This window comes from Cervus elaphus, chromosome 19 (assembly GCF_910594005.1).
Source record: "Cervus elaphus chromosome 19, mCerEla1.1, whole genome shotgun sequence".
Lineage (NCBI taxonomy): Eukaryota > Metazoa > Chordata > Mammalia > Artiodactyla > Cervidae > Cervus > Cervus elaphus.
This window is the reverse complement of record NC_057833.1, coordinates 74,581,662-74,644,995: the sequence shown is the minus strand read 5'-3', so window position 1 is coordinate 74,644,995 and position 63,334 is coordinate 74,581,662. Positions and strand designations below refer to the sequence as shown.

Below are 63,334 nucleotides of genomic sequence, written 5' to 3'. Positions count from 1 at the left end.
AAACAACACAAGACCGAGTTTGACTCCACAGCCCTCAAATGATTGCATCACACCTTGAGGGATTGTTGACAAGGAGACGGAAAGTAGACTAGAACCCAGGGGAAGCAGGGCCATGAAAGAGGAAGATAAAACTTTCAAAGCATCATTTGCTCCGCGGGAAGATCTCATCTTCATATGACAAACTGGAAGGCCATCTGGGCAAACTGTTAATGTAGGAAATATATTTGCAATAGATAAAAAAATGGGTTGCCCAGTCACTGATGATTTATTTCTGGAGTTCCACATGCATAACATTTCCCATCTTGTCAATGATCGATAATAAATACTTTTTTATAAATCACTGGTTTCCAAAGGCAGATGAGCACAGTGAATAAAAACAAGATGCAGGGAATAAAGATGCATACATAGAGAACTGAGGGAGAATGGGGGGGGTGAATTGGGGAAGTAGCGTTGACATGTAGACACCACTGTGTGTAAAGTAGATACCTGGTGAGAAGCTGCGTGGAGGACAGGGCGCTCAGCTCGGAGGTCTGTGATGACCTAGAGGAGTGGGATGGGGGGTAGGAGGGAGGCTCAAGAGGGAGGGGATGTGTATACATGCATAGCTGATTCACTTCTGCTGTACAGCAGAAGCTAACTCAACATTGAAAAGCAATTATATCATCAGCGCCCCCCCCCAAAAAAAAGGAAATGCAGAAGCTGGTTAATCCCCACCAACCTAACTCACATTGACACGAAGGGGTGCCCTGAGTGTGGGGAATTCTTGAGCGAAGGGAGGGGCTGATTCATCCAGGAAATCTGTGCCCATCACAACACTGGGGCTATGTTGCAAGAAATGTACTTGGTGACTTGAAAAAAAGTGAGAGTTGCTCAGTCGTGTCCAACTCTTTAGGACCCTGTGGACTGTAGCCCGCCAGGCTCCTCTGTCCATGGAATTCTCCAGGCAAGAATACTGGAGTGGGTTGCTATACTCTTCTCCAGGGGATCGTCCCGATCCAGGGATCAAACCCAGGTCCCCTGCATTGCAAATGGATTCTTTACTGTGTGAGCCACCGGGAAGCATCAGAGTTCATGCTGCATTGTTGCAGACCAGCAAACCTGCCCCTGCTTGAGACTATGTTGTGGGCTTCTTACAAACCCCTGAGTTTTCTGTGATAGGACAGAGTGCATCGGTAAAAGACTAGTGCAAAAAAAAAAAAAAAAAAAAACTTCTGAAAGGAAAAGAGTGATTCAGGGTTTTATCAAGAGCATCCCTCCCAGGGACTTCCCTGGTGGTCCAGTGGTTCAGAAACTGCCTTCTGATGCAGGGAGTACAGGTTCCATCCCTGGTCAGGGAACTAAGATCCCACATGCTGCAGAGCAACTAAGATGCCACACCTCAACTACTGAGCCTGTGAGCTTAGAGCCCATGCTTCACAACAGGAGAAGCCATAGCACCAAGAAGCCCTCATTTGGAAGAGTAGCCCCTGCTCACTGCAATTAGAGAAAGCCCTCGGGCAGCAAAGAAGGCCCAGGGCAGCCAAAAAGAAGTAAGTTAAAAAAAATAATCATTAAAAAAAAGAACATCCCTTCCAGGTGAGGGTGTGTGTTCCTCCACTTGAGCCGCTGAAGTGACTGATGGAGAAAGGGGAAGTAGTAACTCTTCCCGGCCTCAGAAACAGGGACCCATAGCTGTTTCAAGGAACGATAATCGTGGAGAAAGGCCATGCGCATCTTGCTAAAAACAAACCAAAAATGTACCCCAAATTACTCTGTAGCTCAAGGCCTCCCTGATTTTTAAAAACAGAGAGCAAACGTGTCTTCAGGAATTCAGGATGGCTGAGGGTTAGAACAAGCCAAGAGTGGAAACATCTTTGTTAGCAAACACTTCAGATGTGAGATAATAAGGTGTGAGAGAAATAAGCTTACAAGGGAATCTGAATAAGTGAGAAATGCTTTTTAAAAGGCTTTGAAAACTTTTATATGTAATTGGCAAACACTTATTTAATTATACAGGGTTCTATCTCATTGTTAAACAAGACGTCTGAATCCTGACCAGGAAAGCGTCTGTGTTCTTTGTTCAAATTGAAGGCAGTCACGGAAGGTGCCCTGAAGAGGCAGTTAAGCTTGAAGAGCCCCAGCAGGATGTGGGCCCAGCCTGTCTTCATGGCCCCGTGGGGCTGCCAAGAGCCTTCAACTTGTCCGGACAGTTTCCCCCCCATATAAAGGGACCTGGAGTTTTCTTCCAGGTCTCTAATTGCATGAGTACTGTTTTCCTGTAATAAGTCTATTCTTTAATCTTTCTACTGGCCCTAATATTTGCACCTAAGAGAAGTATATTGATCTGCATTATCTAAAACTGCTTTTGGATCATGTAATATGTGCAGATGCAAACACACGAGAGGCCACCCAGCCTCTCGTGTGGGCAGAGAGGCTGGTGCAGCCCGCAGGACTGCCAGCTGTCGGCCAGCCCACCACCCACCTAGACTTGGTTCTCTCTTTCCTTCTCATTGAAAATATGTTGTAGAAACAGCAGCTCTGTTCCCTGATTTCTCAAGAGAGGGTAAACATTCATTTCAGCAAGATTTGGAAAAGAGCCAAAAATGAGGGGGCAAGAAGAAAAGAAAAAAATGTTTTGTTTCAATGCTCCTTTTTGTGCTAATTTTGAGCCATCTCAAGGGCAGGAGGACAGCGTGCCAGCTCCTCCTCCCTCTCCCCCAGACCTCCATCATTAGCCTCACCCGGCAAGCCACAGGGACCCCAGGCCCTGCAAATGTCAGCACGGCCGGCCGCTAGGCAGGGTTGAGAGAGTCTGGCAGCCAGACCACCACCCCTCTGTCTGTGCATCCTCTCTGACCCCTCTCCTCACTCACTCTTCCTCAGCCAGGCAGGTGAGCCCTTCCAGGCAGGACACCCTTCCCAAGGACCCTGATGGCTGTGGGCAGAGGGGAAGCGGGACTCAAAAACATGCCTTGTGAGGCTGAGCCCCCAGCTGTATCATCCCTCTAGGAAGAACCCAGACACGAGCCTTCCAGGGTCCTCCCACAGAGATCTTGCTGGCCACAGTAGGAAAGAACTGAATGGTGCTGTAAAAAAATGAAGCCCACTGCTCTCCTGGTGGCCTCAGTGTATAAGGACCTACATAGAGACAGAGAGGGGTCCTGTCTTAGAGGTCTCCAGAGAATCAGAACCAGCAGGATGGAGAGATAGATAGATCGACAGACAGAGAGACAGATAGCTGTTGCTTTTCTTGTTCAATCATTCAGTTGTGTCTGACTCTTTGCAACCCCATGGACTCTCTGTCCCTCACCATCTCCTGAAGTTTGCCCAAGTTCATGTACATGTCCTGTATAAAAGGATGAAAGATACATAGACATATGTACATACACATGGGGCTTTCCTGGTGGCTCAGATGGTAAAGAATCCATCTGCAATGCAGGAGACTGAGTTTTGAACCCTGGGTCAGGAAGATCTGCTGGAGAAGGGAATGACAATCCACTCCAGTATTCTTGTCTGGAGAATCCCGTGGACAGAGGAGCCTGGCAGACTACAGTTCAGGGGGATCACCAAGAGTCAGACACGACTGAGGGACTGACGTGACCACTACACACACGTAGACACAGAGACAGAGACTGTTTTTAAGGAACCGGCTCATGCCGTGTAGGTGCTGGCAAGCCTAAAGTGTGCAAGCAGGTTAGCAGGCTGGAAGTTCAGGTAAGCAGTCTGCTAGGAAAACTCCTTCTTTCCCAGGGAAAGTCAATCTTTCCTCTTAAGTCCTTCAACTGGTTGGGTGAGGCTCACGTGCATTGCAGCGGGTGACCTGCTGTAGTCAAAGTCTGACTCAAAAGTCAGCATCTGGACTGATGTTAGCACCCAGACTGATGTTTGACCACACAACTGGGCACCCCAGCCCAGCTCCACAGATACATGAAACTAACCATCCCAAAGCCCCAGGAATCCCGTCCAGACCCAAGGTGCCTGAGACCATGCCCAGTGACAGCCGCACACCCTGGGTCACCTCACAGCTCTGGCCTCGTATCTCCTCCAGCCTGCCAGAGTGGGCACCTCTCTTAAAACAGGACCTGGGCGCTGGCTCCGGCCCAGTCCCCTGTCCGCCCAGAACCCTGAGCCTTCTCCTTCCTACTGCGCGGCCTGCTCCCCTCCACTGCTGCCTGACTCCACCCTCTGGCTGATTATCATGTTTTGACTGTTCATTGACCTAGTCAAGAAATCCTCTCTCTCTTTCTCTCTTTTAGAATACTGCACGATTATCATTCAGCCTTATAAGGGAAGGAAATTCGGCCCTACACCACCACATGGGTGAACCCCCGAGGACACCGTGCCCCGTGCCATAAACCAAACACCGAAAGACAAACATTGCTCAATTCCCCTCCAATGAGGCAGAGACAGAAGGCAGAACTGTGACCCCCTCGCCCCCACCCCCCGCCCCAAGGGCGGGGAGCTACCGTTCCATGGCCCAGAGCCTCAGCTCTGCAAGATGATGGAGCATTGTGGATGGAAGGGGATGGCAGGGCTATCTGTGCTCAAGACCGTGACCTAGATGCCTGCAGATAGTCAGAAGGGTAAACCTTGCGTTCTGTATACTCTGCCCCAAGGGTGTGTGATACAGAGTCCAAATATTGGGGATGGGGATGGGGGTGGGAAGGTTCCTGTCATGTCTGTTACCGATTCGTGGTAAGTTCCATTGCGGTGTGAGAATGTGCTTTGTAGGACTTGAATCCTGTTAAATTCCTGGACACCTGGGCGCACGGGCTGGCTGCTCCGTCCTGCTGCTGTGGTCACATGTCCACTGCTTGGCGACCTCCTCACAAAGGGTCTCTTATGGGATTACAGAACAGAGTGATTTGTAATGATCGGCACAGACGATATTTGCTCGGTTCCTGTGGGGTGAGAGGGCCGGGGGGACTGTGTGAAATGAGGGTTCTGCTCCAAATAAAAAGAGGAAGGGTCACACGGATCACTGAACACCGGCTTGGGACCTTGCACCGTGCTGACTCCCAGCTACAGGACAACAAGCAGGGGAAAGATGGAAAGGAGAAGACAACTTTGGAGAGGTATGGCAGGTAACTAATTAGAAACCATTCCAAGGACAGCATTCTCCCATGGGACATGCATGCCTAATCAGCTTTTCTCAAAGAGAGGGCCTCCAGACCCGTTCAGGGATCAGCATGGTCAACACTCCTTTTAAAAATTAGGAATCTCGGATTAACAAATACACACTACTATACATAAAAGAGGTGAACAACAAGGACCTATTGTATAGCACAGGGAATTATAAGTAACCTATAATGGAAAAAAATCTGAAAAAAAATGTACATATATATTTGTAACTGAATCACTTTGTGTACACTTGTAACTAACATAGCATTGTAAATAAACTACACTTCAATTGAAAAATAAATGATATAAAAAAAGTACTTCTCTGATAATACTAAGACATCCCTTGCATTTTTCTGGGCCCCCGGTGAAGACCTACAGCGGCCCCTGCTTGCTTGTCCCTGGGCAGCTCATTGCTACACTCACCATAAAGGAAGGACAGTGTCACTAAGAATGTCCCTTACATAAATCACCTTCTTTATCCATTCATCTGCTGATGGACACCTAGGTTGTTTGCATGTCTTGGCTATTGTAAATAATGCTGCTGTGAATGCTGAATGCATATAGCTTTTGAATTAGTGTTTTTATAGTCTTTGGATAACTACCCAGAAATGGAATAGCTGGATCATATGGTAGTTCTATTTTTATTTTTTGAGGAATCTCTTTTCTGTTATCCACAGTGTCTGCATCAATTTACATTCCCTACAACTCTGATTTTTATATTGTCTAGTGAAAAGGGTCCGGCTTCCCAGGTGGTTCAGTGGTAAAGAATCTGCCTGCTAATGCAGGAACCACAAGAGACGCAGGTTTGATCCCTGGGTAGGGAAGATCCCCTGCAGGTGGAAATGGCAACCCACTCCAATATTCTTGCCTAGAAAATTCCATGGACAGAGAAGCCTGGCAGGCTACAGTCCCTGGGGCTGCAAAGAGTCAGACACGGCTGAGTGACTGAGCGCAGACACACTGGAATGGGCCAGCATTTGGAATCAGTGCATAACTCAGGGAATTAATATTTTCCCAATGACTACATGGCCATGTTATAGAATCATGTCTGAGAAACAGAGCCATCCAACCAGCCAGAGAGACCAGTGGGGTTTGGTCTAACACTAGGAAAGGTTCATTGCTGTGGTGCTGGAGTCCACGTGGCAATGAACCTGAAGGTAATGTCCTCACGTCAGGTGGAGAATCTATGTGAATGCTTCTCCATTATCCTGCTGCACATCTCCACAAGGCCAGATTTTCTTCACAGACATCAACTGAAACCACACATTACAACAGACTGAACACAGAAGCGGACATGAGAATCCAGCTGTCTTCTATTAAGCTAGACGTTAAAAAGATTTGCAGAAATATGAAGCATGCCACTGTTCTCACTAATCATTTTTTTAAAATAATGATTTTTCATAGAATACTATTTATCACTGAATCAGTTTATCAGTTTATCATGGAATCAGTTTCTTATTGTAAGTTTAAATAAATTAATAAAATGAGTTTAAAGCAGTCTCTTAGTTTTAATTTATAATACTGTATGTTTTCATAAGCCCCAAATCCAGCTGTAAAGTGTGACAGGGGAGGCTCTGTCTAGGAGAGTTCAGGGTGGTATAAAGTGATTCATTCCAACCCCTCTGGGAAACTTAACTTTAAACTTCCCAATTCCTCATTTTAGGAATTTCTTTTTCTTTTTTTTTAAGGAATTTCTTTTTATGATATCTATAACCTCTTAAGTATTTCAAAAGGTAGGAGGGGAGGGAGGGAAAGACAGCAAAGGAAATTTGAAAGGAAAGGAATCTTAAAAATCATTGCTACCACTTCTAACGGCCACTATCAAAAACAAGAAAATAATAACTTTGGGCAAAGATATGGAGAAATTGCAGTCCTTTGGCCTTGCTGATGGGAATGTCAAATTACGTGGCCAGTGTAGAAAATGGCACAGCGAAATCTCAAGCAATTAAAAATAAAATTACTGTATGATCCGGCAATTCCACTTCTGAAACAAGTATCTGTACACCGTGTCCACACCAGCACTGTTCACAGTAAGTAGCCACAGTGTGGACACAGTCCAAGTGTCCATTGACAGGTGAATGGATAAACAAGATGTGCTCTATTCTGACTATGAACTATTAGTCCACCTTAAAAAAGAAGGAACTGCTGTCATGAGCTACAACACGGAGGAATGCTGAAGATACGAGCTCGCTGAAATAAGCCAGGGACCTTCGAATAATGTTTAAATTGGATCACTCTTCATAGCAAAAACAAAGAGAAGTTGAATTGTGCTTATTGGTTCTGTTTCTCAGACCAGGAAGTGGGTGCACAGCCTGGCTGGGTGCTTTGGGCAGAGGTGGGTTTTGTCCATCCACCTCCCTGGACCCCTGACACCGGTGGCCAAGACTAGAACAAAGTGAGCTCAGCCCTGCAAAAGCTTTTGTTGGTATTACTTCTGTACTTCAAGGAGAAACAGATTTTCACATGCACGACATCACAGACCATGCCTCTTGACTGGGAACCTAATTTAGAAACTGGCCCGACTGCAGAGGAAGCTGAGGGGGCAGCTGGGTTTGGAAAGCTGCTAGTTGCCAACAAGCGGCCAGGTCACTGTGTCACTGGCAGAAGAGTGGCCCGAGGAGATCTGATGGGGTCCTGCTATAAAGGTCACCACCCAGCTTTCACAGGGAGCAGCCAACTTTCCGAACTCATGGTCGGCCTGAGGGGTGGGCAGTCATCATGGTGTGACCGCGATGAGACCAGGGAGAGATGATGGCCGTGAAATAGGAGCCGCAGGCAAAGCTTTGTGCCACGGGCACAGCTGTTCTGGGGCATGGCCGGGGCAAAGCTCTTTCACTGGCAAAGTTGTCAAAGGCTGTGCACACAGGGAAACGCCGGGAACCGCTACTGCTGTCCTCAGGGGGTGCTTCGTGTTCTTTTTTTTTAAACTGACCTCTACAGTTTATGTAGCAAAAATCTAGGTGAAGATCCAGTATTACAGTTAAGACTCTGGGTGCCTGAAAATGATAAGAAGCAAATCGGTTTCACAGCCTAAAAACATGAGTTTGTATCAGGGAACTTATTTATATAAAGAAGACTTAGTTTAAAAACTTGGTTAATAAAAGGTCAGGATAAAACTGGGAGGAAGTTGGCTTTTTGTAGTAGCAGCTGATATATCTGTGTGTGTGTGTGTGTGTATAATATGTATAATACATATATATATATATATATATATATATATATGACAGATTTTATTTTCTTAGGCTCCAAAATCACTGTGGACAGTGACTGCAGCCATGAAATTAAAAGACACTTGCTCCATGGAAGGAAAGCGATGACAAACCTAGACAGCATATTAAAAAGCAGAGATATTGCTTTGCTGATAAAAGTTAGTATAGTCAAAGCTATGTTTTCTCCAGTAGTCATGTACAGATGTGAGATTTGACCCATAAAGAAAGCTGAGCACTGAACTGATACTTTTGAATCGTGGTACTGGAGAAGACTCGAGAGTCTCTTAGACAGCAAGGAGATCAAACCAGTCAATCCTAAAGGAAATCAACCCTGAATATTCATTGGAAGGACTGATGCTGAAGCTCCAATACTTTGGCCACCTGACACAAAGAGCTGACACATTGGAAAAGACACTGATGCTGGGAAAGATTGAAGGCAAAAGGAGAAGGGGGTGTCAGAGGATGAAATGGTTAGGTAGCATCACTGACTCAATGTACACAAATTTGAGCAAACTCTGCAAGATAGTGAAGGACAGGGAAGCCTGGTGTGCTGCAGCTTATGGGGTCACACAGAATCGGCAATGACTTAGCAACTGAACAACAACCAAAAATATTTTGACTCCTGTTTCATAGTCTCGGCTTCATCTCAGTGGAGCATGCCTGGCCAGCATGCAAGCCTGGGAGACAAGGTTCACCACAGTGTTCCCGCCACTCCCCCACCCCCAGAATGCTTCCTCAATAGGCATTTTCCTGATGATCAGATTTTAAGTTATTGACAGAGAGTTATCCAAGTAAGCTGGATCATTACAAAAAGGGGAAGACTGGGCCCATAGAGGTACACAGTGAAAACACCACAAAGGCAGGAATCTGGGTGACATTTCTACAAGCCAAGGAACACTGAAGGTGGCCAGTAAACCACCAAAAACTCAGGGAGAGCCTGGGACATATTTTCCCTTCCAGCCTCAGAAGGAACCAGCTCTGTCCACACCTTGATCTTGGACTCCTGGCCTCCAGACTTGAGAGAATAACTCTGTTGTTTAACCAAGCAGTCTGGAGCTTCCTTGGTGGCTGAGTGGTAAAGAAACCATCTGCCAACGCAGGAGACGCTGGTTCGATCTGGTCCGGGAAGATTCCATATGCTGCGGGGCAACTAAGCCTGTGTGTTGCAACTACTGAAGCCCATGCACCCGTGCTCAGCACGGAGCCCGCTCTCCACAATTAGAGAGTAGTCCCTGCTCACCCCATCTAGAGAAAAGCCCAAGCAGCAACACAGACCCAGCGCAGCCAATAAATACAAACATACATGAAATTATTTAAGCACACGCACTCACACACAGTCTGTGGCACTTTGTTACAGAGGCCCCAGCAAAGTAACACACTAGTGTATTACAAGTATAAGGAGACTTGGAACAAGCGAAACGTTTGCTGGGCATCTCCAGTGGGAAACTCTGCTCTCTTCAGAGCGCAACCTTCTGGGTTTTTTGATTCCAGTTTTTCATTGTCTTTGAGCTATTCTACAGTCTAAGCTGTCAGGAATGAGTGGCAATGCAGATGTCCCTCCGTTGTGGACTATGTGATGAAGGGACAACCCTCACCCCATGGTTCTCAAATCCTTCCACTCAAAGCCAGTTTTGCACAAACTGCGATTCACACCAATATTCCAGCCTAGTTAGGTGTTTGTTCTTCGCATTTCCCTTTGAACAGGCTGTGACATCTTACTGTTTCCTCAATCAATCAATGAGCTCAGGAAGCTCTTTGCCACCTGTTGATTGCATGTCTGCCTGAGAGTCATGATTCTGTCTTAGGCCAACATCATGCTTTAACACTGCCATAGCTGCCATTTCCCTGCTGCATTGGGCTGGGGTCCTCAAGGAGGCCATGTCACAGGTGAGGGCAGTGTCTCCTACCCTCATCTTTCAGGGACTTCATTGTTGAACTGTCCTCTGGAGAAAATGGGGGCTCAAGCCTGAAGAACCATGGGCATCCGCATGTATGCTGGGGGCCTTCTTACACAGCTTACTGCCTCCTCTGCAGAATACCCTGAGAGATGCACGACCATCCCCATGGAAAGCAGGGAACTGGATCTCAGGGAGGTGAAGTGGCCTCATCCACATTCACATGACAATCGGCAAAGCCACTTGTCCATACCCAGCACTGTAGACCGAAAGCCCAGGGCTCTCCTGACTATACCACAGTGTCTCTTTTACACAGAAAAAGAAATGCCATGTGGGCAGGCTCTAAGATGGTCCTGGGAGATTCTCTCTTCCTGCTGTTTGTTTCTTCCTGGTTCCCCCTCCCCTTGTATTTGGGCAGGACCTGAGACTTGCTTCTAACCAACAGAATAGACAAAGGTGATTGGAAGATGCTTCTGGGATTACTTTATACAACACTGCCACTTCTGTCTTCCATGCTGACTCTGTTCCTTGCTGGCTTTCATGAAGCAAGCTGCTGGCTCCTCTTCTCCTCTCCATCTCCTCTCTGGAGCGCTCCATGTGGCAAAGAAACTGAACAGGCCTCCAGCCAAGAACCAGCAAGGACCTGAGGCCCTCAGTCCATCTGCCCACAAATATGTGAGGTTGGAAATGGATCCTTCCCCAGTCAAGCCATGAAGTGAGACCACAGCCCTGGAGGCCACTCATGACCCGCCCTGAGGCAGAGGACCCAGTCAAGTCATGCCCAGATTCCTGACCCACAGAGACTGTGAGATAATGAATGTTGTTTTCAGACACTGTTTGGGATAATTTGTTACAAAGCAATAGATAGCCAATACACCATGTATTAGAAGCTCTGGTTCATTCATTCAACAAATATTTACTTGCCAGGTACTAGCACGGGTGCTTGGTATACATCAGTGAACAAAACAGAGTAAAATTCTTTGTCTTCAGGAGCTTAGATTCTATTATTTATGTGTGTGTACAGGGGCAGGTATGGGATTGGAGGATAGACACAGTAAATAAGTTACATGGTTATGTGGTTGCATTGTACATTACATGTAAATAAGCTACATGGTTATACAGTTACATCATACCTTACATGTAAATAAGTTACATGGTTATACAGATACATCTTACCTTATATGTAAATAAGCTACATGGTTATATAGTTGTATCATATATCATACATACATACATGTATCATGTACATATATTACATGTAACTAAGTTACGTGGTTAAACAGCTACATTGCAAGCTACGTGTATCTACAGAAGTACCACAGGAGGAGGAAACAGGGTAGGGAATGGGTTGGGAGTTTGCAATTTTAAACCTCCTTTGAGAAAATGAAGTTGAGAAAGACTTCATGGTGTGAGAGAGAACCACGGAGATACCTTTGAGAAGACTGCTTTAAGCACAGGAAATTAGTAGTGCAAAGGCCCTGAGGCTGAATCACACTTAGAATGAGCTAGGAGCAGCTAAGAGGCTGGCTGGAAAAGAGCAGGTGAAGGGAAGGGTGACAGGAGCTGAGGTCAGACATGTGGAGGGGGGAGGGACGGTAGAGACCTCACAGGCACTGCAAGGACTTCGCTTTTGCTCTAAATTAAATGGGGGACTCTTGGAGGGGTCGAGCATAGCAGTAATGTGGTCTGACTCATTGCTGGTGACTTCCTGCTCACCTGTGCAAACTGAAGTGGCTTCTTCTCCGCCATGCTTGTTGCCTTGACAAGCCAAGAGACTCACCCTTATCTGTAGGTTTTTTTTCCCCCACTCATTTTTCTTACCAAAGCCCCAGATCCCAGCCATCCTCTAAAGATGGCCCCCATCCTGCCTCCCCACACTTCCTCCAGCTTTCACCTTGCAATCTCCCTTGCCAGTGCAGCACCATGCACCCCATCCTGGCTGCCACAGGCTTTGTGCACTGTCTCACATGCCCTGCCAGGAAGGGTTCAAGGCTCACCTTTCCCCTACCTTCTCCCCCACCTTCTCCAGCTTGAGACAGAGCTCCATGGAGCGGGGCTCTGTCTGTCCCACTGGCACCTCAGCAGAGTTCTTTCTACCTTTCCCCATGGGTCCTGCAAAGCTCCTTCACCTGCCTGCCTGCTCCCAACCTTCCCTCCTCCCCTCCTGGTTTCACAGCACCTGCTGTCATCCAGGTAGTTCTATGAACAATTATATGTGGCTTTTTACTTCATACACCTAAATGTGGTCCTTGAAGAAATAGTAGCAAGTCTTTAACAAAGAAATTGGGAAGAAAGTAGGCAGAAGCACCTGTTGTGCACAAACCTTTCTTTATTGTTCGTAAACCACCCTCATGCCACCACTGGGGGGAAGCCATGAGTGGAGGCAGAGGAAAGCAAAGTCCCCACTTCTACCTTATTTTCATTTACTTTTCCTAAAGAAAGCCCCCAGATGTGTGAGCCTCCGGGCCACAGTGTCACGGACGGCGCTTCCAGCCCTTTCTCCTCTGGAGACGGCACATGAAGATAAAGAAAGGAATGGCAGGCAGATCATGTGGGGGCCTGGGTAGAGGAGGCCAGGCGCAGAGGCCAGACGGGTGCAGGGCCTGGGTCTCAACTGCCTTGGGACTTGTTTCGGGCCATCAGGGGACAGCACACCCCCAGGTTCTCCTGGACAGAGACCTCTGCTGCCTCACACACTTGATGGGAACCAGGTGAAAGCTTCAGTCCCAGGTGGGGAGAGGGTGAGGCCAGCCAGGCCAGGGCTGCTTCAGGGTGCCTGTGAGCAGTGCCATCAGCTGGGGCCCCAGCCGGGTATAATAATCTCCTGTCCCTGCCTTAAAATTCTTAGTGACTCTTGAACAAGGGACCGTTCATTCTGACTTTGCACTGGGCCCCGCAAACACAGGTAGCTGGTCTGCACCACTGAATTGTGGGGGTCCTGTCCCTCCAACTCTCCGCTGGTCAGTGGCTGACTGCACCCCAGCCCAGGCGCTGCTATCACAGCCTTCTCTCTGGAAAACGGAGTATTTCTGCAGGACCACGGAGACTGCCTGCAGCTTCATGGTGCTGGTGGAGTCCTGAAGACTTAGGAGCGAGGTCCTTCCCAGTGGCTCCCTACTGAACCACCAGGCACCCTCCACGAGGTCCAGTCCTGGGTCCCGGGGCAGCGCGCGAGCCCTTCTCCAGACAGAGATCCCACCGGGGAAGAACGTTTCTGTAGAAATAGACAGCCGTTCAGGCCCCGTGCCTCTGCAGGAGGAAACGCCTGGCCTTTTCCTTAACGTCCTGGAGGGCAAGGCCACCGGAGGGACCCGCGGGCCCGCTGCAGCACCGTGTTTGAAAGCCCACCTTGAGATACACCATACTTTCCGCGTCGCCCTAAGGGGTGCCACTTCACTGGCAGACGGGGCCTGCGTGGGCCACCGGAGGACAGGTGCCTGACGGCAGAGCGCGGGACCAGAGGCAAGCCTGCAGCGGTGGCTGGAGCCCAGACCGCGGCTGAGGGCGCCGGGGGTCAGGTTGGTGGCTGGGCACTGCCGCCGCTCTCGAGGCGCACGTGCGCAATCTCCGGGAAGAAAGCCGGGGACTGCCTCGGACCTGCACACAAAGGGGGCGCCGCGCAGAGTAGGGGCCTGGGCGCCAGACGCCCTCACGGCCCGGCCTCCGAGGACAGCCCGGGGCTGGCCTGCCCTGCATCGCCGGGGCGCGCGTTCAGGGCTCCTCCCGCGGATGGTACGGCCCGCCCTCCCCTCCTGACCGTCGCAGATGGTTTCGCCTACCCCAGCCCGCTCCACACACCTCCCCGGGTCTCCGAGGAAAGAGAGGCGGGGGCGTGGCTACACCAGGCCACGCCCCCAGCTGCATAGTAGTGAGGCGGGGCTCGCGGCCGGCGGGGCGGGCCGCTCTTCGCGCCGCGGCGCAGCGGCTGGGGGCGGGTCCCGACTGCTAGGCGGGGGCGGGGCCGGCCGCCGCCCGCCCCCGGCTCACTCTCCGCCCCCCGGCACCCAGGCCCCGCCTCCAGCCGCCGCGGCGCAGGGACGGGGCGGGGCCCTGGGCCCGCAGGCCCCGCCCTCACTGTGAATATTGATGCGGCGCGCGTCGGCGTCGCCCTCCTCCCATTGAGCGAGGCTGTGTCGCGTGGCCCAGCGTCGGCGTGACGGTTGGACGCGGGCGCGGCACTGCGGGTCCCGATTGCTGCAGCCGCTTGTCAGTGTGATGAAGATTGGCACCCAGGTAAGCTGTCACTCAACCGCTCCGCCGCCGCCGCCGCTCCGCCGCCCCGTCCCTATCAATCACGCCGGCCCGCCGGCGCCGCGGCCGCCGCCCCGCCGCCGCCGGCCGGGTCTCCGCGGGCCGCCGCCGCCCGGGAGGGCCGCGCCGGACCTGCCGCCCGGGGCAGGGGGCGGGGAGGGGGCGCGGGTGGGGGAGGGGAGCAGCGGCGGCGGGGAGGGGCGCTGAGGGCCGGGCCGGCGCGGGGGCGCGCCCCGCTTGTTTTTCGGTGTGGGCTTAGGGACGCGGAAATTTCTGGAAGGCTCCGCCGCCGCCGCCGCGCGGGGCCCGCGGCGAAGCGCGCGCTCCTAACCGTCCCTCTCGGAGCGCGACGCGCGCCCCTGCGCGGGCGGGGCAGGGGGCGCGGGGGCGCGCGGCGGGGGCGGGGGCCGGGCTAAGGGGGCGCGCGGGGGCGGGGCGGGGAGCGGGCGCGCGGGGGGGCGGGGCCGGCGTCCGGGGCTCGGGGGCGGGGCCGGGCGGGGGCGCGCGGGGCGGACGTTCGCGAGGCGGCGGCGGGGGTGCTCGGCAGCCGTGAGGCGGGGGCGTCTCGCTCCTCGGGCTTCCGGGGTCCCCGAGGCCGGGCGGCGGCCGGCAGGTCCCGGGTTGTCAGGGAGCCCGGGGTGCTCTGGAACGAGTGACACAGGCGTCGCGGGTGGTAAACGGCCGACTAGAGCTAGAGGACGGCGGTGTGGGGCCCGGCCTGGCCGCCCGCTGGCTCCCACATTCCTTGAGGGAGAGGTCGTGAGTCACCTCAGGAGAGGCAGGGAAAGAGGAGTCTGCTTTATTTCAGCGCAGAGGCTGCTGGGACGCGGCGTCGTTAGTGGTTCAGAGGCTGGGCCCGTTAGGCTCTCCTTTGTGATGCATGACTCCTGAATCTGTCTTTGCGCGTGCTGCCCGGGTCGGAGTCCCGGGGTGAGGGCGGAAGGCGGATGCTAGGAAGGGGGAGGGGAATACCTGTAGTGACGCGAATGTGCATTTGGTAACTTTGATCTCAGACCTGCACCATCTAGGGTAGATTTGCCGTTTTTAAGGAGGTTGTGATGAACAGTTTTGATCCTAAGACTTAGTTTTCAGTAGAAACTACTGGTAGGGATACTTCCCGCTTTATGCTAAATGAAACCCTCAGCTTTCGTTGGATATACTTGTATGATTTCTCCTGACTTGTTAAGAAAGGGCTTATGTACTTGCATAATATTTTATGCAGTGTTTTCTGAATACTGTGTGGAAAAATCGAAGTGAAATGTGAAAATTCTGCCAGTACGGTTGCTGGTGATGCTCTCAAATCTAGGTGTACGTGGATTTGGAAGGTAGCCCACTGACTTCAATCTGCCTTTCATCGGTTTTTTTCTTCGCTTGCCCAGCGTGGAGAGAGGCGTGCGTTTCGTTTAGCACGGTTGTGGAATAGAGTTGTAGGACACAAGGCTTTCCGAAGGACCCTTCCTACTTCAGAAGATTTACAGGTGGGGATTAGAATTGGTGAAATATGGAATGAAGCAGGACTGGAAAGGTGAACATCCCGTGTTGACGATCTAAGTGCAGACACTAATGATACTGGGTATGAACGCTGTCCTCTAGGGCACAGATATTTACATGTCTGTGTCAGTGTGTTGTAACTTTAGGAAAGTACCACTTAGGATCAGTGAAAGGTACTGGGCGAATAGTAACATTCTAGCGTAACTTTCACTTTTGTTGCAAACTAGTTGAGACTGTTTAGAAGAACACTTTGAAACCTCTAGAGTGAAGCACATCATGCGCCCCAGGGGGCCTTTCCTTCCCTCCCCAGACCTCTGGACTCCTCCTCCTGGCACAAACGTTTTAGAAAAAATAAAAGATCAGGAAGAGAACCTATTATACTGAAATACAGTTATCAAAAATATTGAAGTAAACTTGTGATGAATTTCCTGACCTGGTTTTTAATAGCTCACATAGTAACAGATGGAACACCAGATCTAATTCTTTTTGAGTATTGTTGAGTGTAAGTGACGGTTTGAGATTTTTGTACAGTACTAATGTTTTGTGAAAATATCTGTGGTTTCCGTTGGTGAAGAAGTCACAGGTGCTGTGCAAATTCCAGGATTTTGTGACTACCTGTGGAATTGAATGAGTGCTAAATTTCAGCCAGACGTAGAGATGTGATTTTTTTCTCATTCAGGTTCAGAGACCAAGTTAAGAGCCTCTGCACTAGCAGTCGATTTCTCTCAGCGAATCCGTTACTAGGAGTATATATGTGCCCTCCTTTTTCTTCCTCATAATGCTTGTGCTGAGGGCAAGGGTGATGAGGAAGTAAAAACAGCACAGCTCAGGGAACCCAGCGCTGCACTGTCTGGGGTCATAGCAGGGTGAGTCATTGAAGTAACTGTCTGACACCAGTAGTGATGACTCACACCTGGGATGGGTTACAGTTCTGTCTTGTACAAGTTGTTTAGGAAAGTGGAGTATAGTGTTGAAAGTGTTCAGTTGAGAAATTGTTGGAATCAGCATTCAGGGACTGGGAGGCGGAGGCATTTGGTTGGAAAGACTTGGCTGTAGAGACTGTCAAATAAGGCCCCTGTGGCTGTATTGCCCACCTGGCCAGCGAATGGTCAGGTTACCCGGCTGCGGGGTGCCCTCGGCCGGCAGCTGTCCTTGTCTTGGTGTGTCGGCCTCACTGGTCTACTCACTGTTTCCGGGAGGTTTGCAGACAGTGGGCCAGATGCTGTCCCAGCCAACTTTTTGTCTGACGAGGTGGTTTCAGACTCTGGGTGTGGAAGCTCTATGGCTCTGAGGTCACTTCTGGGGACCTGTGGAGGGGACAGAGTAGCTGCTTCATTCCATCTCAGCTTCCTTGGGGGAAAGTCCTCCAGCTCTTCTAGAATCTTGAAAAGCACTGATGGGTCAGGTTTCAGGACTGAGGGCCTGTGCACTGGTGACTGTTTTCAGTTCCCATTGTCTTGAGCCTTCCCTTCAGTGTTAGGATGCACTCCTCCGGACAGGTCCAGCCAGCAGCCCCCAGCCCGCCCTCCCCCTCAGGGTGGCCTGCCCAGTGTGGGATCATGCATCATGCACTCCTGTCTGGGGACTGTGCTACGCAGGGTGACCTCGCCACCCCACAGGTGTGTGTCATTTGGTGCAGCCTCCGGCCTCGCAGAGCCTTGTCGGGAGAGGCCGCAGGGCATGTGGTGGGAAAGGCCTCTGGTGTTTGTGTCTCTGACACCCGGCTGCCATACTCAGGCCCCAGGGTGGCAGGCAGCAGGCTGACTTTACTGGCAGGTCACACAGGAATAAGGGAGAAAGGAACCTAGTGGAGTCCAACGACCTAGTGCTGGGCCTGGGAGTGGATGGAGTTGTAGCTTGGGGCCTGGTGGGATCTGGCTGCCACCCTGGTCTTGACCTTCCCGGCTTGCTCTTCCCTTGTTGATCTCAACCGTCTGCTGCTCCTACACACTCTCTGCCGTGTGTTCTCTGCTCCTCAACTCTGCCTGCCTTATCCTCTCCTGTTCTCCTCACACACCCTGCCCACCCCAGAGACAGGGTGACAGTTGTCTCGCCCTGCACCATGTCTCCCAGGTGCCCACCTGGTCCCCAAGCTCTCCCCAAGGAGGGGTGGGCTTTTGCCAGCTCACAGCCATCCCCTTTCCACAGGGCCTGTAGTAGGGTGGGTTACTTGGAAGGGACTGTAGTTGGTAGGAATTGTGATTGCAGTTTCCTCAACAGTCTCATTGGATTTGCAGAAAGAATGCCTTCATGAGAGCTGGGCAAACCCTCAGTATATGCCATCCTATAGCTGAGACATTTTATCAAGGTTTTAAATTTTTTTTTGCTTTAAAAAATCAGAAATTTAATTTTGTGTTATTATAAATTCATTTATGTATTTATGCAAAGTATCTTTTTAAAAACAAGTTCGCAGTTTATTGCTGCATAAATGAAACACCCCTGTGATCCTCTGGGGCAGGGGTTCAAAGCTGGGCCCCTGTTGACTTTTGGGGCTGGGTACTTCTTGTCCTGTGCATTGTAGGATTTTAGCAGATGCCAGCGGGACCCCCACCAACAGGTGTAACAACCAAAAATGTCTTCAGATAGTGCCAAGCATTTGCTGGGGGACAAAAACTCCCCCTTGTTGAGAAGTAATGCCCTGGAACAGCATTTTCCAGACCACCTTGTGTGGAACCCGAGTTTAATGGGATAGGCATAAGTTTTTACATATTCATGAGTGCAGCTATTTTGAGTTGTATTTTTAGTCAGTGTTATGTGTATTTTCATGTATTTACGTAATTGACATGTTTCTCATTTTCAGCGTTTACAATCTTAGTACCCTTCTGTGATTCTGGTTTTGAGTGTGTGTGGCTGTCCCTGCTGGTGTAGATAGAGCGTTTCAAGCATGTGGGTCTTGTTTCCTGTGTTTATTTGATCATCTTCTGGCCTGCCACGCTGAGCGCCAGCCGGATCAGGACAGGGACAGGACTACCAGGCCCATGTCCACAGTGCTCTGTCCCTGAGCTCAGACAGTGCCCTCGGGAGAAAGATGGTACCATGACATACCCTTGCTTTGAAGGATTGGGGTTCCTATTGAACCTAAAACATACTCATTGACCGTTAATAGCAAGTATATCATGTAAGTTTTGAATGTCAGTTTTTAATGATGACAGTGGTAGTCATGGTTTTAAAACCGTGGTGGTCATGATTTTAAAAACAAAGCTGTGATGTGAGTTTAAATTCTACCAGCTGTGATAGGCCATTCAGCTCAGAATTTACTGAAATGGATTCTGAAACCATTAAACACCTTTGTTGTTGGAATTTTGCTGTGTCCCTTGTGAACATGTGCAGTTGGCTGGGAAATACTTTTTTGGGCTAGATTTTGTTTTGACAGGATTTAACATCTGTAATTTTATTTGAATATTATATTAAACTTCAAGTGGTGCCTCTCAAAACCTTGCTTGAAAAATAAAGTGATCTCTTGACAAACATTCTGCTCAGAATGAGTTCTTGACTGACCATCTCGCTGGGGAGGGACGTGAAGGTGGATGGAAGGCGAGGGAGGAGGGGGCGCCCGACGGGGTTGGAGGGGGGCAGGCGGCTGCTTCTCTAGCCGCAGCCACAGCCCTTCCCATACAGGAATGAAGACGGATGGCGCTGTAGTGACATACAGCTGCTATCCTCCAAGGGTCTTGGAAAAGGTCTCCTTTTTTGAATATAGAATTTTGATCATTTTTGGGGGGTCCTTAACAGCTCTCTCAGCTTTATTAATACACCGGTTCGGTTTAGAGAAGGATCATCAATTCCGCACCCCCACTCCCACCCCCAGTCTAAAGGTGTAGTTTGTAGTGTCTCTCCATCCTCTTCTGGCTTCATTACCAACTCTCAGAGCCACTAAAACTGAAATTACCCCAGAATTTCCTGCATTTCTGTGTGGATGGAATTGATCCTGCTCACAGAGCAGCTTCTGAGAGTGACTGAGGACCCTCCCTGCTGGGAAACCTGAGCCTCTGCTGGTGGGCCTGGCAACTGGGAAGGGAGGGAGCTGCCGGACACCTCAGCATGTGTGTGGATTAAATGAAAAGTGCACCACTGAGGCTGAGTTAGAGCACGTTGTAGCTGGGGTTATAGTATAATGTGTCTCTTGGGACAGCTAAACTCTAGGCCTGGGGTTGGTAAGCGACAGGCCTGTGTGCTGTGTCCCACTGTGGCCCATTTTGTACAGTCCTGGAACCGTCCATGGTATACTGCAGAGGAAAAAGACATGATAGAGGCTGTGTGGCCCGCAAAGCCACACACAGTTAGCAGGGGGCCCTCTTCAAGAAAAGTGCTGGCTGACTCAGTGCTCCCCTGAAACCCGTAGGTCTGGATCTAAATGGATCAAACAGTGTTAACTGTTGGGGAAATGTGACTAATAAAAGGGAAAAGGGTGGGTATTTTCTCTCACTGGACTCAACCTTGTGATGACCAGTACATAGTGTGATGGGTGTCAACACAGAGCCTATGTAAATAGCTCTTAACTCTTGATTAGAATCTAAAGGGATCCATGGGAATAAATGCTGGAAGCCTAAATCTAGAAGCCTGTTTTAGTGGGTAGTTCCCAATGCCTTCTTGCTCTTTGATTTTTCTGTTTGTCATCTGAGCACCAAGAATCCCTGCTCTCCGATGGAGTCAGTGTAGAGTGTTGTATTCTCTCTCCTGGGTGCCCCTGCCTTGCCCAGAAGCCCCTGTTCTGAGACCCCAGATGCCAGAGGGCTCTATGTCGCCAGCTCCAGAGCTCCTGGCTGGAAAGCAGGCCAGCCAGGCTCCTGCATGCCTGGAACCCAGGCTGGGGAAAGGCCCGGAGCCTCATTCGGGCCTGGCCAGGGCCCTTGCTGGTCTTTGGCTCATCGTGGCCTCTTTCTTTCTAGAATCTTTTTTCTTCCCTTGATCTTCACATCTCTTTGGGTGATTCTTTTTTGTTTTTGTTTTTGTTTGTTTGTTTTTTTCTTTGGGTGATTCTTATGTGAAAGGAATGAAACCAGGAGATGGGAGTAATCCTCAACTCTTTTTGAGTACTTTTCTGAGATTTGCTTTCTTATGGACCCTTTTGACTTGACTGGATAATGTTTATTTTTTTATTTTTTGGCCATGCTGTGTGGCATGTGGGATCATAGTTCCCAGACCAGAGATCAAACCCCATGCCCCTGCAGTGGATGTTTGGAGTCTTAACCACTGGACCACCAGGGAGGTCCCCAGATAATGTTTAGTTAACTTGCCTGAGGACATACTTTACCTTTTGTTTATTTAGATGTTTATTTCTCAGTTTCTTCATCTTTTTTTTTTTTTTTCTTTTTAAAGCTTATTCATTTATTTGGCTGCATTGAGTCTTAGTTGTAGCATGGGGGATCTTTGTTGCGCAGACTCCCTAGTTGAGGAACAGGGCTTCTTAAGTTGCTCCAGGGCATGTGGGATATTAGTTCCCTGACCAGTGATTGGACCTGCATCCCTTGCATTGCAAGGCGGATTCTTAACCACTGGACCACCTGGGAAGTCCCTATTTCTTAGTTTCAATTTTAATGTTAGTCCAGTATATCCTGGGACGTCCTTGGTGGCTCTGATGGTTAAGAATCTGGTAATGAATCAGTGCAGGAGACCCAGGTTGGATCCCTGGGTTGGGAAGATCCCCTGGAGAAGGGAATGGCTACCCACTCCAGTATTCTTGCTTGGAGAATCCTGTGTACAGAGGAGCCTGCCAGGCTACAGTCCATGGGGTCGCAAAGAGTTAGACACAGCTGAGCGACTAACACTTTCACTTTCCAGTATATCCCAAGACTATAACCTGTAACTATTTTAAACTTTAAAAATCTCTCCATCTTTAGGTATGTTATTTTTCCTGTTCTTTTTTTAAAAAAGATTTTCTATGTAAATTCCAAGTGGAGAATTCAACTGTTGAATTTGATACATGGAGCGAAATACATATTATGAAATATCTCCAGTATTTCTGCCATCAAAACTTAAAGGAATGCTTTTCTAATGTAATTTTCTCATAAATAATATGAAGGTGATGATTATAGTGCAGACAAAACATTTAAATATTTTCTTCTTTTAGATAGAATGTCATTAAAATAATCTGAATTCTTGTCTAGACAAATCAGAATAACCCACTGTTCAAAACTAGTTACTGTAAGGTGCTTTGCTAAGTTTGACTTGGTCCCCCATTAGAAGGAGGCATGGTTGTTAGCTCAGTGTTGCTGAATAAATAGAATATCAAATATACATGTGCATGGGTATAAATGGTATTAGACAGGTTACATACATGTCATTCATGAGAATGAAGCATTATAGTCAGGTAAACCCCAGATTATAAGTGTAACCTTTAAATGCTCTGAAATTCATTTTAAAGGTTTAAAAAAATATCCTGAAATGGTCCTAGACACATTTGCCTTCCCAGACTGCTGTGTGCTCACTGCCAGCGCTGAGTCCCTGCTGCTAAGGAGCACAGATTCAAGTGTGGAATGATAACGCAGGTTGCCGTTTCGCCAATGGAGCGAGGCTTGTTCTAGAAGCAGATTGGGATGTAGGTGTTAGTGTTGAGGTGGTGTGAGGGAACTAGTAGGAGACTGAAGGTAGAATATGTGACTCCCAGGTACCCAAGGGGAGAGTGGAGCAAAGAAGAATTTCGTTATCTCAACAAAAAGGAATTCAGGAGAATGAGGAGGTTTGCTTGGTGTGTTAAAAAGCAAACAATGTAAGATGGCATGAACAAGCCCAGAGACACCAAATAATGTAAAAGGGTTAGCTCTCCCAAGTGATAAAAACTCCAGATTTGGTAGAAAAATGAAATCTAGCTAATGCGGTATGTAAGCGACCTATCTAAAGCTAAAACAAGAAGGTGGGAAACAAGGGATAGAAAATTGTGTCAGTCCTACAGAAAGAAAAGTTTAGCAATACCAGTGTCAACTGAACTCAAGGCAAAAGCATGAGAAGAGCAGTCCTTTCTATGGTAAGCTAATGTATCAATAAATGTATCAGTGTATCAAGAATGTATCAAAATGTAGAAAAATGAGAAGGTTGATCCAAGTGGGAGAAGTTGGCAGAGGGGCCCTCAGCAAGCCACAAACCAGATTAGAACAGAGAGAAGAGAAGATGTGGAGGGGCTTCTTAACTCAGTGCCGCCTGGTTCTCTGTGGGCGCTGTCCTGCGCTCTGTAGCAGGGTGAGCCGCGTCCCCAGCCTCTACCCACTGGGACAAGCAGAATGTTAATGGAAGTTGCCAAACGTCCCTTGGGGGCCAGAGTCGCCCCCAGTAGAAGAACCGCTGATAGAAAGGATTTAAATGCTAGAACTGATGGATGTACAGAAATTTGTGCCCAACAAACCTAAAGTATAGATTCTCAGTTACACAGAACATTGAACAAAAACCGGCCACATACTAGGCCACAAAGAAAAATCCCAAGTTTCGAAAAGTTAATTCTATAGACCAGATTCTGAGACCACAGTGCAACCTAGACAGAACCTAAAGAGTGAAAGGAGAGCTAAAAGTATCCACCTGAAAATGCTAGGACTCCCTTCTTTATAATGCTGGTTAAAGAGATCAGTGTTCATCCTGTAAATGAAAGACAAGACTACCGAACACTACACATGGGATGAGGCAAAAACAGCTGTCAGGAGGAAGAAAGTGCGTAGACTTAATCATTTATTAGAGAACAAGAAAAATAAATGAATTCAACTTTCAACTCAAGAAACCAGGAAAATAAAGTTAAGGCAAATCTATTTTTCCTTTTTGCAAATCTGATTAAGAGGAAATGAGAACATAGTCTTTAAAAGGGATGTGGCTATGGATATGAAAATTTTACAAATAAGAAATGCACATACAATCTGATGGCGGTAAATTTTGAAGAGCTGTGAGTGGTACATAAAGAAGGCATAAATGACCAGAACTGACCCTGGAGGGAGAAAACTTGCACAGACCAGCAACTTTAGATGAGATGGAGAAGGTAGTCAAGATGTATCTTTTTGGACTTCTCTGGTGGTCCAGGGGTTAAGAATCTGCCTGCCAATGCAGGGGACTCAGGTTCGTCCCTGGTCTGGGAAGGTCCCACATGTGGCAGAACAACAGCCCGTGTGCCATAGCTACAAAGCCTGCACCCTAGGCCTGTGCTCCAACAGAGACGCCACTGCAAGAAGAAGCCTGCACACCACAGCGGGAAAGTAGCGCCTGCTCGCCGCAGCTAGAGCAAGCGCACACGTAGCAGCAAAGAGCCAGTGCAGCCATAAGTAAAATTAAAAAATAAAAAAGATTTAGCTTTTAAAAGAGGCACTGGGGTGAATTACAGCAAATGTTCATGAAACAGGTAATTCCTGTGTTAAATGGCGCAACCATTCACTAAACAAAGTTATTGTGCACCTGCTGTGTACCAGACATTGTGATGGTGGTGGGGCGTGTTGTGGTTTAGTCGCTCAGTCGTGTCTGACTCTTCGTGATCCCCATGGACTGTAGCCTGCCAGGCTCCTCTGTCCATGGGGTTTCCCAGGCAAGAATGCTGGAGTGGGTTGCCATTTCCTCCTCCAGGGGATCCTTCCAACTCGGGGATCAAACCCACATCTCTGGCATTGGCAAGCGAATTCTTTACCACCTAGGGGCCATCTGGGAAGCCCCAGGGTCTTTGTTGCCCAGTGTTTTAACTTAGATGCTCAGAGGTAGTGTCAAGAGTCCTTCATGTGCTGTTAACATACTCTGGCTCCAGTATGTATTTCCTATAGGTGTTGATGAGCAGGGAGGAAGAGTCCCTTTCCTCCTCAGGAATGTGTGGTGGGATATTCTGGAGATGTATGACTGCACACCTTGACTGCTGTTGGGAGATGCCACTTGGACGCGTAGCACCAGGTCGGCACTTTCTTTAGACTCACTAGTGTGTGCAGTTACGTTTGTGCAGCATTGAACACCGCATGACTCAAGGTCGTGCTGTGTACCTTCTTCATCCATTCTCTTAGTGTTTCCCATTTTGAATGACACAGTAAGTCATAGATTGAATTGATGAAATTAATATTTGTAGGCATCAAAGTTGTCAGATTGTCAAATACTCTCTTGATTTCCTTGGGAGTTCTATAGTTATCTTAGAAACAGTTGCTCTAACACAGATAGATTGCTAGTTATCTTGCCAGCAAAACTGAGTTTATTCAGGATCAACAAAGAATTGCAATTTCAGGTCTGCAACCACCTGGATCCCAGGCAAGTCCCTGGCTGGCCAGGAGAGGAGAACTGTTTTTAAAAGGGGAAGGGGAGGTTGGGAGAGCTGGAGTTAACAGAGTCCACTGGAGGAATCCAGGGTTCATCTAGTGGCTTCTCGTTGCTGGGTTGGGTCACTGCCTCACTGGCTGAACTCTAGGAAGTGGGGAGAAGAGTCCGTCCATTTCTTGTCCAGCTGTCCCTGCTGTCAGGACATGAGCGTACTACTGCTGGCCTCCTGACTCTGTTTCACTGAGGTTTCTGTTTACTAATTTTCACAAAACAAAGTCTACTGTGTTCTCAGAAATAGCACGTAGAGGGAAAGGCCAGGCCTGGCAGTCAGACTCAGAGGCACTTAGCCTCATGAACAGGAGGAGGCCAGGCAGGGCTGCAGAGACTGGCAAGTGTCCTGGTCCCTACTGGTCCTGGGAATTTGGAAAGGGTGTGGTGGGAGTGACCTGTCTCTGCCCTACAGGTTGGGGCCCTCAGCTGGGAGGTCCAGGAGGCCCCGGAGTGGCTTGGTGTCTGAGGGCTGGAGTCTTGGGGAGGGATTTTCTCAAATCGGAAAGTTGGTGCAGACTGTCAGCAGGGGCGTGAGGTGGGCTGTGGACCACTGCACCTCTGCGTGGACATTCCCTGTGGCCTGGGCTTCCTCATGGCGGGGGAGGTGGGGTTCTGGTTAGTCAGACTTCTTACTTGGCGGGGTTGAGGTGACGCTTGGGGCTCTAGGAATGAGTGACCCAGTGAGGATGGTGAGAGCTGCCGCGGGCCTGGACTCACACAGCCTCACTTTGGAATCACTAGGGTCGGGTTTAAGAGGAGAAGACCAAGACCCTCTTCTAGGGAGGGAGGCGTGTCAGAGTGTGGGGATGTGTTCTAAAGTGCTTGTGTAGGTCTGGACATGGGTAGACCCTGGGAAGATACTGCCTGCCTTGTCTTCCTCCCTCCCTCCCTCCCCAAGCCCGTGGGGACGCTGGCGGTACAGTGAAGACGGGCCCTCCGGGGGACCAGTGCTCTGTGCGTGTTGTGTGGGTTACGTAAACAGGAGGCTGACACGGAGCTCTGACCTTGTGGGGCTTCTGCTTGGCCAGCCCAGGTCCCCTAGAATCCACATGCCCGAAGCTGAGTGGGAGCACGTGGTTGACCACCACAGTGCCTGTGGGGAACCGCACCGGCACCCCAGGTTCACTAGCACTTTGCAGGCATTGATTGAGATCAGAGAGATTTTTGTAAACACATCAAGATTCCAAAGCTTTTTGCATCTTTGGTACTTTTCCTTCCAGCCCCGGCAGGTCTGATGTCTCATTCCTGCTGCTCCACTGCCTCTTTACCTGTTCTTGTGCCATTATCACTTCTTTGCTGTTACTGTGGCCTTGCAGGATAGCTTGACATTTTTTTAGTTTCTCAAAAGAAGAAGAAAACAGGAATATTGATTGGGAGTTTATCTACATGTGCTGAGAAAAACCAGTAGACTCTTCGTAAACAGATTAGAAATGTTGGTAGGTATGAGGTTAGCCTGCAGACTGGGGGCATTTCTTACCCAGCAGTCCACCAGAAAGAATAGTGACAATGAGATACTTTTGACAGTAGCAAGAAAAACGGTGAAGTGTTTCGGGATTAATTACCCAGGAGTACAGAAGACCTCCACAGAGAAGAACATCAGCTAATAAAGGATGTGGGAGAGAACCACATGCTCACGGTGCTCACAGATGTCTCTTCTTCCCAAATTAGTCCTGGACCCTCTTTCACACGGTTGTGAAGTTGTCTCTTGACAGCAGGGACCGTGTCTGGTTTGCTGCCCCATCCGCAGCGTTGAGAACAGAGCGTGGCTCAGAGGAGACTTGCAGTAGATGTTTGTGGGCTGCACGAAGGCCTAGCCACGTTCCCAGCAGACTCTGTGCCCTGCCTTTCTTCCTGACAGCACCATGAGCCTATTTCTGTGGACTTAACCTTCATGTCCGTGATTGATGGTCGGGACCACTGTGGATTCTACCATTGCCCTGTGGCTGATGTGTAGGTTCTGTTTTCTATTTTTTATTAATGTGGATAAAACACATCATTTCCACCTGGCTTTCTTGCCATGAGTTTTTTATTTTCATTTATTTATTTTTAAGTTGAAGGATAATTGCTTTTACAGAATTTTGCTGTTTCCTGTCAAACCTCAACATGAATGAGCCATAGGTGTACATATGATCCCTTGCTCTTTAACCTTCCTCCCATCTCCCTCCCCTCTAGATAGATACAGAGCCCCAGTTTGAGTTTCCTGAGCCATAGAGCAAATTCCCTTTGGCTATCTATTTTACATATGGTAATGTAAGTTTCCATGTTACTCTTTCCATACATCTCACCCTCTCCTCCCCTCTCCCCATGTCCATAAGTCTGTTTGCTATGTCTGTTTCTCCATTGCCCTGTAAATAAATTCTTCAGTACCATTTTTCTAGATTCCGTATACATGTGTTAGAATATGGTATTTATCTTTCTCTTTCTGATTTACTTCACTCTGTATAATAGGCTGTAGGTTCATCCACCTCATTAGAACTGACATTTGTGTTCCTTTTTATGGCTGAGTAATATTCCATTGTGTATGTGTACCACAACTTCTTTATCCATTCATCTGTCAGTGGATATCTAGGTTGCTTCCATGTTCTAGCTATTGTAAATAGTGCTGCAATGAACAATGGGATACATATCCATGAGTTTTTAATGCCCTTTGAAATGAAGTTTAGAGCATAGAAGAGTTTATTTGAGGGTATTTTAAAATCAACATTTATGGACTTCCCTGGTGGCTCAGTGGTAAAGAATCCACCTGCCAATGCAGGAGACACAGATTCAATCCCTGATCTGGGAAGATGCCCACATGCCTGGAAGCAACTAAGCCATGTGCCACAACTGCTGGGCCTGTGCTCTAGAATGGCAGCTACTGAAGCCCAAGCGCCAAAGAGCCCCTGCTCCACAACAAGAGGCGCCGCCGCAATACGAAGCCTGCACACAACTAGAGAGTAGCCCCCGCTCGCTCCGACTAGAGAAAAACCCGCACAGCAATGAAGACGCATCACAGCCAATAAACAAATAAAATTACTTTTAAAAATAAAAAATAAAATCAGTGTTTATTAAGGCTTCAGGCCTGTTTTTTATGCTTTTATGTACAATTTTTATTATTCTCTTTATAAGTTTAGTCGGTTTTGATCTTTCACCCGTAAGACAGCCTTTGATCAATTCAAGATGATCAGACTGCATGTACCATTTTTACATGTACCATGTACCCACATACAACTTTAATCTCTTTATGGAGCTTGAAAACCTAGTTTTTAATAGAGACCTTTTTCATTTTAAGCATCTTAGCTATCTGATTAAATCAAACTTTCTCAAGTATATGTAGTCACTCAAAATCTTACATGTGGTAAGTCTCAAGTTACCACACTTCCCAAGCCTTCTACCAGGAAGTGGCTTCCATGGGATGAGGAACTTGATTTTGTTTACTGCTGTACCCTCGGGACCTAGAATAGTCCCTGGCAGTCAGTAAACTTGCATAAGGGAAGAAATGTTTGCACTCTTAGTAAATTTCTCATATCTTTTCACTAAAAAAGAAATGTGTAAAATCAGTAACTCAGTTACACCTTTTGAATTGGAATCAAAGCTGATGTCTAAGATTAATTTGCCAAGTTTTCTTAAATACTGTAAACAACTTAAGTGCCAAATACAAAGATTATTCTGTGAAGCTAAACACAATAATATCAAAATCTAAATCTCCCTGAGGGCTTAGAGACACCACTAAGGCAATAGGGAAGTCATCTCAGGCGTGTCAATGTTGTCATCTGAGGGTATCGTGTGGGCTGGGATGTGGGGAGCTGGGGTGCTGCCAAGCTGGGGCCTCCTTTGACACACATGCTGCACCTCTTCTTCCGGTTCCTGTGGACTGAGCCAGCTCAGACCTTCCCATCTGCTTTGAGCAGGAAGGTCTTGTCCACCTGGTGGGGCTTGGCCAGTCTGTCTACCTCTGGTTCTTCCCTAATTTGTCAGTTGTCCTGGACTAGAATGCTCAGAAATGTTAAAATGCCTGTTAGATTTGGCTCACATTTCATATTTTTGTCTGCCTTCAAGGTCACGACACTAATGCTATCTTCTTAGCTGACTTTGAGAAGATTGTAACTTTTTTTAATAGGTGACCATAGCGGGCTGCAGTCTATAGTGTTGCAAAGAGTCGGACATGACTAAAGTGACTTAGTATGTATACATATGGTCGGGGCTTCTCTGGTGGCTCAGTGGTAAAGAATCTGCATGCCAATACAGGAGACATGGGTTTGGTTGCTGGTTCGGGAAGACCCTCTGGAGAAGGAAATGGCAACCCATCCAGTATTCTTACTGGGAAATCTCATGAACAGAAGAGCCTGGTGGGCTACAGTCCGTGGGGTCACAAAGAATTGGTCATGAATTAGTGATTGAGCATGCCCTTCAAATACATATGGTCAAATTGCTTTCTGACAGATTGCTTTCACGATTTGTTGGACCTGGGACTCCTTCAGAGTGGCAGGTTTCACTTCATCTTTGCTAGCAAAGTGGCACACTGGTCTTTTAGATTTAATAATTTCCAGCTGAAAAAGGATGTATTGTTTTACATTTTGTACTTTTAAAATTACTTTTAGTTTTAAGATTTCTGTGCATGAAATTTGGAAAGTTGCATTTTCTTCATTTATATTATTCTGGTTGGACTCTTGAAAGGGTATCAAAGTGACAGTTTCCATTAACGTGTTCTCTTTTAACTGGATGAAACTTGTAGAATAAAATAAAGCCCATGTCGTATTGCCCTTGAACACCAGGGTGCTGTGTGTCTGTTGGACTGGTGGTTCTCCACCCTGTATGTTGGAGCCTCACATGACGATAAGTAGTGAGGACACTCGGAGGAAAGGGGACCTGTGTGCACTGTTGGTAGGAATGTGGATTGATGCAGCCACAGTGGAGAACAGTATGGCGGTTCCTTAGGAAACTGAAAATAGAGCTACCATGTGATCCAGCAATCCCACTCCTGGGCATGTATCTGAAGAAAGTGAAAACACTGATTGAGATGTTCATAGCAGCACTATTTACAATAGCAAAGATGTGGAAGCAGCCTAAGCATCCATCAGCAGATGGGTAGGTAGAAGAAGTGGTACATGTATACAATGGAATATTTATCAGCCATAAAAAACGAAAATTTGCCTTTTGAGACAATATGGGTGGACATGGGGGATATTATGCTTAGTGAAATAAGAGGCAAATACTGCATGGTTCCCTTATATGTGGAATCTAAGAAATAAACTAGTGAATATAACAAAAGAAGCAGATTCACAGATACAGAGATCAAACTAGTGGTTACCAGCAGGGAGAGGGGAAAGGCAAATAGAGGTAGGGGATTAAGAGACACAATCTACTAGGTGTAATATGGACAAGATAGGCATGTCCCTATCTTCGCTAAGACTCTGCACTCCCAATGCAGGGGGCCCAAGTTTGATCCCTGGCCTGGGAACAAGATCTCACATGCTGCAACTAAGAGTTCGTGTGCCACTACTAAAGACCCCGAATCCTGCAACTGAGGCCTGGCACAGCCAGATAAGCAATAGATAAATATTTTTTAAAAATAAACTAAGATTCAAGGATATATCGCACAGCACAGGGAATATAGCCAGTATTTTTAAGTAACTATAAATGGAGTATAATCTCTTCCAAAAAAAAGTGAAGATACTGTTGTTTGAGTTTGAACATAATACAAACTTCCTTTTCTGTGCGATAGGGGAGGGCCTATCTGTGATCTGGGAGGGCCTCTAACAGCTGAGCAGCTTGGCAGAGGCCTTGACCAGAGCAGACACTTCCTCCCGGGTCCAAGCAGCTCTGCTGGGGTGAACCCCATGAATTCCGCTGCCCGCCCACAGCTGCTAGTCAGTGTTACTGCCCAGGTGGAGGATCTCAGTGTTACTGCCCAGGTGGAGGATCTGCTGCCTGGGATTGATCACCTGTGAACAGTGCCGCGGGCTGGCCTGGGCCTGGACCGCCCTTTCGTGCGGACAGCGCCATCTGCTGGCTGCTTCTTCCTGGCTCCCTGGATGTCCTGGGGCAATGTCGGTCACCTTGGCACTCTTGCCCCCATCTTTACTCAATGAAATGTTAGTCAGATGGAGTTGCTTCCCCACCCCGTCCACTTCTTCCACTTCCTTCCATTGTAGACAGAGCACGTATTTTCAAAACTTTTCACACAAATTTCAAAATTCTCCTTTAGAACAGTTGTACCCAGTTAGGTCCCATATTGAAGGTTTAACCAGATTTGGTAGTGAGAAGACTACACATCTGTATATTCTGTTGATAAAATTTTGACTTGTCCCCAGTATTCATTGTGGGCATTCTGAAAGCCCCCGAAGTTGAAAGAGTGGAAGTGTGACCCCCACGACTTGGATCGGGCAGCAGTGGGCTTGGCTGCAGTGTGTTCCACCTGCTGGTGGGTCCTCGAAAGAGACCTTGGAGAATTGGCTTCCAGCCGAGACCGCCGTGGCTGTGGCCTCGGTCGTCTGCCTGGAACGCTCTAGGGCCTCTGCTGTGTTTCGTCCGGGTCTGCTGTGGGGAACGTGGCAGACCTGCCCAGAAGCTGCTGTCGGGGACACCAGACAGTGAGCGGCCCAGGCCCCTCCTGGCTCGGTCCCCTCAGGACCGGCTGGCTCCAGCAGTCCTTGGCTTATCTCAGTGTCACTCCAGTCTCTGCTTCCAATTCACAGGGGTTCACCTGGCTGCCCCTTAGAGCCTCTCCACTCCCCCCTCTTTTCAGAACACCCCTAACATGATGACATCTGTGAAGACCCTGTGTCTAAGTAAGGCCCCGTGTGCAAGCCTGGGGCAGGACCTGGGCCCTCCTGGAGGACACGTCGGACCTCTGCACGTGCTGGCCACACCATGATGGCTACTGGGCTTGTCCCTGTGGCCCAGCCTCGCTTGTTCAGGTTCCCTTGTGGATATTGAGAAGCATCTCAAGCTTGCAATGTCCCGTCTCTTGCTCTCTCCCCCCAGGTCACAGAACCTGCTCCCCACAGTCGGCTCCACCTCGGGACATGCGGCTCTGCTCAGCCGGTTGCTCAGGTGAGAACCATCAACTCTCCTGACCCTTTCCACACCCAGCCCAGACCCTTTGAATGCTCCTGAGGCCCTTGTCCATATGCCCCTGCCCTCATTGGCTCCACAGTCATTCAGCCCGCCCTGCACACCATCAGAGGGACTGTCCTGAGCTGAAGCCTCAGTGCCCTCCTGCTCACACCTTCCCAGGACTTCCTGTCCCCCCAGGAAGACCACAGTGTTCACCTGGACCGTGAGCAGGTGTGACCTGCTCTGTGTCCCCACAGCGCCCCCACCCTGCTGACCCCCTGCACACCGCACCCCCCCACTGCCTGTGGGTGGCGGGCAGCTGCCCCTGCGCCCGTCATCCTCTGTCCCCACCTATTTCCCCCATCTCATTTACCGAGTGTGCACTGGCAGGCGGATGACAGTGTCCACCTCTGCATTGCATGTGGATGTGAGCCGATGCCTGGCGCAGCCCCTCCAAGCCCTCCGGTGTCCTTCCTGCCTACGACTGGCCTCCCGGCAGGCCCAGCGTCTATGTACCTGCCCTGTCACATGAACCTGGGACCCGCCAGCTGCACGCTCACCCTCTGTCGTGTTACCCTGCCCAAGTCTCCCATGTGCTGCCTGGTGGCCCTCCTGTTTGTGGTCCTGGGAAAGCCCCAGGGCCCAGGACAGTGTCCTGCACATGTGAACATTACTAGATGTTGCTCAGTGAGTGAGGAAGAGACCCAAATGCCTGCAAACAAGCTGACACATCCGGCCAGGCAGGTGCTAATGTATGATTACCAGGCAGGTGCGGAGTGCTGCGTAATATTTGTCTTAGACTGTAGTGAAGGGTGGTTTTTACTTTCCATGTGGAAATACGTATTGTAAAAGGTATATGGGCTCTATGGAGTAAGGGGACAGCAATGCTCTGACTTAGCAACTAATGCTTCTCTGCTTTTGTTTTCCCAGACACCATTTGTGTTTGACTCAAGACGATCTGATGTTTTATAAGGAATTCATTCACCATGATGGCGACACAGACACTGAGCATAGACAGCTATCCAGATGGGCAACAAGTGAGCGCTTGCCCGTGTCCCAGACCCCATGCGGGCCTCCGACCTGGCACTGGGGCACCAGCAGCGCCTGTGTGTTCACACGCGTCTCCCTGCTGGAGCGCCAGCAGCGCCTGTGTGTTCACACGCGTCTCCCTGAGGGTGCAGGTTCCATCCCACACCCCACGCGGGCCCCCGACCTGGCGCTGGGGCACCAGCAGTGCCTGTGTGTTCACACGCGTCTCCCTGCAGGTGCAGGTTCAATGTTAAACGCTCGATGCATTTATTATATCTTGGTGCTCCGAAAGATTAGGTGTGGAATTGTTCAAGTTGTTTCCTAAATGACACCAAGATGCAGTAATTTTGAGTCCCCTCACTCAGAGTTTCTTGGGAACTTATCCTTTTAATGTTGGTGTTGGTAACTGTCGGTTTTACGGACGAGCTGGTTGTGCTGATGATCGCAGATTCCCGTGTTGCCCGCTTGCTGGTCTGAGTGGAGCCGGACCATCTCCTCGGTTTCTGTCCCCAGATGTGGGCGGTGGAGGGGACTCGTCTGATGTCACGGGGGGTTCTGTCTGTGCTTTTCCTATCCCTGCAGGCGGCAGTCACGATACCCGGCTCCCTGCTTGAGGGTTTCGGGAGCGCCTGAGCCTGGGGCATCTCCCCCACCTGTCCCTCCCCACGTGGTGAGATTTGGAGGCTGCGCCCTCCCTTTCCAAGTTAGGGCTCTCCTTGATGGACAGTTTTGTGCCGTTCCTGGGATGTTTCTCATGGCAGCAATTTTGTTTTTGTTGACTTTTCAAATTAAGTGTTTTTACTTTTCAGAGATAGGGAATTCAGTTTCAGGTTGCTCCCTTCACCAAGTCCTCTGCTATTTCCAAGTGATTTTGTTTCTCAGAGGCACATCTAATGGCGTCCCTGTGGCGGCTTCTTGCGGGTTCTGTGCCCTGGGGACCCTGGACCCTCACATGCTGTCACCTCCGCTGCCCCCGCAGCTGACCCCTGCCCTGAGGCAGTGAGTCCAGGGAGGGCTGGGCCAGTGCTTGTAATATCTGCTCACCTCCCAGGATGTGGAAAACCATTGTGAGCGTTCCTTCCAGTAAGCATTTAATTTTCTACAGTATAGACCGACCACGTCTACTTAGACAGCCCTCTGAGGGCAAACAGTTAGATTTCTCTTTTTTTCACAATCATTTTTTAAAATCCTGAAATAAATCTTAAGCTTTTTTAAAAATAATACTGTCAGACTTCTCTCCAGAGATACTGTGTTTGATTGGGCTTCAGTCAGTTGCTTTCGGTTTTGGTTTATTTTTTAGAGAGAAACTATTCCCAAGTATGCTGTTTCATCCAGAGGCATCATGGAGTGACCTGCTGGCTCTGTTCTGTCAGAGAGACAAGAACAAAGCCTGAGCCAGGCTACAGGGCTGCAGCCCCGGCCCCCCACCCAGGCTTCCCCAAGAGTCTGCCTCCTTGAGGGGCAAGGGGTAGCAGCCGGGGGCGGGGCAGGTAGACCCCAGACACCCCAGCCCTGAAGAAGCCAGGGCACTGATCTGCTCAGGGATAAGAGAAATTAATGGAGTGGTTTTGTTTTATTTATAAACTGATTTCTTTTATGTTTAGAGATTTAAATATTCTTCCCCTAAGTTCTGAAAAGCACAGCCAGCCAAACCAAGTTCAATGATAATAGCTTTAAGACTTCCTCTTATGTTTAAAACGGTTTCTTTAAACACAGCTGGTCTTTGCTTTCTAGATGCAGTGACTTTCCTTAAAGTTTTATACCTTGTGTATTCCTGAGTTTAAGGACAGGTAAGGGAGAATTCCAGCCCCATCACACATACAGAGTGTCTTGGGCTTGAGTTGTTTTTGTGACAAGCTGAGAGCATGGACTGTTTGTTTATCCTTCTCCAACCACACAGCCTTACCCACTGTGAGGATGTTATAGCAAAGAGAGACAGACGGGTCAGATCTCATGTGCACCAGTTCCCTTCAGAGGTTTTGAAAATAATAAGTGTCACACATCAGTCCTCAATTTTTAAATGGTTTGGAAATCTGACCTTTTATTTTTTTTAGCCATTTAAAAGCATATTATTAATGCATTCAAAGGAGCTTTGTTGGTAGTATTCCTTACGTACTATTGCCAGTTATATAACCATCTGGCAGTTTGCCATTCCACTGCTTTGAGAATAGAATACTTAGCAGCAACTTACGTTGTTTTTAGTAACAAAAATACTCTTCCTCCTCTCACAGATGCAAGTAGTCACAGAGTTAAAAACGGAGCAAGACCCCAACTGCTCTGAACCAGATGTGGAAGGAGTGAGCCCTCCCCCCGTGGGGTCCCAGACACCAATGGATGCAGACAAGCAGGCCATTTATAGGTAGTGGTGAGATGTGGAGTCTGTGTTCGTTCAGAGGAGTGATGAGGAGGGAAACCTGGTTAAACCGGAAGTGAGCTGTGGGCTGGGCAGAGTAGTTGGGTGGAATGTGATAATGCTGGGGTGAAAGTTTTCTCAGGTTACCATGTTATTTCTAGTATCTTTTTTTAAAAAAGTTTTGGAATATAAGTCTACATTTTAGTCAACCTTACAAAAAGCAGTCTTTAAACCCAGATGGTTGTACTAGAGATTTCTACCACAAAGAAGGAAAAACAGCAAGTCTACCCAATTTCTCCCAGTAAACAGAAGAAGAGGGGGTGCTTCTGAACTCACCTTATGAATGGAGCATCAACTCTGGTACCAAAGCCAGACAAAGACAATGCAGAAAAAGAAAAGTGAAGACCAGTCATTATGCTTCATGAACTTTGGCATAAAAATCATTAGTAAAATATTAACAAAGTCAAGCAGCATGGAAAGAGAAGAATATTAGTGACCAGGTGGAGTTTATCCCAGGAAGCAAGACTGGTTCATCATTCAGAGATCAACCAGTGAGCCACATGACATGATCCTATCAAGTGATGCCAAGAAGCATTTGACAGAAGTTAACAGCCAGTTATAACTAAAAACCATCAGTGCAGCAGTCATAGAGGGGAACTTTCTTAACCTGATGTAGGGAAACTACAAAAAACCCTATAGCTCACATCATACTTAATGGTGGAAGACGGAATGTTTTCCCCAAGTCTGGGGACAAGGCAGAGGTGTCCACCCTGACTCCTCCTGTTCATCTCTGTGACATAAGTTTAGCCAGTTCAGTGAGGCAAGACAAGGAAAAGACATAGCCAGTTAGAAAGGCAGAAATTAAATTGGCTTTATGCACAAATGACGTGATTGTCTATGTACAAAAAAATCCCTAAGTTTACCAAAGAACTTCCAGAATGAAACAGTTGAGTTTAATAAGGTCACAGGTTGCAACAGCAACACATAGAAACCAATCCTATTTTTATACCAATAGTGTACAATTGAAAACTGAAATTAAAAAGATAATACCATTACAAGAGCTCCAAAAAATTTTTGGTGTAAATCTGACAAAACACATGCAGAAACTTTATGCTGAAAACTGTAAAACGCCCATGCAAGCAATCAAAGAAATCCTTAATAATGGGCATACCATGTTCATGGATTGGAAGATTCAAGATAGTAAAGATGTCCTAAAATTGATCTTTAGCTCTGCACCAGTTCCAATGAAAATCTTAGCAGGATGTATTTATACATATAGACAAGTTGATTGTAAATTTTATATGGAAGCCAAAGAACTAGACCTGCTAAAACAATTTTGAGAAAGAAGAATGAAGTTGGAAGAGTTTGTCTACTTGATTTTCTCAGTGGAGAAGAGGTAGAATGGTGCTGGGATAACTGGACATAAGTGAATAGAGAGAAGGTCCTTGCCCTAGTCTCACATCCTATACAAAAGTCTACTCAAAACGGAATATGGATCTAATGTAAATTCCAGAGTTACCCAACTGGTGTTAACCATACAACGGAATATTACGTGGCCAGAAAAAGGAATGGAGTACTGACTGATACATGTTCCAACACTGACAAGCCTTGAGAACATCGTGCTAAGTGAAAGAAGTCAGACACTGAAGGTCACATAATATATGACTCCATTTGTAAAAAATGTCTAGGACTGGCAAATCTGTAAGACAGCAGATTAGTGGTGACCTGGGGCTGCGGTTTGGGGGAGAATGGAGAGTGACTACCAACAGCTACAGGGTTTCCTTGGTGGGTTGAACATATTATAAAATTGACTATGGTGGTGGTTGCACAACTCTGTGAACATACTAAAATCCACTGAATTATAAACTGTAAGTGGGTGAATTGTGTGGCATGTGAATTATATCTCAGCAAAGCTCTTATATAAAACAGTGTGTATATACATAGTAAAGCATTTTCATGAAAATGTAGAACACATATTTTAACGTTTTTTTCTCCCCAGGCATCCACTATTTCCGTTGTTAGCGTTGTTGTTTGAAAAGTGTGAACAGTCTACACAGGGCTCAGAGGGCACGACTTCTGCCAGCTTCGACGTGGACATCGAGAACTTCGTGAGGAAGCAGGAGAAGGAGGGGAAGCCCTTCTTCTGTGAGGATCCAGAAACCGACAACTTGGTAAGTAAGATTCATGGTTTTCATTTTTGTTTCTTCTAAATTTAATCTGTTCAATAAATTGTACATTTCTAATTAGAACTTTGGATTGTCTTTGGTTTTGTTGAAGAGGGGGATTTTCCAATTCTTGAGATCAGCCAGGTCTCCAGCATTCTCCAGTGACCCCTTTCTGTAGTAATCCAACCAGATGGCTTGAGCCTGTGACCTGAGTGGGCCAGGAATTCAGTCCCTCCTGAGTGTTTGGGGTGGTCCTCCAGGATCGTCGTGCCCCCTGCCTGGCTTCCCAGGCAGTGTGTCTGAGCCCAGCTTCAGCTCTCAGCTCTTCCCTGACGGTGGACCCTGGCATTGCTCTGGAGGCCAGCACTGGTGGTGGGTGACAGACTGTGTGAAGACCCGGGGTGGAGGGGGCTGAGACCAGCCCTCACGGCCTCCCTTGGCCTTTCTGTCCGAAGCCAGCCCGGCTCATGAGGGCGCTTCCTCCCAGGTGCATTGCTCCAAAGCGCTGGGTTCTCTGTGTTTTCTGAAGGCAGTGGAGTGTTCCTTGGGGTGACGTCGCTGCAGTGTCCCAGGGGAGCCGTGCCCTTCAGCACTGGCAGCTCTGGTAACCTGTGTCTGGGACGCATTCTTCCACCAGATCCCCGCAGGAGTCGGCCAGCTCTCAGACCACAGCCCGAGGCCCCTCATCAGCAGGGAATGGTTTTCGGAAAACTTCCCTGAATAAACTGCCCTGGTCTTAGGTGTTGTTTTTAACTTCTCGGTGTGTATCCACCCTTACAGCTAGATAGACTTTCTAGATGAGGTCTCTGACTTTGAGTCTGTGTGCTCATCTTGGAAATGGAACCAACAGCGCCCGCCCTCTGGGGATGAAGGCCATGTGTGCTCTCTGCCTCTGGCCCTCCGTGTGCTGCCATCAGTGAGCAGGGAGCAGGACTACCAGCGTGGGCCAGGCTGGCAGGGACCGGGGCCCTCCTGCCCGACGCCCCACACAGGGCCAGCGGGGCTGGTGCGTGGTCATTCTCGGCATCAGCTGGCTGGCTGGCTCATTCCACGGAGATGCATGAACCGCTGCCACCAAGGTCACGGGGGTGGAGCTGAGTTTTAGGCTCTGGGTTCACAGGAAGTGGTGTTTGTGGTACTGGTTCATCACTAGTATCCATGTTATGTACTTCTGGGAGGCAAATTACTCCCAAATTTAGTGCCTTTGTATAAAACTGAAGAACTTTTTAGGAAAGCTGTAAGAGAAAATCTTTAGGATCTGGGGCTAATCTAGGGCCAGGCAGAGAGTTCTTAGACTTGACACCAAAAGCAGAATCCATTGCAAGCAGAGTTGGTAACTTGAACTTCTTCAAAATTAAGAACCACCTGGGATGTAGGTACAGATTCATCCTCGTTTACAGATGAAGGAACAGGAGCAGAGCCAGGGTGAGTCACCCAAGGGGACCGAGGTTGAGCCCGGCAGCTCCCAGACTATGCCTGCCATCTGGGAGGCAGGCCTCCCCCTTTACTCACCAAGTGAGCCTGACACCAAGCCACAGGTCAGCACAGCTGAAGTGCTTGGTGGTTCTGAGACTCTGATGTCTTCCTCCTCCTGGTCCTGGCGGCTCAGGCAGCCGTGTCTGTACAGGAGACTTATGTGGTGATGATGGCTGTTTACCCTCGTGCTCCATGGTTCTTGTCTGAAAGTTTCGATTTTCTTGCTTCTAGATGGTAAAAGCCATCCAGGTTCTGCGTATTCATCTTCTTGAGCTGGAAAAGGTTAATGAACTGTGCAAAGATTTCTGCAGTCGCTATATTGCTTGTCTAAAAACGAAGATGAACAGCGAGACTCTCCTGAGTGGGGAACCTGGCAGCCCATACTCCCCTGTCCAATCCCAGGTATTTACGTCGGGGCTGCATGCCTGCTGGGTCACCACGGTGTCAGCAAGGGTGAAGCATGTGGACATCCAAGGCCACTGGCCCTGTCAAGATGGGGGCGGAGTGGGGGGAGCTGTACTCAGCTGTCCTGCTCTGAGGAGCCTCCTGGTCTCCGAACATGGCCTGTGCTGGGAACACACATGGCCCCTCGGGCCAGAGAAACCGCCCGCCTGGGCTCCATGCTGTGAACCAAGTGGGCCTGAGTCTGCATCCTACCCAGAGCCCAAGGTGGAGCACCAGTCATTTCTTTGTTTCTCATTTTGCAAATGAATGTATTAAATTAATAATTTAATTATTTATTTAATTAATAATTTAATCATTAATAATAATTTAATTTTTTATAAATTTAATAATTTAATTATTTAAATTAAATGTTATGGTAAAGTACACATAACACAAAACTTACCACCTTCACCATTTTAGAGTGCCCATCTCGGGTATTAAGCAGCCTCACATGCTTGTGCAGCCATGCTCACCATCATCTCCAGAACATGTATCTTCCCGGCCTGAAGCCCCGTCCATGAAGCTGGCCCCTCGCCCTCCGTTCCCGGCCTGAGGCCCCGTCCCCATGAAGCTGGCCCCTCGCCCTCCCCGCCCCCAGCCTGAGGCCCCGTCCCCATGAAGCTGGCCCCTCGCCCTCCCCGCCCCCAGCCCCTGCCCCACCATCCTGCTTTATGTCTCTAGGAACTCAACTGATCTAGGCACCTTGTGTGAGGGTAACCATGACGCATTTTTCCTTTTGTGTATTTTACTTAGCATAATGTCCTCAACTTCATCCTTGTTGAAGCACTGTTGTATTTAGCCATTGAAAGTGTGTGGTAACATTTCATTGTGGTTGTCTTTTGCATTAGCCATTAGGGAAATGGCAGCCATCTTTTTCATATGCTTATTTCCATCTGTGTATCCTCTTTGGTAGAATGTCTACTCATGTCTTTTGCCTATTTTCCAACTGGATTTTTAAAAAATTGTTGACCTTTGAACATTCTAGATCCAAGTCCCTCATTAGATATATTGTTTGCCAATATTTTCTCCAAGTCTATAGCTTATCTTGCATCCTCCTACTAGGGTCTTTTGCAGAGCAAACCTTTTAAATTTTGATAAAGTCCTATTTATCAAATCTCCTTTTATGAGTCACACTTTTCAGTGCCAAGTCTAAAAACTCTTTGTCTAACCCTAGATTCCAAAGATTTTTTTCTCTTACTTTTTTTTTCTAAAATTTTTATATTTTACATTTAAACCTGTGACCCATTTTGAGGTTTGTTTTTTTGCCAATGTTTGTCCATTCACTCCAGTGCTGTTTGTTGAAAAGGCTATACTTACTCCATGGAATTACGTGTGCACTATTGTCAAAAATTAGTCGGGTATATTAGTAGGGCCCATTTCTGTGTTCTATGTTATGTGTATCTAGACTGTCTAGTCTTGATTCCTGCTGCTATTCAGTTCAGTTCAGTCACTCAGTCGTGTCCTACTCTTTGCGACCCCATGAACCGCAGCATGCCAGACCTCCCTGTCCATCACCAACACCTGGAGCCTACCCAAACCCATGTCCACTGAGTTGGTGATGCCATCCAACCATCTCATCCTCTGTCGTCCCCTTCTCCTCTTGCCCCCAATCCCTCCCAGCATCAGTGTCTTTTCAAATGAGTCAGCTCTTCGCATCAGGTGGCCAAAGTATTGGAATTGCAGCTTCAATATCAGTCCTTCTGAACACCCAGGACTGATCTCCTTTAGGATGGACTGGTTGGATCTCCTTGCATCCAAGGGACTCTCAAGAGTCTTCTCCAACACCACAGTTCAAAAGCATCAATTCTTTGGTGCTCATCTTTCTTTATAGTCCAACTCTCACATTCATACATGACCACTGGAAAAACCATAGCCTTGACTAGATGGACCCTTGTTGACAAAGTAACGTCTCTGCTTTTTAATATGCTGTCTAGGTTGGTCATAACTTTCCTCCCAAGGAGTAAGCGTCTTTTAATTTCATGGCTGCAATCACCATCTGCAGTGATTTTGGAGCCCAGAAAAATAAAGTCAGCCACTGTTTCCCCATCTATTTGCCATGAAGTGATGGGACCAGATGCCATGATCTTAGTTTTCTGAATGTTGAGCTTTAAGCCAACTTTTTCACTCTCCTCTTTCACTTTCATCAAGAGGCTCTTTAGTTCTTCTTCACTTTCTGCCATAAGGGTGGTGTCATCTGCATATCTGAGGTTATTGATATTTTTCCCAGCCATCTTGATTCCAGCTTGTGCTTCCTCCACCCCAGAGTTTCTCATGATGGACTCTGCATATAAGTTAAATAAGCAGGGTGACAGTATACAGCCTTGACATACTCCTTTTCCTATTTGGAACTATCTGTTGTTCCATGTCCAGTTATATGTGTCTCAAAACTGGGTAGGTTGATTTCTCCTAGTTTATTCTTTCTCAGAATTATTTTTGGTATTCTAGTTCCTTTGCCTTTCCTTATAAATTTTATAATTGTTGTTGTTCAGTTGCTAAGTCGTGTCTGACTCTTTTCGACCCCGTGGAAAAGAACCAGCTCTTATCTCTGCTTTGTCTCTTTTTCTATTCCAGGCTTCCCTGTCCTTCACTATCTCTTGGGGTTTGCTAAAACTCATGTCTGTTGAATCGATGATGCCATCCAACCACCTCAGTCGCCCCCTTCTCCTCCTACCCTCAATATTTCCCAACATCAGGGTCTTTTCTAGTTAGTTGACTCTTTGCATCAGGTGGCCAAAGTGTTGGAACTTCAGCTTCAGTGTCAGACCTTCCAGTGAATATTCAGGGTTGATTTCCTTTAAGATTGACTGGTTTGATCTCCTTGCAGTCCAAGGGACTCTCAAGAATCTTCTCCAGCACCACGGTTTGAAAGCATCAATTCTTTGGCACTCAGCTTTCTTTATGGTCCAACACTCACATCCATATACGACTACAGAAGAAAACATAGCTTTGACTATACAGACCTTTGTCGGCAAAGTGATGTCCCTGCTTTTTAATATGCTGTCTAGGTTTGTCATGGCTTTCCTTTCAAGAAGCAAGTGTCTTTTACTTTTGTGACTGCAGTCACCATCTGCAGTGATTTTGGAGCCCAGGAAAAGTATGTCACTGCTTCTATTTTTCCCCCTTCTATTTGCCATTAAGCGATGGGACAGGAAGCCATGATCTTAATTTTAGTTATCTTTTCTTTGGTACAGTCTTTGGCTAACTTTGGTATTAGGATAATATAAGTTTCATGAAATGAATTGGAGAGTATTCCCTCCTCTTCTGTTTTCTGGAAGAGATATGTAGAACTGGTGTTAATTCTTCTTTAAATGCTTGACAGAATTCTCCAGTGATACTACCTAGGCCTGGAGATTTCTTTTTTGGAAGTTTTAAAATTACTAATTCAGTTTCCTTATTAGTTATAAGGCTATTCAGATTAGCTGTTTCATGCTGCATTTTGCACTTTGCAGATGTCAAATTTATGTGTGTGAGTGTTTACAGTAGTATTCTTTTTTCATCTTTTGATGTCTTTAGGGTCTGTAATGATCTCCCCTGTTTCATTCCCATTATTGGTAATTTGTTTTTCTCTCTCTTTTTTTCTGTCAGTCTTACTAGGGAGTTGTCAGTGTATTGATCTTTGCAAAGAACCAGCTCTTATCTCTGCTTTGTCTCTTTTTCTATTTTCAATTTCATTATTCCTGTTTTCATCTTTATTTTTTCCTTCCTTCTGCTTGCTTTGGTCTAACTTTGCTCCTCTTTTTCTGTGGTCCTGATGTGGGAGCTCAGATGACTGATTTAGGTGGTTTTATATTTATGCAGCAAACCTGATGTAGACTGACCGGAGCTTTTATGTTCAAATAGACGTGATGGCACACAGAGGAATTATCTCTGAAGGATATCCACATAGGCTGTTTAACCCCTCAAATGTCTGGGTGCCTGCCCTGTGCAATCCAGTGCTGGAAGCCAGGTGCAGAGAGCCTGTCCTTTGTCAACTCCCAGGGCAGCCGTCACAGAAAATGGATAAATTAGCCCATTTGGATCTGGCTTCAGATGAGTAGATCCTCCAGTGTGGTGTTACAGACATTTGCATGGCTCTCGCAGTCAGCCAGGCGCAGACCCGGCACCCCACACACCTGAACCCTGGGGGCTCTGGTGTGCTCTGCGCAGTGGGAAGGGCAGGTACAGACTCTGCTGCCCAGGGTGCGCCCCCGCCCTGCCACAGCCCCAGCCTGTGGCATCATCTTCTGAATAGTTGATCTTGTCCAGGAGGCTTTGGCTCTTGGAAAACTCTGAGCTGAGTTGAATGGAAAAGGTGTGTCATGAGATCAGGTAATTTTTGTCTTCCTAATTATATCTCCAGGGCTGTAGGGTGTGTTTAGTATGCTGATGAGGTGAAAGATAATCTTTGGAAGCTAAATTGAAAGTCCTATCTCAGTATTGATCATCATATTTAACAGTCAGTTTTGCATCTCTTGGCTTCCAGACGCGGATGTAGCACATGCCTTGTGAAGACTTGTCATCTGATGATGCTCTTTGCTCGAGTGTCTTTCCTTTATTAATGATGCCTGTATGCCACTTGCTGTGAAGTGTTAACCATGGGTTTTCTGTTTTCTGATAACCTCTCCGCTGTGTGTTTCTGACTTGCAGCAGATTCAGAGTGCCATCACAGGCACTCTCAGCCCCCAAGGCATCGTGGTGCCAGCATCCGCTTTGCAGCAGGGGAATGTCACCATGGCAACAGTGGCAGGTATGACGATAGACAGAGAGACACTTTCCTTGAGCTTTTGCAGAAAAAAGTCCTTCATGTTAGAATGAAGCAGCTCATAACCAACGTTTCTAATTAATGCCAGTTCCCAATACAGGACCACCAGCCTCTAGATCTCTTTGAATGTCTGGTTCTTGTTAATTCTCAGTAACAAATATATTATGCAAATTGTGTTTCCCTGTCAAAGAATATGGGAAGGAATGATTTTATATCGAAGTTGAAAATACATAGCAAAAACCACCTGAAATTTTTAAATAGCACAATTTTTAATTGTCCTCCTAGCAGCACCTGTAAAATCTTAAGTTGTTGTTGAGTTTTTCCAAATTTGCTGGCATATTGAGTGCAACACTTTCACGGCATCATCTTTTAGGATTTGAAATATCTCAGCTGGAATTCCTAAGTCTTATTATTAATTGATGACCAGGGATGAAAATGCAGTCTTAATGTTGGGGTTACCTGTTCTTGATGCACCAAGGAACTGTAGACTCTGTCCTCCTTCCTGTGATGGTTTTTAGTAGATGTTGCACATCAGAACCATCATGAAAAGGGCAAGGGCACTGAAGGAGGGGGTGAAATTGATGCTGAAACCCCCACATGATCGCACAAAAGGAAACCTCCCCAGGAAGGTGAAAGCACATTGGATGAAAGAAATAACTAGAGTAAAAAGAACTGTTATCTCATACCTTTGCCTGAGTCCTTTAAGATGTGCCAGGAAATAGAGGCGAGCCAAGGAAGGGGCTCACGGACTCCCCACCTACCCCAGCCACCCCCCAGCACTGTCTCATGAGGAGCCCTGGCTGCCTTCCGCCCACCCTGGAAGTGATAGGTCAACTAGCAAGGTGCTGGTGACCATCTGAAATGATTTTCAAAGCCCATAAGCCACGACTTTATTCTTCCATAAGTACGCTGAGGCATGGTGTTCACTGCTGAGGCTTGGGGTGATTTAACTTTTCTTATCCTTTCCAGGGGGTACAGTCTATCAGCCTGTCACAGTTGTCACTCCCCAAGGCCAAGTGGTGACACAGGCGTTGTCGCCTGGCACCATTCGGATCCAGAACTCCCAGGTGCGTGCAAGTGGGCGGGGCGGGGCGGGGTGGGCGTGTGTTCACAGCGCAGGGGGAGCATGGGGCGTGTGTTCACAGTGTGGGGTACAGGTGGAGCTGGGCTCAAGCTCTCCCCTCTGCGTGAAGGTCATTGTCCCAGACCTGCTTCCTCAGGTACTCCCCAGTTAGTCTGAATGTCCGTGTTGCCTGTCTTTCACTTTTGTCTGCCTTATTGTTGCAAAGTTCAGAGAAGCCTAAGGAAGGAGGAAAAGGTCACTCAGGACCCCTCCCCACCACGTGGGGCTGTGCAGCTGTCTCCACTGCTGGAGATTGGAGGCTGCGTAGACGCATCCTTCCCAGACCCCTGGAGGTTCACGGCAGACGGCAGGCCTCTAGCTAAGGGTGTGGGGTTGTGCTTGCAGTAGAGACAGGGCTATAAATGCTGTGGTGTGCCCCTCCTTGAAGTCCTCCTGCCCTCTCTGCCTTTGTGATGAAATGAGGCCAGTCTCCTTTCTATTCTAGACACACATGCAGTTGTTTTTTTTTTTTTTTTTTCCCACTTCGCTGGGTTTGCATCAGAAGCAGTGTTTCTGTTATCAGTACTTATTTCAGACCGTTGTTTACATTAGTTCTCTTTGGCCTGCATGGATGTCTTCTACATCCTTGTTGGCCACTTTGAGGCCCAGCCCTAGGCATGTCAACATTTTCCTAACTCAGAAGCAGGTATGAGACGGCCTGGGCAAGGGGCCTGCTGGGCCCACAGGCCCGCAACACGAGGTGGCTTCCCAGGCCCAGCAGCGGGGAGGGTGGGGCTAGGCCCCCTAGCACCCTTCCTCCACCGCCCCGCCCCGAGCCTGCTTTCCCTGAAGTTTTCCGTTTACAACAGCTCTGAACATAGAGCTGGCTTGCAGAGCATTTCCTAGCATAATAGTGAAGAATTAGAGGAAGAGCACTCGTAAATCACATGCTTATTTGTTTTGTAGAGGTTCATTCTTGCTGTCATTTGAGGGAGAATATGACTCAATTTTCCTCTAGTTTACAGAGCAGACGTGCAGAGCGTGGGTTAGGTCAGTGGAGCCCCTTCTTAACATGCAGCATGGCTGACGAGCGAGCCCCCTCTGCCCTGGTCCTGGCCAGCCCCAACCCCCGCCAAGTCCCAGCTGTCTGTCACTTCCAGGGCAGCAGGGCTGGGAGCAGAGAAACAAGCCCCGTGGGATTTTTCACAGAAGAGTAAATAGATTTGATGGGGGCCCTGGTGGGGTGTTCTGGGAGTAATAAAACCTGTAAATTTGTGTATATGGTCCTACCAGAACTATTTGGGCTGCTCTGTGCCGGGCACTGCCAAGGACCTTGCATCCTTGAGTCTGGGACATTTCCCTGAACTCTCTGTGACACCTCCACCCCCATGCACATCCTGTCCTCCCGGAGCCCTTACTAACTGGACACGCGACCTGCTAAGCGGAGTCTACTGATTTTTCTGTTTTGTTGTCTTTGTGTTCCCACTGTCCACTTTTTATCTACATTCTGAGAAGTTTCCTTTTATCTTCCGACCCATCTATTAAGTTTAAAATACTAAGTGTAGTTTTAGTTTCTAAGACTCTTCTTAGCCCTCTGTGATTTTTTTTTTTTTTTTAAATCACATCCGTGAAGGTCCCCTGTCCATTTCCTCTGCATCAAACCTTGTTCATTGCTTTGGTATTTGTGGTTTGTGATAGAGGCTTTCAGGTGTCTGGGGAGAGTTGACTTCTTCACAGTATAAATGTGAATGCTATCTGCTGCTTGTCAGGCTGTGGGCCGTGGCAGCTGGCTCTTCTGTGGCCTGACCTCCAAATTCTGCCCTCCTCCTTGTGTAGTTTTGCTAGAGCAGACTTAGATTTCTTGCTTGGGGAAGGGGCAGGAGTGGGTGGGGGTCTCGCACTTCTGTGCAAAGCTTCCTCAGCCTCTTTCTAGCCTTGGCCCCCCTCCTCCTGCTCTCCAGCTGTGCTCAGGCTGCAGCCTCTGTTTTGTTTCTCTGGGAAGATGCCCCAAGTCCCTGCAGGGCTGGGGCCAATTGGACATGTGCTGAGAATGATGGGGGTGGTGGGGGCCTCACTCCTTAAGTTTTCACCCAGGTTCCTAGGCTTCTAAATCCCCGTGCCACGTGCAGGCCCAGGCAGTGCTGGAGGGCAGCGGGCTGGGCGTGCTGGCCCCCTCGCAGGCCCTCAGCCTAGTTGCCTCCCCAGACCCTCTTGGTGGTGTCCGTGAAGTCGAGACACAGCCAGCTGTCTCTTGCCCTGTTCATGAAGCCACACGTGCTTTCACCCTGAACAAGAAAAGCAACACCAAAATGGAGCCCCACGTCAGATGTCATGAAGAAGGCCGTAAATGAGGCAGGCACACCTCAGGCTCCATTCCAGCCCCAGTGGAACTAGTTTTAAGAGTTTGTTTTCCATGTGCACACACACATGAGTGTACAGGCAATGCTTCATACTACCCAGTCCTTCAGTAAAAACACACATGCATCCCAGAAAGTAGTCATGCTCATGGTAGTAATCTTGAGTTTTCAGAAATTTTAGATACAGTTAATGGTTGTAATGTCTCCTTTAAGTCATAAATTCTGTTTAAATGTTGACGTTCATTTATCCAAAATGATATAAATCCGGAGGAAGTACAGGTAATATAGTGAAAATATATTTTACTCTCCAAAATGAACCTCCAAATCCTATAAACTATGTTAGTGACTATGTGATACTGAAACTGACCTGCAGAAGCTACTGCACATTTATGTATAAGGTTTGCCTCATCCATAAGTTCTAAGTTAAAGCACAGATCCCAGTGGCACGGCCCTGCTGTGCAAGTGTGGAGGATGCCACGTGGGCCGTGGTTTTGTCCCTGGTCGGGGTGGTGAACACCATGGCCCCGTGTCTCTGCAGCAGCTGGGAGTGAGGTGCCGCCCAGGGCGGGCACAGGGCCCCAGGCTCTCTCCCCGTGTTTATGTGGCAGGACCCCTGTCTGAGGGGTGTTAGACATGCATCCTTTTCCTTCCAAGATGGAGTGAACAGGCATCTTGTACTCTGCCTGTAAGGTAAGGGAGGCCGTGTCTCAAGTGGCTGTGGGGCCGTCTGGGCTGAGGTCGCCGGGCCCTCCAGCCCCTCTGCCCACACTTCCTGTTCTCCTGGCCTGGCTCCTCTAGTTAGTGGCACTTCTGGCTTCCCTGTCCTTTCTCATTGGCTGCTTTTAGGCTAGGAAATGAGCTGTTGTCACGTCTGTTGCTAGGGGCAGCGAGATGAGGACAGGTGTGCACAAGAAGGGGCTCACCTGTCTGCAGAGCGGGTGACTCGGCTGACTTCTCAGTGCCCGTCCCACCTGCCTCACTCGCTATAGCTGAGACACGAGTGTAAATGGTTACAATGCAGGGACCAAATCCTCAGAAAGTTAACCCATACAGAATCCAACTGTTTGTGCCTGTACTATAAATAAGTTGTTTACCCAGAAGAGCCTTGGCTGTTCTCACCACCTGCAGTCATAAGCCAGTTGGATATGCCATCACGTTCTGTGCTGTCTAACGTCATTTTCAATTGTTTAAAAGCTTCAGTTACAGTTAAACCAAGATCTCAGCATCTTGCATCAAGATGACGGCTCATCTAAGAACAAGAGAGGGGTCCTGCCGAAGCACGCCACCAACGTGATGCGGTCCTGGCTCTTTCAGCACATCGGGGTGAGAACAGACGTGACTGCCCCGTTAGCACGACTTCGAGATGCTTTCTTTCTGCTTATTGTCTAGGAAGCATTGACTTACATGGGCTGGTAGGCCAGTTTTTAAGAATCGGTGTTTTGTTAACTGTCCGTAGTGCATAGACCGTGAGACAGGAGGGCGGGCTACCCAGAATTGGAGGAAAGGCTTCAGGAAACTGAAATCAACCAGGGATACCACTAGTGAGAGGGAATGAGTTCAGCTGATACTAACAGTGCCTGGGCTTCAGAGAAATTGCCTGTGGAACATACCAGGGGGGAGGTGAGGCTGATTAGAGAAGCGGGCAGAGAAATGGTGCTTTCAGGCAAAACCTTGCAAAATGGTTATGTTTTATATATGTTATGGGCTTCCCTGGTGGCTCAGACTGTAAAGAATCTGCCTGCAATGTGGGAGACCCAGGTTCGATCGCTGGGTTGGGAAGATCCCCTGGAGAAGAGAATGGCAACCTATTCCAGTATTCTTGCTTGGAGAATTCCATGGGCAGAGTTACAGTCCATGGGGTCACAAAGAGTCAGACATGACTGAGCAACTAACACTTTCAACACTTTATGTATGTTGGATTTGAAAGGGAGGTGAGGAGTTGAGCTTGTGGGCAGAGTGGTCGGCAGATGGGCTATTGACTGTGAAGTGGAGCTAGGTCTGTTGATTTCATGGGAAGACTTGTTCATGACCCACCCAAGCTCCAGTCCTCACGCCCCTGACTCAGGAGAGGGGGTGACCCCGAGTAGTTTTCAGGGGTGACAGTGGTATAGCTGCTGGGTTGGGAAGGACAGGCTGACCTTCAGGGGGAGGGGGCGGTGGAAGGGGGTAGAGGTAGGAAAGTGCTCACCCATTGAGTTACAGCCTGTCCAGGTGGAGGAGGGGGGCGGGGGCTTGTTGGCAGATTCAGAGGCTGCCTCTGGCATCCAGAGGGGCGGGAGGCCAGGAAGTCCGGCAGGAAGCCCCTCTCCATCAGGCATGTCCATCCACGAGGTTTTCCTTCCACAGTCCTGCCCGGGGCTGCTCCTGAGCTGAGCCGGTGGGCCCAGACCTGCCCCTTGGCATCACGACCATCATCACCCCCTGCAGCCGCATCCTCTGTGCCCGCCTCCTTGCCTCTGCCCGGTGCACCGTGGTGCCCTCAGGTCTCCACAGTCCTTTCCCCCCAGAGGTGCCCGCCGCCTGGGCTAAGGCCAAGGTTGTTCCTTGGCATCTTCTTTGTCCTCCCTCGACTGGGAGCCCCAAGGCCAGCGCCCGATTGTCGCCTCGTGTCCCCCTGGGGCTTGGCCCTGGTCACTGCTAAGCCTCTTACCTCTGCCTGGAGTCAGGCTCTGCACGCTGGGCCCCGGCGGGAGGTGGCAGCTCACGCACACATGTGGAAGGAGAACACTGTTGTCTGCCGCAGTACAGCCTCATCTGGAGGTTGGTCCTAGAGAGAGTCAGAAGGAAATGGAGATTTCATGGCTAGAATGTCACAGTGATGTTCATTATAATAATGGGGAATGAGGTGGTGTGTGAATCAGGACCCATGGATTTGATGGAAGGTCGTGCAACTAGTTAACACAATGAACGAGGGCCCAAAGCACTAGGAAGCTTAGGTACCTGGTGAGAAAGCAGATCGTACGTGTTTCTAAATGTACTGTGATTATTACAGCTAGTGAATATGTCTATGATATAGTGATTGGACTATTACACACGTAATGGAATTAAGTTTTTTCCTATTGTTTCCTTTAATGTATTAATCATTTCTAAAATAGACCTTGCTCATAGGCTCATTTTAAAATGCCAATTTTTTTCCCGTGTAAACATTTTCTATGTCTTCTTGCCCTGTTTCCTGTAAATATTATCCTCCCTTTGTGGTTTTCCTCACACTCTAGGCAGAAGTTGTTACTTTTGTTTTTTTCCTGGTTTGTGTACTTGCTTCCTGTCACCTTTTTATTTTATGAGCTTTTTAGACGACAAGAACAATATTTCTGTTCCCATCCCAGAAGCTCTCATTTGGCTCTGTGTGTGCGCCTCTGTGGAATGAAAGTGAGTTACTGTCAGTGTGAGGCATTGGAGCACAGCTGAGATGAATCTGCTGCTGTTCCGTTGTCCCCAAGACACACGGTGACTTTCCCAGCACAGGATGCTCACTTAAGAACTGAAACACACTCCCACCTCCTCCTTTATTGGTGCTGCCCACTCTCTGGGGTCCTGGTCGGTGCAAAATGAGGGACTTGAGTGCATGTAGGTTTCAGAGGAGATGTCTCTTTGGTCCCCCATGCGGAGGATAGTCACCTCTGGACACGTTATTCCTGTAGATAGAAACTACCTTCCTTTGGTGCTTCTGTGAATTTTGACAGAAGCACATCACACTTGTCAGATGTTGCGATTTCTGCGAGTTGAAGGTTTGTGGCAGCTCAGCGTGCATCAGATCTGCCGGCACTGTTCCTGCGGCATGTGCTCACTCTGTGTCTCTGGGTCATGTTTCGGTCATTCTCGCAATATTTATTTCAAACTCTTTCGTCATTACTGTATTTGTTACGATGATCTGTGCTCAGTCATTTTTGATGTGACTATTGTGAAAAGATCATGACTTGCTGACGACTCAGATGATAATTATTTTTAGCAATAAAGTTTCTTTTAATTAAGGTGTGTACTTTTTTTGGACAAAAATGCTTATTACACACTTATTGGACTACAGTATAGTGTAAACACAACTTATATACCTTTTTGGAAGCAGAACAATTTGTGACGCACTTTGTTGCAATATTCAGTTTAATGAGGTAGTGTGGGACTGAACCTGCAGTATTTCCCAGATGTGTCTGCATTTACGTCTGGTTTAATTCTGTTTTTTCTAAGTGACATATCTCAGTCATCCATGAAAGAAAGAAGAAATAGCAGACACACCTTCCCCAGCCCCCAGCTGAGTTCTCTGCCGACAGCACTCATTAGCCTAGCAGATGCTGTAAGGTGACCACAGTGCATCCCCGTCCAGTTCATGCTCATAGTTCCCATGACAGAACGTGTCACCTGGACGTGATGGCCTGGGGCAGCCTGTCCAGGCCGCTTCCTGCTGCCTCCTGTCCCACCAGCCCAGGATGGGGAGGGTGTGCCCTGCCCTGCTCGGGCTCCTCGTCTGTGAGTGTGCAGAAGCAGTGGATTCCTGTGTAGGATGTGCACGGGTGATCACATTATCTGTCGTGCTGTGCGTCAAAACACAGCCATTTATCTGCTTTAAATGGATACAGTTTATGGTTCTGAAATGACACCTGTGAAGCTGATAGAAAAACCATAAGTTGTATCGGGTGTTTAGAGAGCACCTCTGGGCAGAGCCCCCAGAGTCCCTCCACTTCCAATGCTCTTACCTTCATCTCTTCCCTTCCCCGTGGCCTTTGAGCCAGACTCCCGTCTGGACGACACCTCTGCCTGGGCTTCCACCAGCTGCTGCAACACCTGTGTTCTTGGGCAGCTGGGAGAAAGGCTTCATTCTGTTTCAGGCATTTCTGGGAAAAAATATAAGACTAAAGTTAAGTTTTAGCTAAAAGCACTGTTCACACCAGTTTTTACTAACAATTATTTGTGTGCTTCTGTTTTACCAGGATGGTCTTGAGTTCCGTTTTAAAAACTAAAGTTCACAGTGACACTCCTTTTTATTTTCAGCATCCGTACCCGACGGAAGATGAGAAAAAACAGATTGCTGCTCAGACAAACTTGACACTACTCCAAGTTAACAACTGGTAAGATGCACCCACTTTCTGAAACTGTGCTGTCAACAGCACACCTGCAAATCCTGACACCAGTGAATATTACAGTTTGGGTGAATTACACGAGCATTCCTCTGTTACCAGAGCCTGGAATTGGCGGCAGGACACTTAAGCATAAATCTCACACACTTTCACCTAAGTTTTGTGACCGATGCCCAGGGACTTTTCCCTGTGATCTACTCGCTCAATCAAAAATGCGTTTCTCCAGGGCCTCCCCCCGAACCCCCCTTAAACCATGATGTTTTGTGGACGAGTTTCCCTGGGCCGTGGACAGCTGAGGTGAGTTCACCTGATCACTGGTGGCCCCCACCCCGCTCCCTCCTTTTGAGACCCTGTATCCTTTCAACAGTGATGTGGGGAGGCAGCCCCCCAGCTGGCCGGCCACAGTGGTCCTGCCCCACAGCAGGCCCAAGGGGCCCTGAGAAGGAAACGTGTACTTTAGAGAGGAAGCAGCCTGTTGTGGCTCTGGTGTCACGTGCCACTGTGGACACTTGGACCCTGACCGTGTGTTTCCCTTAAATTAGAGGCAGTGATGTCACCAAGTGGCACTGGGGTCTAAATGTGCACTTGCATCGTGCTTTCTGTTGTTGGCCTCATTTTTTACTTATTATTTTACGTATCATTCAGACGTAGGAAATGATTTCAGCTTAATAACATTGGCATGCATAAAAGGAGACACAGTGTCTACCACTTGTAAGCATTGTTATATTTTCATTTTAACTGTTTAAATTTGAAGGTCAGGTTGATTCCAATATAAACAATAAAAATTTTCCATTTTGTGCAGTTATACATGCCGGAGGTATGCTTTGGCACTGCATTAAGTATTTCTACTATCTTGCCTTTGAGCTATTGTTTTTGACTTAAGTGGCAATTATAAGCCATGGTGTTTGGATTATTTCCTGTTGGATCTTTTAAACAGAGTGTTAACAAGAGTTGAAAGGTTTTGAATGTTTTGTTGCTGTGAGTTTTGTCGCATCTTTTTCTGTCATAGTCTCCATTGTCTTCACGGCGTCCCGTTTAGAAGCTGTGTTTTGGTTCAGTGACTGACGGATGGGTGAGGGACGGAGGACAGAGCGATGTCTCTGGATGTGCTGATGGTGGCTTGTCAGCCCCTTCACCTGTGGGCCCCTGCCATTCCTAACTTGCTCCTCTGTGCTATTAACAGAATTGTCTTTTCTAGAAGGTTTGACCTCAGCTTTTCATTTTAAAATTAGTAACAATTTAATACGTGTCTTTTATAAATTCTAAAATTTCTGAAGTCTTCTTGTGGCTATTTTTAACCTTTTGTGACTTTCTTTCTTTTTACATTTGCAAAAATTGTATTTTGGAGTGAATTTGGGCACACCCATCATTAGCTCATGCCTGTACCTCGTAGCAGCTTTGACAGAGAAGGACAGACAGAGATGGCAGCGGGCTTCCCTCCCAGGTCATGCTGGGGTCTGTGGTGCACCAAGGGGCTGTTGTGACCCTTCAGTCCGCTCACACTCAGCCGCAGGGACCAGAGATGGTCTCTGAATGAAGCTCTGTGGTGTCAGCCTGTTCATGTCTATCATTAGAATATGTCCTCGGGCAATTGGAGATGTTTTTGAATGTTAGTATTTCACAGTTAGGCAGCCTCAGAGCTGGACATCTGTCCACACTCAGGGCCTGACCGGCCGGGCTCTCCGAGACGCACCGCCTGCGGGCCGCGGACATCGGAGGCTGCAGGGTGCCTGGTTCTGCTGCTCTAACCTGCCGCTTCCTTAGAGAAGGGCATGTCACATCCCCAGTTTGAACAGCGTCATCTGTGTCATGAATACCCAATTCACAGACGTGGATAAATCAGAGTGGAGAAAAGACATTGTGGGACAGTCTGTCTTTATGCAAGTGAATTACTTTAAAAAACAGCCCTGTTCTCTGGAAGTTTAGATGAGCTGCTTGGTGTTATTCTTAAGCCCTTCTTACAGCAGGGAATACGTGGTCACATTCATGTGGTTTGTGAAGCAAACCTGGCCTGTCGTTGAGGCCACGGGGCCCTTGGAAAGGCCATTTTGACATGAGTATTTCCTTCACGCAGGTTCATCAACGCGAGAAGACGAATCCTACAGCCAATGTTGGATTCTAGTTGCTCAGAAACTCCAAAAACAAAGAAAAAAACTGCTCAGAACAGACCCGTCCAGAGGTTTTGGCCCGACTCCATCGCCTCGGGAGCAGCACAGCCAGCTGCCAGTGAGCTGACTGTGTCTGAAGGTGGGCACCGGGCTGGGCGACCCCGTCTTGCGGGTGCGGGTGAGGCGGTAAGCCGAGGGCACACAACAGTCTTGCTGCATCTGACCGTGAGGACAGTGCTGGTCCAGGTGCCTGGGAGAGCGGGGTGCGCGGCCAGACCCCCAAGGTCACCCCCGCCTCTTTCTGCCCCTCCTGCGTCAGTGCAGGGGGTGTGTGTGTCATGTGCCCACCGCCTGGTATTTCACCCTCTGTGTCCCCTCAGGCTTCATCCTGCTGTGCGGTTTCCTGGCGCAGAGCCTTCACGGCCCAGCGCCTCTCGTCCATGTCCCGCTCGCGGGTACCTGGCAGTCCCCACTCCCCCGCTGTTGGGCTGGAGCACAAGGAGCGTGTGTCCCAGGCATTCACTTTCCCTTGCAGACGGGCCTGCCGTCCTCTGGCCTCCGTCTCCCCACGCTTGCCTGTCCTCTGTGGCCTCTCCCCTGTGTCCTGGGTCCCTTGTCCTCGGTGTGACACTTGCGTTCCACCCCAGGCGTCTGTCCCCTTTACCATCCTGACCCTCAGACCCTCTCTAGACAGAGAGCTGAGCTTTGCAGGGTCTGGGACGATCTTAGAGACAGTCCTTAAATCCCTGTGGATGGTCCCAGAAACACAGTCGGGGGTCTCTGAACCCCGATGGCCTGGTGACGCCGCCTTGTGCCGCAGGAGCCGTCGTGACCATCACCGCGCCCGTGAGCATGAACGTGGACAGCCTGCAGTCCCTGTCGTCGGACGGGGCCACGCTGGCGGTGCAGCAGGTGATGATGGCCGAGCAGAGCGAGGACGACTCAGTGGACAGCACGGGGGATGGCGGGGCGGCGCTGGCGCCCGGCCACCTGGGCGGGCTGGTCCTGGAGAACAGCGACTCCCTGCAGTAGGCCCGCCGCCCGGCCCCACTTTTTATAGTTTGCACAGCAAACATTTTACACAGTTTTATTTCTAATATGTTTTATATGTAGGCATAGAAGAGTGCACTTTTGTATTTCATAGTAAGCTTCCAGGGCGTCTTTGCCGGTGCAGCGACTTCTTCTTTCAAGGTGTGTGTGTGCGTGTGCGTGTGTGTGCGTGTGTGTGTGTGTGCGTGTGTGTGTGTGTTTTTAAGGAGATTCTTTAAAGGTTTAACGCTAAAAATGTGATGAATGACAAACACCTCCCCTCTGCCCCATGAGCCCCTAATTAGATTAAGGACTAGTGCTGCCATTTTCTGAACAATTATGCAGTTTTAATTTCGTTCTGTGGTTAAGGCAGGTCTCAGGGGGCTGGTTTACTTGTCAGCCCCGGGATTAGGAAGAAGCCTCTGCACCTGGAGACCGCCCGTGCGAGGCGGACGACAGCACAATAAACCGCGTGTGACCTGTGGTGAATGTTTGGCGACTCAAATGTGGTTCCGTTCTCATGTTCCGTGAGCCTGTGTCCTTTGCTATATATGAAAAGAAACTCCTATTTTTACCTTGCTGGAATTATTGGATAAAAAGCTATTTTTATAAATTCCTTATGAATTGGATTATGACTATGTCAAGGGTAAATTCTAGAGGAGAAACAGTACACGCTTATTGACTAGCTCAATTTGGAATGTTCTGAATTGGCCAAATTTGATGAACCTGCCCCCAGTTAGCTAGCAGTCTGGTTCTCTGCTCTCCCAGGGTAGTAATTCACATTTTCTACTATAAAAGAAACATCTATTTAATGAAATTTTGATATCTTCAAATTTTAGTCAATATATTGCTTAGATTGCAATTTACACTTGATCTAAATGTTCATCTCAAGGTATTTACTCAGTAGGGCTTAGGTAAGTTAAGAAGTGGTAGCCAGTGGTCAGTTTAAAGCTTTTGCTGACTATTTCCGTCTAATTTAAGTTTGACCACGGTTAAGTGGTGATGTGCCATGTTAGCTGGGCGTTGTCTTAGGAGCTTTTGGTCAGCGTATGTTATGCATAGAACGTGTGTTATATACTACTACCAAGCGTCCATCCTGTTGGCTCAGGGCAGGCAAAGAGCAGACCCTCGGCTTTGTTACACGGTTAGTGCGTGTCCACTGCAGGACGGACAGGAACCAGCAGGGCCTGGAGGTGGGGCGGCGGCTCGTCATCACTCGGTCGGTGGTTCTTCCCCTGACTTGATCACATCACGTCTGGATAACGGTGGGACTTTGGCTCCTGGTGACCAGACGGACCACAGAGCAGACTGGGTTTGTTTCCCTGGGTTTGGATTTGCATCCGCCTGTTTCCTTTCAAGTGAGGCTTTTTCTCAGCGAGGAAACAGGACCTGGTTTCACAGAAGATGTCTCTGCGTCACCATCAGTGGGACACCTGAAGCCCTGAAGGACAGTCTAATGGTCGTCAGTTCCTGAAAAGCAGCAACAGTGATTGGTTGTGGACCAAGGCTACCCAGGGGTGTTTTGAGCAAGTGCAGAATTTTTTTCTGGAACTGACTTTTTCTTCCCAAATTATTAATAATTAAAGTTAGTCATAGGAGAGTACTTCCTGGATAACTTAGAAGGAAGCAAGAAATACAGAGGAATTTCTTTTAAAATATTTCAAGAGATTTAAAAGAAAAACTTGACTCTCTTTTGGGGGAGAAAATAACATTTTAAAGCAGCTATTGTGTTCCTTTTAAACAATTTTATATATTTTAAGTCACATCTTTTAAACTATACCAGTTTGAAAGATTGTTTTAAGTCCAACAAAGTTAGGATTTAAGACGAGACGCTGTGGAAGCTGGCCAGCCACCTCCTCCCTCCCTCACCTCCCTCCGTCCCTCTGACCTCAGGTTCAGGTTGGTGACCACCACCTGTGGTCACTCCAGGTCAGTTTCCCCAAGCAGAAATCCTGTTCCCTGGAGCCGGGGACATGGGGCCACATCAGGGCCGTGTTGGGGTCCGGCAGTCGGTGCCTGGGGTCGCAGTCCCTGCTCCCTGCAGCTGAAGTCTGCATCCTGGTCCCTATATTCAGAGGACTAGGATAAAGATCATTCGAGAATGGGCTCCATGCATGCACCTGGGCTCCATGCTGCTCTTCTCATGAGTAACTAATGGGATCTTAACCCAACAGGCAGACTATTTTGGTTCATAAGCCACTGTCTGGGGCATTGGTAGTTAGCTGGCACCTAATAAAGACCCATTTCCCAGCCCCTGGGGTTTTTAGAGCATTTGAGAGAGCACAACCCTGCTGAGCTCTCATCTTAAAGGAATTTGCTCTTGTTAAATTCCTTTCCCTGAAGGATGGTTTTGACTGTGTCTTGCAACCCAGGTTGAGAGTGTCGTGTTACCTGCTGCTCAGCTCTTGAGCGGGTAGCAGATGGCTGGGCCATGTCTAGCCACACTCCAGCTGCCGCAGTAACACAGCTTTCATGTTCTGATTCCAGAAATAAAGCAGTCCAGCGTGCAACCTAAGGTGGGCCACGGCCCCAGCTCGCTCAAAGACCACAGGGCCCTGATGCTGGAGCCACTGTGGCCTGGGTCCCAGGGTCTTCTCCACATAACCTGCCCACGACCTGACCTGACTCTTACCAGGGTGAGAAAGTGGGGGAGCACCTTTTCTTTCAGACAAGCTCAGACATCCTGGGAAGGTGAGAACAGCCCGCCTCTGGTAGTTAGGGACAGGAAAAAACCCCTGCCACCCTCCCCTAATTTAGTTCTGTCTGGTCTGTGAACTGACAATCTTTAAATGTGAATGCTGTAACAATGTTTTCTTGGATTGTTGTCTTTGAAAGGGATTTTTGTGAAGCAACTGATTTATCAAAGCAAAAAAATTAAAAACAGAAACATGCTTCATGGACGTTTTATTTTCTAAAACTCATGTCACCACAGATGCTTTTCCATTTTAAGGACAACATTCAGATGTTGACATGTTTGCTGGTGACACTTGGGGTTTGTCATGACCCCCAGAGATTCTAATAAATTAGGATTGCACCACCCTGGAGCACTCAGGCCCATTTGCATCTTCGAGTGTTTTCTGAGTTTCTTGAGGTAGTCACTGGTCTTCCAGGAAAAAAAAATGGAAAGCTTCAGTTTGTTTTTTATTGTAGTAGTATTCTGATAATAATGAGAAGAAAACAATTCATCAGTAAGGTCTTACCTTTTGTAGTTCCTAATGTGAAATTTCCTGCCAAGAAATTCTTGGTTGCACTGAAGAGTCCATTAAACCACTGTCAGAGAGTTTTAACTGCCAAACTGTTTATACATAGAGGCTAAGGTTTATATGTAGAGGCTAAGGTTTATGCATAGAGGCTTAAGTCTGCAGACTAAAGTATTTTTTTTAAGTGCATGTAAAATTGTGGACCTGGCTGGAGTGAGGAATGACAGCGGTGAAGTATGTTGTTTTAAGACATGGTTCTTATCGATTTGACAGAAGACAGTCACCCTATTCTGTCTCCAACTCCTTTAGGTCAGAGGGGAGAGGGTGGGCGTGAAATTTCACCTGGCGAGACCTTGGTCAAGCCTTCAACCCCTCTAGGCTTCAAGTGCTTCATTCATAACAAGAAGAAGTTGGTTTATAAGATTATAATACTTGACTAATAATATTCTCTCAAGAGAGAAAGGAGTAAATAACAATCTGGGGATTGCCCCAGTGGTTAAGGATCCGCCTGCCAATGCAGGGGACCTGGGATGGATCCCTGGTTCAGGAAGATTGCGCATGGCGAGGAGCAGCTAAGCGCATGTGCCCAGGGCCCATGCTGCAACAGGACGCGCTGTGATGAGAAACCTGCGCACCGCAGCTGTCCATAGAGAAAGCCCGCACAGCGACAAAGACCCAGCACGGCCAAAAATAAACGTTTTTAAAAAGCAATGACCTGGCAAATCCTGAACAGAACTGTATTTGGGCCAGATGTTCAGTGTTTTGCATTCTGTTGTATTATGCAGATGTCCTAAATAATGTATATTACGTTTAGCCCACGTGCTATGCTCTATACACTCTAAGAAGAAATTCTTAGCACAAATTATTTTTGCCATTTTACAGACAGACCCTCTTATTTTCACTAAGACCTAAGATCTCCGTACCATTTTTTTCCCCTTTATTTTTATTAGTTGGAGGCTAATTTACAATATTGTAGTGGTTTTTGCCATACATTGACATGAATCAGCCATGGATTTACATGTGTTCCCCATCCCGATCCCCCCTCCCGCCTCCCTCCCCATCCCATCCCTCTGGGTCTTCCCAGTGCACCAGCCCTGGGCACTTGTCTCATGCATCCAACCTAGACTGGCGATCTGTTTCACACGTGATAATATACATGTTTCGATGCTGTTCTCTCAGATCATCCCACCCTCGCCTTCTCCCACAGAGTCCAAAAGTCTGTTCTATACATCTGTGTCTCTTTTTCTGTCTTGCATATAGGGTTATCGTTACCATCTTTTTAAATTCTGTATATATGCGTTAGTATACTGTATTGGTGTTTATCTTTCTGGCTTACTTCGGTACCATTTTTAAGCTAAAATTCGTCAAACAGTAGAGCTGTCGCTTATGACAATGAATGCCGGCCTAGGGGGCAGGCGTCTCAGCCTACGGCCAGCTTCCAGTGACCACTCTGCTCATCACACTGACCCCCAGGCCCAGGTCTAGCCTCTGCAAAGCAGGGTCCCGGTCTGTCTCATCTCTAATTGGTCTAAAAATAACTAGTTAGTGTTTCTTAACTAAATTATTTGGTGAGTAATTTACATACAAATGGTACTGAGGCATTGTCTCATACAAGTGCTCCCACTTTTTATATCACTGTTGAAACAACCCAAAACTGGAGCCTGGAGGGAATCCCTGGAGGTCCTTGTGCCTTCACTGGGGCAGTGCCTTCACTGCCCAGGGTCCAGACTCCATCCCTGGTCAGGGAACTAAAATCACACAAGCCACACCAGGTGAAGCCAAAAAATTAAATAAATAGAGGAGAAAAGATACATTTATAAAAAAATGCAATCTGTAAAAGTCAGTGATGGGTTTAATATACAGGGATAAAGCAGGAATTCTTTTATTCCAGTATCTCTGAAAAGGAACATTTTAATGAAATTAGTGGCTTTAGTTGCTTATACATCTTTAGAAAATGGTTGGTAGAAAAAAATCGGATATATTTTAAAAATACTTTGCTTCGTGTTAACTCAGTTTTCTTCCAGTATTAACACCACAATCAGTCCATGTCAGAAATAAGAGGTGAAGCCCTCAGTAGTGTATGCTCTCTGAGTGTAGACCTGAGTTTTCCAGCCAGAGAGTTCTGTTGGCAGGAGGACAGCCATAGAGCTGGAGGAAATGTTGCAGGAAGTGAAGCCAGAGGGGAGAGTTTAGAGGAGGAGCTGAGTGTGGAGGACACTGGATGGGAACCAGGGCGGCTTTGATCAGAGCAGCCTCACGGTAATGTAGTGAGGCCAAGGCCAAGCCAGATGCAGGGGTCCTGGGGTTGGTGTGTGAAGCCAGCAGAAGGTAACGTGGGAGCTGATCATAGTTACTCAGGGTGAAGAAGACCTACGAGACACATGTGAGTCTTCGGTGGAGGCCCTGGGAGATGCAGCCACATCAGGAGGAGAGCCTGGACTGTGAACAGGCGACAATCTGAGAGGAAGCCTTCTCCCCCTGTTTTTTAATGCTAAAGCTGGCAAGGAGTTCACATTTAGGGTTAAGGGAGAATTGTTGGAAATCAGGAGAAAATGGCAGAGGATCTTAATAGTCCCCTGAAAAGAAAAGCCACGCGGCCAACAAGTACATGAAGATGTCTGGGCCTTGGCCTCATCAGAGGCACACACATGGAGACCCTTTATCCAGCCCTAGTGTTAGCAGGGGGCCCTACTGTTGGCTGCTGCTGGTGGGAACATTGCTGGGGCAGTTGTCACGGAACCAAGCGGCCCCCAAGGAGATGAAGATGGGCTCTGTGGTCCTACAGGCTCCACCAGAAGGCTCCTACAGGGTCATGTGGGACCTACAGTGATGCACGGGGGTGCTATCCGTGGCGGCGAGAGTCAAGAAGCCCCCGGGGGTCCCTGCCGAGTGGAGCGGCCGTGCAGTTGATGGACGCAGGAATGGACAATGGGTGGCAGGCGGATACTCTCAGGTCTGGTTCTGAGGATGGGTGGTTTTCTCTTTGCTGATTCTCGTGACTCCTGACCAAATGCCGGATGCTTTCTATAGAACAACAGAGACCAAAGCCGAGAGTCCTGGGCCCCGGAAGTGGACGCACCCTCCAATTGGCCCGCAGTGTGGGGCTGAGTCCGTCTGCTGAGCCGACAAGCTGGGTGTGGGGTTTAGTTTCAGCGTGGCTTTCATGGCCTTCAGATTCCTCCTGCCAGAAGGTCTCCCTCCGTGTTCCTGCCCCGCCTCCAGTTTTCAGTCGGCCCTGTGCACCCATCCCCACCCTGGGGTGGGGGGTGTCTCTGCTCTCGTCCCCCCACCTCGGGTGGAGGCAGATGTTCTGTTTGTGAGCAAGTCCTGTGTCCTGGGCCTCCAGGGTCAGCCTGGCCAGCGGTCTGGTCTCTCCTGCCTCTGTCGCAGACCCTGCCATGTATCGGGGTGGGGGCCTGGGGCCCTTGTGCCTGGGCCTGAAATGTTACCCACTCCTGCTCAGAAGCAGCACTCTTCACCCAGGTTGCCTGGGGTGGGCGGCCAGTTTCCTCCCCCATTAGATTAAGGTTTTTGCTTCAAAGGAAGGAAGGGTTTGAGTGGTGGGTGGGGTTTCATGCCGGCTCACCCTGGGGGTTGGGGGGCCTCTCCAGTCCCATCCTGCCCCTCCCTGCACGCCTGTGAGATGATGCTCACCCCTGAGTTGGGGGGGGATGGTCCTCAAAGGCCAGGCTGCCCAAGTCTGTGCCCCACCCCCACCTGGCTTGGAGGGGCTTGTCCCTCTTCAGAATTCAGTCACCTGGTCGCCTCGCAGCCTCAGCTCTATGAGCTCAAGAAGAGTTAAAGATCTTGTAGATCCTCCACTTTTCCTCGTTGATAGGCTGTGAGTAGTGTTCTCGTGGCTTCTACATCCGAAATGGAAGTGAGCCACAAAACATGTACTGACAACAAGATTTTAAGGGTCAGTTTGAGTGGAGAAAAAGGAAGTAGAACCAGACCCATTTCACCATCCCATTTAGGTAAATGAGGAATGTAGAAAACGCTATTTTTCAAGGATTGTACCTTTCCAAAGGTGCACACCCCAGGAAGGATGTCCAGGTGGGAGG

The 63,334-nt window shown here is 48.3% G+C and overlaps 1 protein-coding gene across 3 annotated transcripts; it reads left to right on the top strand.

Moving 5' to 3' along the window:
• Positions 1-14,294: 14,294 nt before the first annotated feature.
• PKNOX1 (PBX/knotted 1 homeobox 1) lies at positions 14,295-58,961 on the top strand. 3 transcript variants are annotated; one of them, XM_043874378.1, is made up of 12 exons: positions 14,295-14,437; positions 32,165-32,233; positions 33,167-33,273; positions 35,497-35,624; positions 37,618-37,789; positions 39,491-39,661; positions 44,333-44,429; positions 45,414-45,511; positions 49,059-49,187; positions 52,848-52,924; positions 55,008-55,180; positions 55,862-58,961. In XM_043874378.1, the coding sequence occupies exons 3-12, from the start codon at positions 33,223-33,225 to the stop codon at positions 56,071-56,073; spliced, it is 1,308 nt and encodes a 435-aa protein (XP_043730313.1). In that variant the 5' UTR covers positions 14,295-14,437; positions 32,165-32,233; positions 33,167-33,222; the 3' UTR covers positions 56,074-58,961. The 3 variants fall into 3 exon arrangements, with proteins under 3 accessions (XP_043730313.1, XP_043730311.1, XP_043730312.1); XM_043874376.1 differs by having other exon boundaries at positions 14,296-14,437; positions 44,330-44,429; XM_043874377.1 differs by lacking the exon at positions 14,295-14,437 and adding an exon at positions 26,478-27,148 and having other exon boundaries at positions 44,330-44,429.
• Positions 58,962-63,334: the final 4,373 nt, after the last annotated feature.

Excerpts from the sequence above, each read along its gene's own strand:
- PKNOX1 (XM_043874376.1), top strand. The coding sequence starts at position 33,223 with ATGATGGCGACACAGACACTGAGCATAGACAGCTATCCAGATGGGCAA. Across the intron at positions 33,274-35,496 it reads GCTATCCAGATGGGCAACAA|ATGCAAGTAGTCACAGAGTT; the intron begins GTGAGCGCTTGC and ends CTCCTCTCACAG. Across the intron at positions 49,188-52,847 it reads GGCTCTTTCAGCACATCGGG|CATCCGTACCCGACGGAAGA; the intron begins GTGAGAACAGAC and ends TTTTATTTTCAG.